The 72,089-nt window shown below is 33.2% G+C and overlaps 1 pseudogene; it reads right to left on the bottom strand.

The window, feature by feature from the left end:
- Positions 1 to 49,241: 49,241 nt before the first annotated feature.
- LOC150095264 (trissin receptor pseudogene) lies at positions 49,242 to 68,433 on the bottom strand (annotated as a pseudogene).
- Positions 68,434 to 72,089: the final 3,656 nt, after the last annotated feature.

The following is a 72,089-nucleotide window of genomic DNA, read 5'->3' as shown; positions in this document are numbered from 1 at the left end:
ACAATCTACAGATATTTATTTGCTGCATAACCACAATCTACAGATATTTACTTGCTATTTATCCGCAAACTACAAATATTTACTTCCTATTTATCCACAATCTACGAATATTTATTTGCTGTTAATCCACAATCTTCAGATAATTACTTGCTATTTAGGCCCAATCCACAGATATTTACATATCCACAATCTATAGATATTTACTTGTTGTTTATCATCGATTTCCATATAATTACTTGTTGTTTATCATCGATTTCCATATAATTACTTGCTATTTATCCACAATCTGCAGATATTTACTTGCTATTTATCCAAAATGTACAGATATTTATTTGCTATTTATCCACAATCTGCAGATATTTACTTGTTATTTATCCACAAACAACAAATATTTACTTGCTATTTATCAACAATCTACAGATATTTACTTGCTATTAATCCAAAACCTATAGATATTTACTTGCTATTTATCCACAATCTACAGATATTTACTTGCTATTTATCCACATACTGCAAATATTTACTTGTTATTTATAAACAATCTACAAATATTTATTTGCTGTTTATCCACAATCTACAGATATTTACTTGCTATTTATCCACAATCTACAAATATTTATTTCCTGTTTATCCACAATCTTCAGATATTTGCTAGCTATTTAGTTTAAATCCACAGATATTTACTTATCCACAATCTGTAGATATTTACTTGTTGTTTTTCATCGAATTGCATATAATTACTTGCTATTTATCCACAAGATGCATATATTTACTTGCTATTTATCCAAAATCTACTCATATTTACTTGCTATTTATCGACAATCTGCAGATATTTATTGCTATTTATCCGCATACTACAAATATTTACTTGCTATTTTTCAGCAATCTACAAATATTTATTTGCTGTTTATGCACAATCTACAGATATTTATTTGCTGCATAACCACAATCTGCAGATATTTACTTGCTATTTATCCGCAATCTGCAGATATTTACTTGCTATTTATCCGCATACTACAAATATTTACTTGCTATTTATCAACAATCTACAAATATTTATTTGCTGTTTATGCACAATCTTCAGATATTTACTTGCTATTTATCCACAAAATTCAAATATTTACTTGTTATTTATCAACAATCTACAAATATTTATTTGCTGTTTATCCACAATCTACAGATATTTACTTCCTATTTATCCACAATCTACAAATATTTATTTGCTGTTTATTTACAATCTACAGATATTTATTTGCTGCATAACCTCAATCTGCAGATATTTACTTGCTATTTTTCCACAATCTACAAATATTTATTTGCTGTTTATCCACAATCTCCAGATATTTGCTTGCTATTTAGTCCAAATCCACAGATATTTACTTATCCACAATCTATAGATATTTACTTGTTGTTTATCATCGATTTTCATATAATTACTTGCTATTTATCCACAACGAGCAGATATTTACTTGCTATTTATCCAAATTCTATGGATATTTACTTACTATTTATCCACAATTTGCAGATATTTACTTGCTATTTATCCGCATAATACAAATATTTACTTGCTATTTATCAACAATCTACAAATATTTATTTGCTGTTTATGCACAATCTTCAGATATTTATTTGCTGCATAACCACAATCTGCAGATATTTACTTGATATTTATCAACAATCTACAAATATTTATTTGCTGTTTATGCACAATCTACCGATATTTATTTGCTGCATAACCACAATCTGCAGATATTTACTTGCTATTTATCCACAATCTACAGATATTTACTTGATATTTAGGCCCAATCCACAGATAATTACTTATCCACAATCTATAGATATTTACTTGTTGTTTATGATCGATTTGCAGATATTTGCTTGCTATTTATCCACAATCTACAGATTTTTACTTGCTATTTATCCACAATCTGCAGATATTTACTTGCTATTTATCCACAATCTGTAGATATTTACTTGATATTTATCAGCAAACTACAAATATTTACTTGCTATTTATCAACAATCAACAAATATTTATTTGATGTTTATGCACAATCTACAGATATTTATTTGCTGCATAACCACAATCTACAGATATTTATTTGCTGCATAACCACAATCTGCAGTATTTACTTGCTATTTATCCACAATCTACAAATATTTATTTCCTGTTTATCCACAATCTTCAGATATTTGCTAGCTATTTAGTTTAAATCCACAGATATTTACTTATCCACAATCTATAGATATTTACTTGTTGTTTTTCATCGAATTGCATATAATTACTTGCTATTTATCCACAAGATGCAGATATTTACTTGCTATTTATCCAAAATCTACTCATATTTACTTGCTATTTATCGACAATCAGCAGATATTTATTGCTATTTATCCGCATACTACAAATATTTACTTGCTATTTTTCAGCAATCTACAAATATTTATTTCCTGTTTATGCACAATCTACAGATATTTATTTGCTGCATAACCACAATCTACAGATATTTATTTGCTGCATAACCACAATCTGCAGATATTTACTGGCTATTTATCCACAATCTGCAGATATTTACTTGCTATTTATCCACAATCTGCAGATATTTACTTGCTATTTATTAACAAACTACAAATATTTACTTGCTATTTATCAACAATCTACAGATATTTATTTGCTGCATAACCACAATCTGCAGATATTTACTTGCTATTTAGGCCCAATCCACAGATATTTAGTTATCCACAATCTATAGATATTTACTTGTTTGTCATCGATTTGCAGATATTTACTTGCTATTCATCCACAATCTGCAGATATTTACTTGCTATTCATCCACAATCTGCAGATATTTACTTGCTATTTATCCACAATCTACAGATATTTACTTGCTATTTATCCACAATCTGCAGATATTTACTTGCTATTTATCCACAATCTGTAGATATTTACTTGCTATTTATCCACAATCTACAGATATTTATTTGCTATTTATTAACAAACTACAAATATTTACTTGCTATTTATCAACAATCTACAGATATTTATTTGCTGCATAACCACAATCTGCAGATATTTACTTGCTATTTAGGCCCAATCCACAGATATTTAGTTATCCACAATCTATAGATATTTACTTGTTTGTCATCGATTTGCAGATATTTACTTGCTATTTATCCACAATCTGCAGATATTTACTTGCTATTTATCCACAATCTGCAGATATTTACTTGCTATTTATCCAAAATGTACGGATATTTATTTGCTATTTATCAACAATCTACAGATATTTATTTGCTGCATAACCACAATCTGCAGATATTTACTTGCTATTTAGGCCCAATCCACAGATATTTAGTTATCCACAATCTATAGATATTTACTTGTTTGTCATCGATTTGCAGATATTTACTTGCTATTTATCCACAATCTGCAGATATTTACTTGCTATTTATCCACAATCTGCAGATATTTACTTGCTATTTATCCAAAATGTACGGATATTTATTTGCTATTTATCCACAATCTGCAGATATTTACTTGTTATTTATCCACAAACAACAAATATTTACTTGCTATTTATCAACAATCTACAGATATTTACTTGCTATTAATCCAAAACCTATAGATATTTACTTGCTATTTATCCACATCTACAGATATTTACTTGCTATTTATCCACAATCTGCAGATATTTACTTGCTATTTATTAACAAACTACAAATATTTACTTGCTATTTATCAACAATCTACAGATATTTATTTGCTGCATAACCACAATCTGCAGATATTTACTTGCTATTTATCCACAATCTGTAGATATTTACTTGCTATTTAACCACAATCTACAGATATTTACTTGCTATTTATTAACAAACTACAAATATTTACTTGCTATTTATCAACAATCTACAGATATTTATTTGCTGCATAACCACAATCTGCAGATATTTACTTGCTATTTAGGCCCAATCCACAGATATTTAGTTATCCACAATCTATAGATATTTACTTGTTTGTCATCGATTTGCAGATATTTACTTGCTATTTATCCACAATCTGCAGATATTTACTTGCTATTTATCCACAATCTACAGATATTTACTTGCTATTTATCCACAATCTGCAGATATTTACTTGCTATTTATCCACAATCTGTAGATATTTTCTTGCTATTTATCCACAATCTACAGATATTTACTTGCTATTTATTAACAAACTACAAATATTTACTTGCTATTTATCAACAATCTACAGATATTTCTTTGCTGCATAACCACAATCTGCAGATATTTACTTGCTATTTAGGCCCAATCCACAGATATTTAGTTATCCACAATATATAGATATTTACTTGTTTGTCATCGATTTGCAGATATTTACTTGCTATTTATCCACAATCTGCAGATATTTACTTGCTATTTATCCACAATCTACAGATATTTACTTGCTATTTATCCACAATCTGTAGATATCTACTTGCTATTTATCCACAATCTGTAGATATCTACTTGCTATTTATCCACAATCTACAGATATTTACTTGCTATTTATTAACAAACTACAAATATTTACTTGCTATTTATCAACAATCTGCAGATATTTACTTGCTATTTATCAACAATCTGCAGATATTTACTTGCTATTTAGGCCCAATCCACAGATATTTAGTTATCCACAATCTATAGATATTTACTTGTTGTTTCATCGATTTGCAGATATTTACTTGCTATTTATCCACAATCTGCAGATATTTACTTGCTATTTATTCACAATCTACAGATATTCACTTGCTATTTATCCACAATCTGCAGATATTTACTTGCTATTTAGATCCAATCCACAGATATTTACTTATGCACAATCTACAGATATTTACTTGTTGTTTCAGCGATTTGCAGATATTTACTTGCTATTTATCCACAATCTGCAGATATTTACTTGCTATTTATTCACAATCTACAGATATTCACTTGCTATTTATCCACAATCTGCAGATATTTACTTGCTATTTATCCACAATCTGTAGATATTTACTTGCTATTTATCTGGAAACTACAAATATTTACTTGCTATTTATCAACAATCTACAAATATTTATTTGCTGTTTATGCACAATCTACCGATATTTATTTGCTGCATAACCACAATCTGCAGATATTTACTTGCTATTTATCCACAATCTACAGATATTTACTTGATATATAGGCCCAATCCACAGATAATTACTTATCCACAATCTATAGATATTTAGTTGTTGTTTATGATCGATTTGCAGATATTTGCTTGCTATTTATCCACAATCTACAGATTTTTACTTGCTATTTATCCACAATCTGCAGATATTTACTTGCTATTTATCCACAATCTGTAGATATTTACTTGATATTTATCCGCAAACTACAAATATTTACTTGCTATTTATCAACAATCAACAAATATTTATTTGATGTTTATACACAATCTACAGATATTTATTTGCTGCATAACCACAATCTACAGATATTTATTTGCTGCATAACCACAATCTGCAGTATTTACTTGCTATTTATCCACAATCTACAAATATTTATTTCCTGTTTATCCACAATCTTCAGATATTTGCTAGCTATTTAGTTTAAATCCACAGATATTTACTTATCCCCAATCTATTGATATTTACTTGTTGTTTTTCATCGAATTGCATATAATTACTTGCTATTTATCCACAAGATGCAGATATTTACTTGCTATTTATCCATATTCTATGGATATTTACTTACTATTTATCCACAATTTGCAGATATTTACTTGCTATTTATCCGCATACTACAAATATTTACTTGCTATTTATCAACAATCTACAAATATTTATTTGCTGTTTATGCACAATCTTCAGATATTTATTTGCTGCATAACCACAATCTGCAGATATTTACTTGCTATTTTGGCCCAATCCACAGATATTTAGTTATTCACAATCTATAGATATTTACTTGTTTGTCATCGATTTGCAGATATTTACTTGCTATTTATCCACAATCTGCAGATATTTACTTGCTATTTATCCACAATCTACAGATATTTACTTGCTATTTATCCACAATCTACAGATATTTACTTGCTATTTATCCACAATCTACAGATATTTACTTGCTATTTATCTACAATCTGCAAATATTTATTTGCTGTTTATGCACAATCTTCAGATATTTATTTGCTGCATAACCACAATCTTCAGATATTTATTTGCTATTTATCCACAATCTACAGATATTTACTTGCTATTTATCCACAAACTACAAATATTTACTTGCTATTTATCAACAATCTACAAATATTTATTTGCTGTTTATCCACAATCTACAGATATTTACTTGCTATTTATCCACAATCTACAATTATTTATTTGCTGTTTATTTACAATCTACAGATATTTATTTGCTGAATAACCACAATCTGCCGATATTTATTGCTATTTATCCACAATCTACAAATATTTATTTGCTGTTTATCCATAATCTTCAGATATTTGCTTGCTATTTAGTCCAAATCCACAGATATTTACTTATCCACAATCTATAGAAATTTACTTGTTGTTTATCATCGATTTGCATATAATTACTTGCTATTTATCCACAATATGCAGATATTTACTTGCTATTTATCCAAAATCTACAAATATTTACTTGCTATTTATCAACAATCTACAAATATTTATATGCTGTTTATGCACAATCTTCAGATATTTATTTGCTGCATAACCACAATATGCAGATATTTACTTGCTATTTATCCACAATATACAGATATTTACTTGATATTTAGGTCCAATCCACAGATATTTACTTATCCACAATCTATAGATATTTACTTGTTGTTTATCATCGATTTGCAGATATTTACTTGCTATTTATCCTCAATCTACAGATATTTACTTGCTATTTATCCACAATCTGTAGATATTTACTTGCTATTTATCCACAATCTGCAGATATTTATTTGCTATTTATCCACATACTACAAATATTTACTTGCTATTTATCAATAATCTACAAATATTTATTAGCTGTTTATGCACAATCTACAGATATTTATTTTCTGCATAACCACAATCTGCAGATATTTACTTGCTATTTATCCACAATCTGCAGATATTTACTTGCTATTTATCTGCATACTACAAATATTTACTTGCTATTTATCAACAATCCACAAATATTTATTTGCTGTTTATTTACAATCTACAGATATTTATTTGCTGCATAACCACAATCTGCAGATATTTACTTGCTATTTATCCACAATCTACAAATATTTATTTGCTGTTTATGCCCAATCTACAGATATTTATTTTCTGCATAACCACAATCTTCAGATATTTACTTGCTATTTATCCAAAATCTGCAGATATTTACTTGCTATTTATCTGCATACTACAAATATTTACTTGCTATTTATCAACAATCCACAAATATTTATTTGCTGTTTATTTACAATCTACAGATATTTATTTGCTGCATAACCACAATCTGCAGATATTTACTTGCTATTTATCCACAATCTACAAATATTTATTTGCTGTTTATCCACAATCTTCAGATATTTGCTTGCTATTTAGGCCCAATCCACAGATATTTACTTATCCACAATCTATAGATATTTACTTGTTGTTTATCATCGATTTGCCTATAATTACTTGCTATTTATCCACAATATGCAGATATTTACTTGCTATTTATCCAATATCTACGGATATTTACTTGCTATTTATCCACAATCTGCAGATATTTACTTGCTATTTATCCACATACTACAAATATTTACTTGCTATTTATCAACAATCTACAAATATTTATTTGCTGTTTATGCACAATCTACAGATATTTATTTGCTGCATAACCACAATCTATAGATATTTGCTTGCTATTTTTCCACAATCTACAGATATTTACTTGCTATTTAGGCCCAATCCACAGATATTTACTTATCCACAATCTACAGATATTTACTTGCTATTTATCCACAATCTGCAGATATTTACTTGCTATTTATCCGCAAACCACAAATATTTACTTGCTATTTATCAACAATCTACAAATATTTATTTGCTGTTTATCCACAATCTACAGATATTTGCTTGCTATTTAGGTCCAATCCACAGATATTTACTTATCCACAATCTACAGATATTTACTTGCTATTTATCCACAATCTGCAGATATTTACTTGCTATTTATCCGCAAACCACAAATATTTACTTGCTATTTATCAACAATCTACAAATATTTATTTGCTGTTTATCCACAATCTACAGATATTTGCTTGCTATTTAGGTCCAATCCACAGATATTTACTTATCCAGAATCTATAGATATTTACTTGTTGTTTATCATCGATTTGCAGATACTTACTTGGTATTTATCAACAGTTTATTGCTCTTTATGCAATATTTCGCTAGAACTCTTTCCTCACATAGAAAGCTACATACAGGCTCAAATCTGTTGTATAATTCAACGTTTCCTAATTATTATCAATAACACAGCCTGGGATAAAATTTCTTTCCGTTTCAAAACCGCCTTCGTTCATTAGAATGTAGTCAAAGTAATACTCGTATGATCTATCCAATCTAAATTCCACTTCGTTTAATAATACCCGATATATTTTTGGGTATTATTATAATTGCATTTCTTCCATTAACTGAAAAGTCGTTCAGTTGATTCGTGAAGCATTTATTAGCTAAAGAAGGATTTACAGAATCAAATCCAGAACGTTTTCATCGTGCATACAAATTTCCATTCCCATTTCGATCGTTTTGAATATTCGACACACGTAATAGTGACAAATGCTAATCCTTACATGCAACATTTACTATCAGTTATAGACAAAGTAGGTCGCTTTAGATGCAGCGACATTTTCATTTGAGATTGCGCCGAGTTAGTTGGAAAGAAATGGATTCGAATTCCGTCACTGGGAGAATAAGCATAAGAACTTTTCAACTGAAGGTGAGTCTACTCTTCTCATACGAGTGTGGAAGAATTTTTTAACATCCTTTTACTCACGTAAAACAAAACGAAAACAAATTACTTTGATAGATCCTTTAACTAAATTTCTGGGATCAACATTTCTAACAATCAGGCTTATAAAAGACTTAGTTTCCAAATTCCATTTATTGCATTCAATCAGCTAACTGTTTCGATCTCATTAGGTAATCACTGTTACACAACCAGTAAGTCCAGTTAACAAATTCCGAGGAAGAAAAACATCAAATCATTGTGGAAACTTAGAGAGCCCACATAAGCTGTGTTTCTTTTAGATTTTTCTCAGAACCTTTTCGTAAATAATAATAATAAATCTTCAAAATCATTGATCCAAATTAATCATCAGTTGTCGAAACCACTCTATACTCTGCTCAACAAGAGAGCCCTATCTGCGATACTCTCGACACAGTTACGGATTAACTTTTATTTTATTTTCAACAACAATTAGAAACGTAACTGGCCTGTAAGTCTCTAGTTTATTCGATAAGCCTTTCCTACAATTACACAAAGCTACGTAGACTTCTAGTGTAAAAAGAACAATTCCGAATCTTAATGATCCTTTGAGAATAACTTACGTGTCTTGATTATTCCTAGCATTGATTACCACACTACTGGAAGCGATGTATCAAAAAAGAAAAGAATAATAATAAAGATAGTTATGTGAGTTTTAAGCTATATAATTATGATATACTGTTTTATTTCATTCAATCCTTAATTATTTTTGAAATTTGTAAGTAAAGAAAGCATACATATAGCCTTCTCCTATTTTCAGAAGTTTAAGTTTATAAGTTTTTCTTACTGTCTTTTTTAAGATACACACCCTCTGTCCAAAAATAAACCGAACTTTTCGGAAATAGAAGAAACTAGTGGCGTCACCTTTTGTATCTTTTTGTTGTCGAAAGCTGCAACCTTCATTAGTGTTGTCAACTGTTTATGACATTCTTTCATTACAAGCCGAGTTATAGTGCAAAGAGTGACATTGAGACGAACGGTCGGTCATCATGATATTCATGCCTTAAGCGACAAATTTCCGCTATCAATCGCTTCAAAACTTCGAGATAAAATTCACCATTGACCATTTTGCCAGGCGGAACGAATTCTTTGTGAATAATGCCCTTGGAATCGTAGAAACAAATCAGCATTTTTTTTTTCTTTTGACTTCTCCAAGCGACCTTTTCTCGAATACCCCTCTTCTGGTGGTCTCCACTCAGCACTCTGGCGATTTGTTTCGGGCTCATACTCAAAATACCAGTTTTGTCACCGGTAACGATCGTTTCAAGAAAGTTTGAGTCCTTACGAGCGGTTTTAATGAGGTCCTTGCAGTGTTGAATTCCGTACATTTTTGGTCGTCGGTCAACTTGTGAGGAAATTCAATCGCGAATTCAATTTAAGAAGGCCCAAACTCTCAGTCCAAATGTCGTGCACATTTTGGAATCCTCAATTCATCTCCAATCAATCTCACGGACGATGTTGGTTTTCTTTGAAGAAATCACGCACTTTTTGGATGTTAACTTTGCTCAGTCCAGTTTTGGAAGGCCCGGCTTTTTATCGTCCTCAAGCGTCTCACGACCACCTTCAAATCGCTTAAACCACTCGTAAACTTGGGAATGGGATAAGCATTCATCACCGTATGCTTTTTGAAGCATTTGATGTTTCGGTAAACCTTTTACCAAGTTTAACACAAAAGTCAATCGCAGCTCTCTGTTTAAAACTGATTTTCCGACCGTTTTCCAAAACACACTGTCACTCTTGGCACTATAACTCGGCTTCTGATGAAACAAATGTCATAAACAGTTGACACAACACTAATGAAGGGTGCCTCTTTCGACAACAAAAAGATACAGTAGGTAGATCCACCAGTTTCTTCTATTTTCGAAAGGATCGGTTTCTTTTTGGACAGAGAGTGTACAAAGTACTTCCAGCGTAATTTCAGAGGGTCTTTTAACTTCAAGTTAGAATCCTGTGCAGTGATTGTTTAAGCGGTTACAATCATGGAGCTTAGAGTACTGAACAGTGTCACATGTAGGATTCATATACTACTCATTGTCTATGACAATCATTCAGATGGGAGATGAAATCTCATCATCTGGTACGAAATCACCAACACTAAAAATGTCGAATGTATAATCTTTCTCATATTAATAAGTCAATGTGTTTTACTTCTTTAAATTTAGACAAAAAAATCGACTCATGCAAAGTATTCCCATTTAATATTTACGGTTTATAAATACATAACATGACTGTCAACAGGTTCTCTTTGTTATCAAATAATATTTAAATCAACGACTTGAAATCGTGGGGTGGGGGGTGCTACAACTTTCGAAATATACATACACACTGGAAGTACAGGGTATACGTGTTTGGAATAAAAAAAACAAATTATTTTTATTTTTATTTTTTTATGTATGAGAAAGGCTTGCAGGCTCTAAGTGTAAACATCTCCGAAGTCAGCCAGAAAGAGTTCAAACAACTTTCCGATGGCCGGCAACTTACAATCAAAAGAAAGCGGAGGAGAACAAAAGGCATGCTGAACTTAAAACTTAAGATGAAAGACTCATACCGATTCTTTGGGGTTGCCAAACTTCATGCAAGGTCTCAGAGGAGGCCTAATAAAAATGGACTGAAGCAAGCAGAAGGGGTCCCGGTTCCAGAATCGCTGTCAGAGAGGAGGCCGCCCTGTCCAGAGTCCCCGTCAGAGAGACTGCCCGGATCCACGTTGCTTGAGAGAGGAGTTTCCCGCTTCCAGAAAGGAGCTTCTCGGTTCGAGACGTCGCTAGAGAGAGAGACTACTTCTAGGCTGCAGACAAGGTTTCAAATTGCCGAAAGGAAGATTCAAATTGCCGGAGTTTCCAGCCAGGTTAATGTCAGACATTCACCAGTGTGTTGCGTTTTGATTACAATTTGATGGATCAAACGACTTCACTGATATTGCTCAGTTAATGGTGTTTATTCGCATGGTATTTCAAGATTAGTCAAGTAAAGAAGAACTTTTGAAAATTATACCATTATTGGGAAAGACTAGGGAGAAGATATTTTTTCAGTATTTGATGAATTTGTGAAGCAACACAAACTTCCGTTTTTTAAACTTGTGTCTATTACTACTGATGGTGCTCCTGCAATGATAGGTAATAAATCAGGCTTCATTTCATTATGTCAAAACGATGACAAATATCCAGATTTTTTAACGTACCACTGTATTATTCACCAACAGGTAATGTGCAGTAAAAGATTAAACACAAAAGATGTTTTGGATATTACATTTAAAATTGTAAATTCTGTTCGAGGAAAGCCCTGCAACGGCGGTTATTTAAATTACAGGCAGATGATGCTAGGGAACTTCTGTTGTGCAATAATGTTCGCTGACTCAACAGAAGTCAGTTTTTAGAAAGATTTCTTGTATTAGTTAACGACATAAAATTTTTTCTTGATGAAAAAGGAGATATTTATTCACAATTCAGTGATAAAAGATGGTCGTTACACTTATCCTTTTTAGTAGATTTCTGTACGAAATTAAGCAATTTAAATTTAGAGTTAAAAGGAAGAGATAAAAATTTAATTGACATGTTAAGTTCAATAAAACTTTCCAATAATACTTACTTTTATTAAAAAAATATAAATGACCGCGAATTTAGACATCTCCCACATTTATTAAACTTTTTTGAACAAAATCAAGAAATGTTTCGCTATGATTTAAAAGAATTTATTCGTGAAATAGAATTAGTTGAGGAAGAAATAAATTCAAGATTTAAAGATTTTAATATAACTGGAATGATTGTATCTTTTATGGATAATCCATTTCAAGAAAACTTGAACATCACAGAAATTGTAAATAAAATTAGTGGGCTGTTTGATATAAACCAAGCTGAAGTAGAACTTGAGATAATAAACATTCAGAATAGTTTACATTTAAAATCAATAAACAATGAAGTCATTTGGAAGTATGCGCATGAAAAATTCCCAATATTAACTGATATTTTGCGAAAACTTCTGTCGTGTTTCGGATCGACATACTTGTCAGAATCCGCTTTTTCAAATATGAACGTCATAAAAAATCAATTAAGAAAGCAAATTACAAATGATCATTTGGATGATTGTCTGCGATTGGCCACTTCTTCATATCAACTTGACTATGAAAATATTGCGAGGTCCAAACAATGCCAAATTTCAGATTAACTTTTTTTTTTAATCAACCAGCATTTCCTGTAACTTGTGAGTTTGTAATCAATGTTGTTTTTTCTAACTTTGGTTTTCCAAAATAGAGAAATAAATATTTTATTCCAATATATTTGTTTGGTTTTGTTGTATTAAAATAATTAAAAGTGATAAATAAATTTTTAAATACACAAATAAAGATTTAGTTGTGTATTTCTTTAGTTGTTTAAGTTTAGTTGTTTATTTGTGCGCAATCAGACATCAGGTTTGGGGGGGGGGGACGTGATCTATATAAGAGAGTAGATCGCCGAATATCTTTTTATAGAAAAGTAGCTCGCGTAAAAAAGGTTGAACACCACTGGTCTACAGCATAGCAGAGTCGTTTTTCACCAATTTTTGAAAGTTAATAGAAAGATCGCTGCTATGTTTACCAAAGGCTTACTTTTTATATAAATTTCAACGGTTCTTGTTTACCTTTTATCTCTTTAAGATCTGATAAACACGAATGTTAAAACACTTTATTTCAATATCCTTAATAAAACACAGACCCTGTTCGACTGGATTACTATTGCAAAAATAGTGTGCTTTCTTTGGATAGAAGTACAGGGTAATTAAGACTATTTGATCAGTATGTTATTTCAGTTAATTGAGCATGCTCTCCTTGCTGATAAACATGCTTTTGAACTTTTTTCAGGAGGAAAACCCCAAGTTTAGAAAGAAAAAACCTTGTCAATTCATATGATAATAGCTACAGTGTAATGAGATACTCTGCTGCTGTGAAGTCGCGTGATATTAGTTTTGCAAGCTCAGTTTCTCTGCGCTTTAGATCTCTCTCTCTCTCTCTCTCTCTTTCTCTCTCTATTGGTATGTGTCAGTAAAAGGTGTGAAGCTCTCCGGAAAAATCACGAAACACAAGAATTTAACATACATATCGTATATCTGTCAGAACGTCTTTTGTTATCAGCTCTTTGGTGAAAATCGATCCAAATAAATGTCAACTAAAGAGACAGCTAGGCTTCTTCTGTAACAAAACTGAAGTTCCAAATGTCATTTGATTTTTATTACATTTTTCTTTGTTTTCTTACAAAATATAATCACCTCCGATTATTTCTCTGTTCCCAGAATTTTTGCAATTGTTTATTTTTCAATTCATCAAGAAACGGTGGTTTAAAACTGCCACGTGAAGCACTGCATATCTGTTTAGCATTCATCCTTCCAGAAGGGTGGGGATTCAGGCCATATTATGGGAACTAGCTACAAACAGTTACATTTTCATCACTAAACTTCATAACTTGGATGATACACTCAGACATCTGGTATTCCTCACGATCAGCCACACCTACAAAGGTTATAGCTTAATCCTCTGATCCATATTACGTACTTCCAGCGCTTATGAACAAATCACGATATTCTTTACAATAGCGTACTTGGTGCTGTTGACTTCGGTGGCATATCTTTGGATTCCGTTCAGATGACTAAGAAACCGAGATTGTACATTTTATAATGTATCACGATTTAGAAAGGTTGAAAACCTATCGCTCATTAATAGTGTAGATAGATTAAGGATTTTTATTACAAAAATTTTACCATAATTTTTTTATTTTTATTAATCAATTTATTTTATTTATTTTTTATTTTATTTATTTTATATTACATTTTATTATTATTTAAATTTTTGTACCTTTTCAATTTATTGTTTACTCTCACACGGACGATGAAATTCATCCCCAACCCAAAAATAAAAACCCAAACATTCAGGTCCACTGTGCAATTCTAATCCGCACCCTGTTGGAGGGTGATGATCCCAGGATATATAGTTTCCAACTTCCTAATTTAAAAATATCTGAAATACAGCTTGATCATTCCCAATATCAGACGACTTACGAGATTTTTGTACAATCCATTATTCCCTAAATGTCATCATTCTACATCTTCTTGTGCATTTCTCTGCTGAGATGGAATTCTCGTGTTTCTTTCGGATGACAATGTCGCCTGCAGTTGACTTCCGATGAGGCTAGCATTTACGAGTGTTATCAAATGATGTACCACGGATATAACATTCTATAATATAACCTCTTTTGAAGTCAATGAGTGCTTATATATATATATATATATATATATATATATATATATATATATATATATATATATATATATATATATATATATATATATATTCATTCATTTCGTATGGTGATTAAGCGGCCGTGAGCCCCTTTTACGGAGAGGTACGGCACCACCTCAATCCCCCTATTTTTATCCGGGCTCGGGACCGGCATAGCTGACAATTCAGACCTAGGGCGGGAAAGATTCTCTTAAGTATTCTTGACTGTATGACCTTACTGTCCACGTCCGGCTAACGTGGCTATGGCTGAAGAAAATCCTTAAGCTCCACACGTAATCGACGGGAATCGAACCTAGAGCAGAACACTCCTTCCCCAGGCAGGTAGCAAAACGCATAGCCACTACACTAACCGCGCGGACTCTATATATATATATATATATATATATACAGGGTGTTCGGGATAAATTTGACAGTTTCGTAAGGAAAAAGAAAATCTTCTTTGTATCTATTAAATTTAATGAATTGACAAAAAAACATTACAGGCAGAGTTAATTACAATACTATCAACAAGATTTACTCAAAATAACCACCATTAGCATCGATCACAGCTTCAATTCTGCTTTGGAACCTCGAACAAGCTGATGCTACAGTCTCCCTGGGAAGGGCCGCAAAAACTGTTTTAATTTTATCCATTAACTGGGCTTTTGTATTACTGGAAGTGCGATTGGTGTCTTTTTCAACTGCGCCCCATACAAAATAATCCATGGGGTTAAGGTCTGGGGAGTTTGGAGGCCAAACATTTGGACTGGTGAAGTCGTAGAAATTTTCAGACAACCATTTTTGACTTTTCCAAGAGGTGTGGCAAGGGGCCGAATCCTGCTGCCATACATACGGCCTACCATTGGCTACCCTTGTTATCCAGGGCTTGACTACAGTTAGCAACTCCACGAACAAAGCCCGAATTCCAATGCCAGGGTTCTTCAACACCTGTTCCTGCAGATTTGCGAGGAATTCTGCTGTACGAACGCAATCAGATCGTCTGCTAGGGATCTTTCTTCTTGCTACATCCTCGTAGTCACCATTGCAAGTCTCTAGTTCATGCCTGATTGTTTTTACTGTATTCAGGGAGCATTGGGCAGCAGTCGTAATATCCTTATTTTGATGGCGGGCACGAATCATCATGATACAAGTTATTCTCTTCCATGATTCAGGTGGGTTCCAGCTATCCATCCTTTCTGACATCTTGTATATGAATGAAGAAGGGTCCAAACTTTTAAATGAAGAGAAGTGTGTGTTAATACATGTAACTTACGGAAAAATATAATTAATTATAAATATGTCAAATTTATCCCGAACACCCTGTATATATATATATATATATATATATATATATATATATATATATATATATATATATATATATATATATATATATATATATATATATATATATTTACGATATATATATATAGATATTCCTATCATATAGATATTCCTATCACGATTCGACGTTTTCGAATCGTGATAGGAATTTACATAAGCCGAATCCATTCAACTCTTTTTAAATGGCAACTCAAAGGATAGTCACTCTATCGTATTGAGAAAATTGTCCCAACAAATCTTGTTAACTCATTTGCTTAATTTCTATAACATTACTTCAGCCATTAGCTTAAAAAACAAACGAAAAATCCTCCAATTATAAAGCTTCCCAGTCATCTTATAAATAAAAGAAAGGATTCGCATCGTAGTCTGTGTTATCCTCTGGCCTTTCTTAATGGCTTCGTTAATAGATGAAACAGCCCCTTCATTGTCAGCCAGGAAAATAAATATCACAGCATTGTGAACCACTGTGCCCGATCGTTTGACAAGAGTCTTGTTATTTTCTATGACACAAATAGGACACGAAACCCTAATCTCAGTATTCTTGATGGCTACTTCTGCTAAAAGAGGTATTTTCTCTTTATGTTTTATGGCCGATGTGTCAAACTGAAGTACATCCATGACAGTCTTTCCGGGTCTACACTTGTGCGCAATCATAAAAATGATTGTGCTTACTGGATTACAATCTTGATTAGATGGAATTTCGGATAAAAATGAACATCAATTTTATTCTTAAACAGACTTTGTTATTATTATTATTATTATTATTATTATTATTATTATTATTGATATCAGAAAGATGAATATCAGACGCAAAGCGGGGTTTTTTTTGAACAAATATATCGGATATATATTCTTCGTTATACCTGAAAATAAATATGAATTTCTTTTTCAATTTATCTTTTCATTTTTGATGTCTAGTGTTATTAATACGTAAAACATCTACACTGTTCTACTTTAATAACAGTTTATTTTCTATAGCTTACTTTATTGTAAGAATGCAATACTTATAACATATAAAATATGTGTTAATCGACTGTTTAGGTTATCGGTAAGGCTTCCGGTCAACTATTAGTGGTTAAGTTTTTTTTTTGGGGGGGGTCAAAAGTTACACGCGGATTTTCGAATAACGCATGGGATCGGCGCCCCTAACCTCCAAGTTCCATGGTCAACTGTATATAAAACTGATGCAAAATACATAAATCAAACTTACACCACGCACTTCCTTAGTGATGTAACTGTGGTCACTACTAGCGCAACTGATGATACGACTTTAAAAATGGCAACTTAATAAATAGTTTACAATTACAATTTCCTGAAATCGAGAGGGGTATTTGAAGATGCTGTTACACTAAAAGTTGCACCGCGTAACATGACACTTCTAAAACCTATAAAGGTAAGCCATTCTTTCAGTAGTTCAAGCTGCGATTGTTTTTATATAATACCAGCATTATGTTTGTGTCGTGAGCGTCCATTGCTTCTTACATGCTATTTTTATCTAATTCTATTAAAGTTTTGTTTGTCAGTCCATCTCATCCAGACCTATTTCTTTTCCTAAACCTGTCTAGATCTTGTTGACAAAGTTAATATCTTATATTATGGAAACATGATCGAACCATCGAAACATTTTTGTAATTAGAGATCTCTGACATTTAAATATTTCTCAAGAATCTATCTGAATTAATATATTTAGTCTATACGGTTTGTTCTCGTTCTAAATTCTCTTTGCTCATCTCTAAGCTGCATGCACGTCATATTTAAAAGATTTAAAATTTCAGTTTAGCCATTATATCTCCGAAAATTCTCTTTGTTCTCATAACGTCTACACTTATAAGTGAAAAGTTAGTTAAGAATATGTAATCGATATCGGTTGAGAAATTTCTTAAAATGTTGCCAAACGCCAGCCCTGTAAAATCAATATCGCCAATGGAAAAACAAAAATCTTTAAAAAAATTGAAATATAATCACGTCACTATAATATTAAATACTGTTAGATACAAGAATAAAAATTAGAACGTATCATCATCATCATCATCATCATGTCCTGTACATCCTCAGTGAGGTGTACAGGACAATGATTACAGCATTACATGAAAATTTACATCATTACTAACTTCCGATCAATAATTTTCTTCATTAATCTGTTAATTAATTTGTTATTTCTCAAGACTTCATTAATATTAAATCTTATATTTCTGTCTTTTGAGATACTTTTTACTGTATCAGTCGACCTATATCTTGGTCTTCCTCTAGGTCGTTTTCCTGCCAACCAGGCAGAGAACACTTGTTTTGCTAATCTTTCCTCTCCCATTCTGTTTAAGTGACCATGGAAAATGAGATTAGCTGTGTTAACGCATTCCTGGATGCTGACAATGTCAAGTTCTTTCCTAATATCCTCGTTTTTAATACGATATTGCCATTGATGCCATCTGTTCATGCCCCTAATCTTTCTCTGGACTCTCATATAATAGCAGTCTGCGGTGCTCTGAAGAGCTTTCCTTGTCATATGCCTTTTCCAGATCAACAAAAACAAAGGATCTTACGGAGTTCGATAAAAGGACTTATTCTAGACTGGAACGATGATTTTGAAAACAGCAGAGCTGCCTGGTTTCTCAAAAGGCGAGATATCTTCAGTGTTAATCAGTGGAAAAATAACTCACATGGCTTGTCTGAGAGGCGTAACTGTGAACTTACTCGAGTGTCTAATCAGTGGAAAAGTATCCCGCATTATTTGTCTATGGAGCATAACTGTAGTTCTTAAACAGTCTGTCAGAAACGAGATCTCTCTCTCTCTGGTGATATTTTGTTTTCATGGCGATGTTCGCTTTCTTTTTCAGATCTAATTTTAGTAATCTGAAATGATTTGAATGAAAAAGGAAAAAATCCTTTACGTCCTCCAAATGTAGATTAAATGCGATATTGAATATAATGATTACTACCTTATATGTAGTGACGCAAGAGTAAATCGGATAGTATAAAAAACGACTTACAGAGATATACATTAATAGGAAAAGAAAAACGAAAAACCTTAATATAGAATATATGTAAAAGTTTTAACGATAATGATGGCATAAGAGAGATTCGGAACTTTTCTGTGAAGATATCTTTTTTAACTTAAAATACATCCTCATAAAAGAATTTTGCGAGCATCAATAGATCCTATTTCTTCTTCAAAGAGACGCAGCAGGACTACTGAGAAGTGAGAGAAACTATTACAAACATTGGTAATAATAGAAAGATTATACACGTATATGAAACTTGCCACTCTGGGAATTCAGATGAGATTATAACTTAGGTAAAATATTTTTCGTATCTCATCTACTACTGAATACATTACAAATTACTTTTTTTTCTAGATTTTTGTTTTAAATTTAATGTCAGATATCAAATCTGAGGAACTTTCCATGAAGATAAGTTTCGAAATGGTATTTTAAAAATAGTAACAAAATTCTGTTTTTCAGAGATAGCGAGATATGACAGTACAGTCGTGTCTGTTTATAGCAAAAAGCCTGATTGGGGGAGGGGTTCTAATTTTCCACGTGACTGACATACTTCCTGAAATATTTCTGCAACGAATGGCTTCCCTAAGATTCATTAGCAAGTATTGTAATAAATGAAAGAGAAAAGTTTAAAACTACACACACACACACACACACACATGAATGCGAACAATTACACGAATTGATATTTACGTATTTTGATGAAAAACTTCCTAGTTGTTTACTGAATACTTTGGAGGTAAATGTTCAAATGTTTTGATCCGTTTGTTGGCTTTTAAACCTCGTGAAATCGATCCCATTTTAAATGTGCAGTTAAATCAACTCTTCAGAAGCAACTTCCGCCAACATATGAAAAGTTCGACTGAACAGATATCAGGATACTGTAGGATAATTGGAGACATCTGACGAAGCGAATTTGAATCATAAATGAGAGAAGTGAGAGGTAAGTAACCTCCTTGAATCGTGTGACTAAAACTGCAAAATATTTGACTATGGCTCATAATTAGATCACGTTCATATGTTTAAAATGGCAAGCAAAGATTGTAATAAAGATATAAAGTTTGAATGAGAATATTTTTATTTTATTTTTGTGAATCAGAATGAAAAGTTATAAATCGCTGAAGTCATTTGAAAATGCTGATAAAACTAAAGACATTTTTGTATACGAAATCTTTAAGTAGAGTGTTATTAAATTATTAAAAATCTAACCGCCTCTTTTTCCTCTATAAAAATTTTAACCATAAAAATAAGCAAACAGTTCAACTTCCTTAGAAAGGTAACATTTACTGCGTTGCTCTTCTTTTCTTAATATCCAAAGATACGCCGTTTGGGTCATCTACTGTTCGCTACTCGTTTTTCTGGATAATATCAAAGCATCGTGTATTCTGTAAACTCCACTGCAGCCAAGAAAACACAAAATTTAAGATTACGTTTTAGTAAAAGCATCTGAAGTCGAAATAGCTGCGTTGTATAGAATACAAGCATTCATCTCTCAGATGCATTTGCCTCTCGTGTGCTGCCAGCAATCGATTTTTTTGGCTTGACTATCGTGTCTGACAAAGGTTAAAACGTGTGGGTTGTTATCCTGCATCAGAATACAATACTTTCATTCAACTACAAGCCTGAATGACTGCGTTTATGGTGGAGAAAGCACAGCTACCCATTCAAGTGTACGGAACATAATTACTTGAAAGGTTTGTACGTTGCTATCCACGTATCGTCTTCCCAATATGTGGGGGTTAAAATTGGATTGTTTTAGTGAAATGAACCATTTGATTAACCTGATCTCATCTGATTAAATAATTCTAGTGATCTGCTCAGGAATATACGTTATTCAAGTTCATATCATTAGACGTATGCGCTAAATATACTCCATTGTTCATACCTAAGGTTGTTAATTAAACCATTGCGTACTTTCTAATTAATGTTACGGATGTGAAAAATCTCAGGAGGAAATTGAAAAATTCCCATCTTGCATCGCCAGCGAAGACAGGAGGAAGATTTCACTTGTTTACACCAGGGATGCTCTGTAGAAGAGTAATGGAATTAACAAACAAACCGTTAATTTGAATCGTGCATCTCCATGGAAAACTATGGTACAATTGCATCTTCCTTGTTGGATACAGTCAAATATTTATTGGTGCTTCGGTCACTAATTAACAAGAGCGGTTGCCACTAGCAACTTATCACGTGAATTCTTTTTCCAGTGATATTTAAGCAGTTTGAATTAAACAGTTCTATACAATTATACTTGGTGCTAACCAATTCATATTAACAGTAAAAAGCCTTACATTGTTCACGAACTTCGATAGATCGTCTTTTTCGTTGTGCCTTTTCTACAACTCTCTCTCTCTCTCTCTCTCTCTCTCTCTCTCTCTCTCTCTCTCTCTCTCTCTCTCTCTCTCTCTCTCTCTCTCTCTCTCTCTCTCTCTCTCTCTCTCTCTCTCTCTCTCTCTCTGTCCATTTGTTTGTTCTTCAGGAATCTGCAGGATGCAAGTGGAAGGAAATTTGTGTCTATCCTTAAATTGTTTATTTATTAAATGCATATATTACTATTAATACGTTAATTTAATACTGAAATAAATAAGTATAATCTATTCAATTTGAAATCGTAAAATTTTCTATGAATATTTAGGAAAAATTACTCGGATTATTTAAAATATCCTATTTTAGATAATGACAAATAATAATAATATAAAGTATAATTAGGAGAATTCGTTTATATGGCGAAATACAGAAAAATAGAAGACAAATGTTTCATATCATGTGCTTCCTATCTCGCATGTTGATTTTTTGTTTTACTTGCGAGTCCTTGTTACGCTATATGACACCTTGGCGAGTGTAGTGCAAATTACAGCACAACGTTTTGTCACTGTTGGATATGTACAGAAGGCAGCGATGTAAAAGTTCGTGGGATAGAACAAAATGAAGTCATTCAAATACGAAACGAGTGATTTATAGAAGTGTCCTATATTACACTTTTGTAGCATCGAAATACAGCCATGTATACGAAGTTGAAAATTTTGAAAAAGATGAGCCAGTATGTGGCTTATAAGATGACTTATTATTATTAAGATATCAGAATTTCTCATGAATCGAGGGTTCATTGTTATTGGATTATTAGAATGATCATAACCATAGATGCATACAGATGTTTTTTTTTTGAACACTGAAACAATAATGCACATTTCCCGTTAGGTTTTTCTTGTTTCGAAATTCCGATCAAACCAATCAAGGCAAAGAGACTAGTGTATTATTTCTGTTAATTACGTAAGTTCTCCGCCTATTTGACTCTTTTGATTGGTAGGAAAAAAACCAACGACTATACGAGTTACCAAAAGGTGTTTGGCAACTCGTATAGGTAAATATAACCTGTTCATTGCTTCCATCTTAGTATCACCAACTCTGGGTCTGGCTCCCACTGACGAGACCTCAATAAAGGTCGAAACCGGTCTGGGTAGTGGCCCTTCCCTTAATGCATAGAATTATACATGTCTGCAAAGATATATGCTTTGCATTATTGGAGATACTAAGATGAGTAGTGATGAGATCTTGATCCACCTTTACCACGAGTTGCCTCAGTCCTGAAGATACTCCAGGCGCAAACTTTGTTTGCTTACACTTGGATAAAGGATTAAATTAAATTTATTATAGTCTAACCAAGTGGGAAAAAATTTCCAACATCTCAGTTTTTCTCAAGGAACATCATTGAAGATTAAAAGTGTGATGTTTGATATCTTGTAGCAGAGGTTCTTTGGTATCTTTTTAACAGTTGTCGCACCATTATACATCCCAATATACTAAAATAATAGGTTTTCAATGATTGATTATTGAACGAATATTGAAAGAATGGATATCAGTGCCTTAATATTTCGTATCTTTAATTACCAGAAAAAAAAGGGTAGTCAATCAGTTACACTTGGCATCTATCAAGAAACAATTGGTAGATATATTATCATCCCGTTAGTTCATAGATATGTAAAAACATCAGATAAAAATTAAAATAAATTATAAAATTACTTTTAAAAATAGAAAAAAAATCCTTAGTCACTCACGATGCTAATACGACTTTTACAGGCTTACAACCTTTCATAAGTGAAAGTCACCATAAAAAAATGAAATGTGTTGTCATCCCGTGCTCCTAATCCTACTAGTTTTGCTGAAGTATAGAAAATAAAACTCTTGTTTCCTGAGGAGAAAAGCCTACATCCTCCAAAGATCAAGTAACTCTAGAATCAATTGAAAAAAAAACAAAGAAAACCCAGATAAAATGCTTTGTCTAGTCAACGAATACCATTGACTATTTCTCCTTAAAGCGCTGAACATTAAAAGTTACCAGGAGACAATGGACAACGTTCTTTCCATCTTCTTATTAATCTTATAAGTTATCTTTATGTTCTTTCATGATTCTCGTTTAATTTTGGGAGATTACTGTACTTCATTGTACTGTATTACTGTGCTGTACTTCAGTCGGTATAGACGAAGACCCTTGGTCGGAAAGATCTGTGTTCGATCTCGTCCATGAAGTGATGAAAGAGACCTTATCTGGACTCTTTCGACTAAAGATGAGTTAAGATTAATAAATGCCAAGTTCCATCCTTACATCGATACTTTCTTTTAATCGCACACGTATTCAAGGACTATAAGAACATCCGTTCCAACTTTGCATAAGTTTTATGAATAACTCAGACCGAAAATAAAACATGCCTCAATAATTGGGTTTATTATCTGATGTTATTTTGATTTCATTCAACCACGCATGCAACTTGTAAGATTAAATGAAAATTGTCTTACTCAGCGCATTACTGAGAGAAACGAAAGATTTCTATCTTGTTCGCGAGATCGTTGCCCCGAGTAAAATAGCTTTTCCTGCATAGCACACAGAGATAATTGCACTTAAACTTTGACTCTGGAACAGCAAAAGAGGAAATGAACAAACCGTAGTTTGTTGCAGTCAAAGTTTCTTGTATTTTGAATTAACAAGCGGATTACATTTTAAACATCACAAATTGTTTCCCATTACATGTTAAATATTCCGATAAAGTAACGAAGAGTAATAACGACTTTAATTAGGATAATCTTAAAGGTTAATGTCCCAGAGGTTACACTAATAAGGGCAACTATTAAATGAAGTTATAATCGAAAGAAGCAAATGCTAAACAACACCGAAATAGTTCTTCGGATTCGAATCCTCCTTTCTGTACTGCAGGCTTTGCTGTGATCTTTTACAAGCAGTTTCAATGCACAATAGGAATTTTAAGCGTGTAAATAGAAAAGCAGTTAACACAATTTAACAAGAAAAACATTCTCTTATGCTTAATTTTAAGTTCTTTACGAAAATAAATTACAAATTCAATAGAACATTTAAAGATGCGTATGTTAGACACGAATCAATAAATGCTTGATTGACCAATGTTTCAGGAGACAAATATTTTCTGATTATTTTTAATAATATCTTTATTGATCTTCTGCAGCACTTACATAGGCCTGTAGAGTCCCCGGAAATGGCATGTGTGTCCATAGCACTAGGTGGCCCGGAAAAAGACTGTTTTTAAGTTCGATTTTAGACAGGACTTCTTTTTAACCCTTTCTTCGAATGGTTCGCAGTTTAGTCGACCTCTGGTAAGGGCAAGTAGCAATTTTCCTCCCAGAAACCAAACTTTTATGCCTGCAACTTGCCCTAACTCAATAAAGTGTTAGGGTGAATTGGAAAATCCTACGCCCTCCGCACGAACTCTGTTAACACATCTGCACCAAATGTGCTGCTGACAACGACCACATATACTAACCACTTGGTTACGTTCTTTATGCAAAGAAAAACGCATTGTTGCCATGGTAGCATGAAAGCATTACGTCACGTTTTTTTTTTTTAGTCAAACGTAATTACTTTATTATATAAATACATAGCTGGTTACAAAACGCTTGCATCCAAACTACGTATGAACTAATTAGGACTTAATATAAGCAAATAACTTATCGAAATTAGAATTTTTTTTGTTAAAATATAAGCCAATGATAATTTCAGTGCTTCATCCCTGAAGCAATTATACGCACAATTAAATACTAACAAATATCACAATTATTTTCTGCGACTATTTTCTTAGGCTTGAATAATCTCTAAACAATAAAAAAAGAAATGAAATGTCTTAGTAATAATTAAAATTTAATTATGTAATTTTGTAACTATTTGTGATTAATTGCATAATGTAAAAGCAAAAACTTTCGCATTTCAATTCAGGCAAATGAAGTTCTTCAGGAACATGTCAATGTAGAATCCACCACTTTGCAGTACGAAGTTGTGTATTTTTGATCACGTGTTTCATTTGAAAAAAGACAAATCGGTTGCAGTAAAATCCAAAGAAATCGATAGGAGATCACGGTATGATGAAGAATACGTGGTCGCATGGACTCCAAGTTTGTGACCAACGGAAGAAAAACTCCCTAGTGAAAAATCTAAAACACATTAGCGCATATGGTGACATAAAAAAAAGAAGTGATTTATTGAAAAACTGAGACGATATAAAAAAGGAGAGGTTTGAGTACAAAAAATAACCAAAATGCTTTCTTAAGAATAAAAAAGAAGAATTTAATCATGAGTATTTTTGCGGAGCAAATCAAAAAATGCATGAGGTGCCAGTGTAATTACAACCGAAGCCCCAGAATGGTGAGAAAAATGCTCGAACCACTCAAAACTTTTTTTTTTAAAAAACTAGCGAGTTGGTTTTATAAATTTTATATTATCTCTATTACAACTTTTATTCGCATGTATTCTTGGAGCGTTTTTTTTTTTTCGTGATGATCCATTCATTTGAATACTCAATGTCGGAGTCTTTGTATAACACACAAATGCCAAGAATTGTATCCTTGACCATGCGGTTACAGAGCTAATACCATAATTGTATTTTTTGCTGTTGCATTTAAAATGATAGAAATATATTTATAAATAAGAAGAATGGAGTACACAGTCAAATAAATTAAAATTAAAACTGACGCGTAACATTATAAGCATGGAGTGTGGTGTCTCAGTCACTGTTTGCTTAGCGCGTGGTATAATTTTTAACGAAATGAAATTCTGAGAAACTAAGTGAATTTTTTTGCTAAAAACTATACAACGCGCTCAATAAAGAATGACTGAGGCACCACATTCCATGATTATGATGTCACGCGTCAGTTTTAATTTTAATTTATTTGATTGTGTTACTGCAGTCTTCTTTTTACTGGTAAACGTTAGTGTATCCTCATACTTGTCCTGAAGAAGCCAGACAGAATAGCTTACAATAAGAGTTTTGTTCTGACATAAATAAAATACGTTTTGTTGCAGGAGAACCCAGAGTTTATAGGCGAAAAATATTTTTCGCCTCCATCTAAAACGAAAAGGAAGTGTAATTCTCTAAACATCCGAAACATCATAAAGACATCTGAAAGATACACGATCAGGAACTGAATTCTATCCAGCCAGTGACAGGAAAATTAAATCAGGTCCCTGTTTCTTTCAGTGTTAATGCCAGATATCTCAACTACAGACATCTTTACAAATGATTGAAACAAAGCGAAATGGTTGACTTAATTAATGTAATTACTATTCTTTAATTCACGGAGAACTAAGAACACTTGTACCATTCAAAGTTTGGTTAGGTCCATTTTGAAATTCTTAACTACAGAGATATTACATACTTAATTCGCTTGTATCATAACGATTTGTGCAAAGCCTTCTTTGATTATCTCCTTCAGCTTTTGTAGTCATTCCTGTAAACAACTTAAATCAATGGTGGAGTCCTTCATGCAGTAATCTTGCTTTCGGAGCTGTTTTGAGAGTGATAAGATCTGTATTGATCTGAGAGGGCCAGAAGTTAATTAAAATGTATTGTGTTACTTCGTATTCATTGTATTCATAGTCGATGGGTAGTAAGCCTGCAAGCTAACTTAATTTGCTTAAGCAATTTCTATGAATAATCCTAAACAGGCTTTTTTTTTGTATTATTTGAATTAAAAAAACAAGAAAAATGTCTTGAAATACAAAACAGAGCCCGTCTAATCCTCAAATTAACTCCAAATAAAACGAAAACAGATTAATCTGTGGAATACTTGACCTTATCTCAAGAAAATGTCTGTATAGTAATATCGTAGTTACCGAATTTAACACTTGGAGTGCTGCAATCGAAAGAGAATTTAAACATAAAATAAAACTTCTAATGGATGGTACTTTTCGCTAAAATGATTTATATGTTTGTATTCGTGGTTTCAGATGTAAGAGATAAGTGGAGGCCAGTTAGAGTCTGGCAAGCAATTGGGAACAAAAGTAAAAACCAGGAAGACGATAGAAGGAGTAAGAAATTTGTAATTTACTATCGCGATGCATATAAATGCCAGTGGTTTTATCAAATGGGCACAATTATAATAAAGGAACTCGACTGTTATTGAGATTATTAACTTGTTTTTACAAATGCCTATGAATTTCAGAAAGTTAAAGAAGTTTTTTTTTTCTACTTTATTGCTGGTAGTTACCATGACAACCACAACTTATCTCATTATAAAGAACTTGGTATGTAGCTCTTCCGTTATTGAAAGTTAACGTCCCTCTCTGTGTGTGTGCCGAGTAAAGTATCAGCACTAAAAACTGAACAAATCTCTTCGGGGCGTAATTTGACTCTGTGCACTGCCAATTAGAACTAATTACCATCAGTTCCATGGATGCTATAAATCCAGTGAAAGAGTTCGACGCAAAGAGAAGTCCAAAACAAAAGTAAAAACAAGGCTTAACAGGAATTACTTTTCTATTAGTTGGTCTAAAATCAAAACCCATATGCACTAATGGATTAACGAGATCGCCTAGAGGTATGCTGTGGTATCACTTGTCCTTGTTAGTTACCAAACACTTCTACAAACACTCATCAAATACACGAAGTTTAGAGAAAACTGGCAATACTTCCCTCTTTTATATGGAGATTATACAAATGGATTGAATGCTTGGAGAAATTTTATTTTCTCTATGAGTTCCTAGCAACAGCCGTTCTCGATGTACTCTAAATGATGAAGGCTTCTTTCTTCAGGGAAAACTCTAATGGACACTCGAGAAATGACAGTTCGTTGCTTGATGGGAAGCAATAGCTCGAGGATTTGAAAAGTTTCACTAAAACTTTTCGTGCAAACTGATAGCATTAAAGTACCGTTTAAAACGTCTTATGATACTTCTTTCTTATGTCGCTACAGGAACAAATTTCGGAAGCCGCTGAGGATATTGGTTGCGTATATCTGTCTATCTTTCTTCTTTTTTTCTTCTTTTTGGATGCTGTTTTTCTGTCCTTTAACTAAAATCAAAAATCTTAATTTCCTCTCTCTCTCTGTCTCTCAACGCCATCAAATATTTGACTTTGGTGGTTGTTACCAAAAGGTTATTTCATCAAATACTTCCGCATTTTCAGGACGGAAATTTTAGCTTTATTTCAAAAGCCCCGGATCAAGGATGTCACTTTTATTACAACTTTTTTCTACATGTGGGGAGTTAACATGACAGATTTTTTTTCTCTTCGAAACTGGGAATTTTCTTACTGTATAAACCACATAAGTCGGTCATACATAGAGAATTAACAGACGTCACACTTTCCTCTTCTTAATGTTCTTGGCATAACGTCAAACAACGTGGAACAATTCTCAGTTGCATTATCGGAGCGATCATTAAGAAGTTTAAACGCTAATTAACCCGGTTAACCCTTGGAATACAAACAACGAAAACATGCTCACCGATAGACTTTGGAAATCCTTCAAAACTTAGTATGTAAAATCCTTTTCCCTGGGAGTGACGATAAAGAAAAAAAAACGTAAACGAAATTCCTGTGCTTTATTTTACAAATTATTCAATTAATAATTTTTAAAATAAAGCGCAGGAATTTAGACTTTTTGATACTGCGCACTAAACTGAAGTCTAATTCTTTGCCATCGCATATTTATAGCTTACCTGGTCTTTAACAAAATAAACTTCCGCGGTAATTGAGGGCCCTTGAGGTCCACGATATGTTCAGGTTGGCTTTCGCACTCATGTTTTAGGATAAGGTCGCATGCATAAATTTATATTCTTGTGCGCAAACTGCGTGAATATATCTGGCTAGTTAGCCTGGTTAACTCGTAAAACTCTAGGAAAAACTGTATTACGAATCCTTAATAATATTATTCGCATCATAGACAGTATTCAGAAAGCTGCTGAGCTACGCTGGCTCACCATTTCTTTAAATACTCAGCTATAAGTATAAGAAAATTTTCTGTGAGACTTGTTTTTGTGAAGATGAAAATTTTCATTTTATTATCTTTTTCTCACATAAATTTCAAAAAACTGAAGACAGTACACCTTAGTATCTCCTCATTTGTATGTTACGGCACCAAAGAAAGGGTGTGAATCTCTGATACATTACTGCCAGGAGTAGGCCAAGGTAGGGGTATCTTGTTATCGATACTTTTAATTGCTCGCATAATCTATAAACCCTTCTCTATTAAACACGAAACTTTTCAAGCGAATTCAAAGAGGAGGCCGTGGCTCACACTAGACGATAAAACTGATCTCTCACTTAAAGCCCTTTATCCTACGTTGCAAGTTTTTCTTTTAAAATTATAATCCATAGTATGATTATTTCGAATTGTTATTTTTATATTAGATCAGCACAGACAAATAACCAACACATAAATCCACAAAACATCGTTTTGTTTTACAGATCAAGTCCTTTTGTCAATCCATAAATGTTACAATTTTAAATTGATTTCTTAGGCTAAATTGCAGGTCTTTGTGTTTCTGCCACCCAATCAGTAAGCTAATTGGGCTTATTCATTTTGCTGATTTGCTTGGAAAAAAGCTTTTCTCGGCTAATAAACCTTCATCTGGAAAACCCTTATAAATATTCTTTGAGTTCCATACGGGATGCTAACTGCCTCGTGGTTTTTCAATCGTACATCAAATGATCCATTGTGCTGGCTACAATGGAGGAGCTACGCTGCTGCAGAATAGAAATGTTTTTTTTTCGGACAAGTGAATTTCGGCTTAGAAACTCTTCATCCCTCTCTCTCTCTCTGTAACGCAACAGAAGACAAGATATCAAGAAAATTCCCCTAGTAACTAAGAACTAAGAAAATAAGCACTCTGACTATTGACAACATCACGTGGTGTAAAGTCCTGGAATGTCTGATGGAAGGTCATTCATATATAACATTCCCTATTATCGTAGAGTACACTAATGATTTCCAATGACACCACAAATAAAATCTGCAGGATTTATATCAGATGACCAAGGAGGCCATATAATTGCTGGCTTTCAAGAAACCTTTGATCGAGGTACCCATGGATCTCATGACTAAAGTTTTTTGGAGTTCCGTCATGCATGACCCACTTTTTCCCCTCCTTGTCCTTGGCATGGAGGAGAAACCGCATGTTTCTTCTCGACGCCTAAGGAACAAGAACACCATGGAAGAAGTTTTCTACCAGGTTTTTCGAATGAGTCATGTTACGAAGGTTTTCTGTTAGTTGTGCATAGCATACTGTCCCATTGATCTGTTTCCAAGAGGTGGAAATGAAGAGAAGATCCAATAGCATGGAATTGATAAACTCCACTGCAGAACACAGACGTATGACTGAGAAACACCGAAACAAATGGCAATTGTCTCTTGATGAAATTATTCGACTGAATACAACTCCCTACATATCTTCCATGTGATCCTTCTGGTTGTTTTGTGGGCTGCGTCTATATGCTGTGTATGTTATCGACCTTCCTTATGCAACTAGTATAAGGGATCATTATAACGCACTTATCATATCCAATTAAGGTACCAATATACTAACTAGTTCATTCACTTAGGAGACTAATATATTTACATGTACATCAAACCGTGTAAGGTGAGCCCTCATAGATAGTCACAGGACTCGCAGTGACTGTTTCGAACTAATTTAATTCTCTAGTAACCATTAGGGCTACGGCCCTTGATTACACATAAATAAATACACAAACTAACTTACTGTATCATTAAAAACCAGTAACTTATTATAAACTATGAAAACTATGCGAAATGTAATTTACTCTATTTGTATATACAAGGAAACATTTATTAACTGTAACAAAATATAGCAAAAAATAAGTGTAAATACCACTAGAAAATGATAGTAATACTTGAACTGTATTGCATAATATTGTACATTAGTAGTAGGGGTCCCACTAGTGACCAGATCAAGATCAAGATAAGATAAGGAATCGTGACGTGATTGGTTGATGACGTCATTGTGTGCATGGCTTCATGGGTCTGGAATGTTTGGAATTTCCCTGTGGACATATGTGTCACTGGCTTCAGCTCTTGTGTTTTGGTTCGCGTATGGGATTATGGGTGATGGTAGAGAAAAGGATTCGTGTTGTGATTGGTGGGACACTTTAAACTAAATGCTTCCGGTGTGCGTGGCTTCCTGAGTTAGGAATTTCCCTATGAACATATGTGTCACTGGCTTCAGTTCTTGTGTTTTGGTTCGCGTATGGAATTATGGGTGATGGTAGAGATAAGGAATCGTATCGTGGGTGTGTGTTGTTTTCAGATGTAGATACGTGACGTCATTTGTTATTTGTAAATAAATGTCGTCGTTTGTTATTTGTAAATAAGTGACGTTGTTGTTTTGAATGGAAAGGATGATATTAGTGGATAGGAAATCGTGTCGTGATTGGTGCACATTTTAAACCAGATCAAGATCAAGATAAGATAAGGAAATGTGACGTGAATATTTGTTGTTAGTTGAAAATAAGTGACGTTATTGTTTTGAATGGGAAGGATGATTTTAGTGGTTAAGTAATCGTCTCGTGATTGGTGGGACACTTCTGACAAGATCAAGATCAAGATAACATTAGGATTCGTGACGTGAATGTTTGTTGTTATTGAGTTTGGAATGATAATTTAATTTAACTATATTCTATGTCACACAAACATACAGTTTTTTTTTCTTCTATAGATGGTTGTACTAATTTTCCAATACATTTTGGGTATTTCTTTCCTGTTAAAGTGTGGGAATTCTTAGAGAAAGTCGTGATGGCTCTCGTGTTTCGAGTTTTTCTGAATAATTAATTATATACTTAAAGTACCTGTCCTTAAACACACACACACACATACACATTAGACATAAAAAATCGCTAATGTGTCCATGTTGATACTCTAAAATATACCCTATGATTATTCTTATGAAAAAAAAATACTATTCAGTATTAGAATTACGCTTACCAAACAACACGCGATCAGTTATGTTTAAGTTAAAAAAGTACTTAAAGCTTTCCAGATGACTCTTCTAAATACGAATATTCCAAAATAGTTCAATTATATATCCACAACACAACACAAACACAAAAACCACAAAGAATGAAATTTCTTTTATTGAGCTTGGAATGATAATTTAATTTAACTATATTCTATGTCACACAAACATACAGTTTTTTTTCTTCTATAGATGGTTGTACTAATTTTCCAATACATTTTGAGGTATTTCTTTCCTGTTAAACGGTGGGATTCTTAGAGTAAGTCGTGATGGCGGCAGTCTTTCGAGCTTTTCTGAATAATTAGTTATATACTTAAAATACCTGTCCTTAAACACACACAAACACATACACATTAGAAATAAAAAAATCGCTAATGTATCCATGTTGATACCCTAATATATATCCTATGATTATTCTTATGGGGAAAAAAAAAAAACTATTCAGTATTAGAATTACGCTTACCAAAAAACATACGACCAGTTGTTATGTATAAGTTAAAAAAGTACTTACAGCTTTCCAGATCTCTTCTAAATACGAATATTCCAAAATAGTTGAATTTTATATCCACAACACAACACAAACACAAAAACCACAAAGAATGAAATTTCTGTAAATACTGTAACCTGAACTATTTACTTCGTCCTTTAGATTACAGACGTGGTTTCATCATTTGCAATATCCCATAGCGAGCGGTTTTCTTCAAAGGGGATGACATGAGTCACATCCGTAAATTAGGGTATTGTTCAAAAGGTAGCATTTCCTCAAGTTTGGATATTTCTCAAATAATTACATATGACTAAGGACTTAGTATAAAGATGTTTGAATAACACATATCCTAAAATTATTCATTCTTCGTTACCGTCGGAATTCATTGGTGTTGTTAATTAATGCTTACATTTAATTTTAATTTAGAGTATTATCCGATTGGTTGTCTGTATTATTTATTTCCCACTGTTGCCCAAGCTTGGTGGGAAAGTCTATGCGCCGTTTTGTTTAGGTTAAGTGTTATTTCCGGTTTCGAATTCCGATTGTTGTTAGAGTATGGAATTCTGACAAGTGAAATTATTATTTTTTTTTTCAAATTGATTCGTTATTTTCTGTATTTTACTTTTACAGGTCATATTCTAACAGAATAACTGAGCAAAATTAATAAATATATAAAGTATATGTGAATTTATTTTCCAACACTGTATATTTTGGTTTCCGTTGGGAAATTACCAATATAACTATTAATTTTACCTTCGATTCCTTGTGCTCTTAACCTATTTCTGAAAGTAGAATTTATTTGTGAATTATTTTCCCACACTGTTAATTTTCATTCATTAACCTTGTTTGTAGATAACGAACAAATAAGACTTTTAATTCAATGAATCAAAAAAAAATTCTCTGGTTACTTTGTGGCATGAAATTTCACAAGGAAAAAAAAAAAAAAGTTATCTTCCTTCTTAAATTTGTATAACACATATACGACACCCAATTTGTTCATTTAAATTTACACATTTTATTGAACGAAATATTATTTACAAATTGTATTTACTGAATCTAACAATACAGAAAATAAATAAATTGAAAAATACATCAAAGGTTCTTCCATGCTTGTGGAATTGCCATCGTATGGTTTTGACAATGTGACTCTCATCCGAAAGTTAATTTTTCGTTTGGCGTTCGTTGGGAATTTATTACTGTAGTAAAATTAAGGGTTGTGTATTTATTTCTTTGAAACCAATACGTATACTTCAGAGAATCATTAAAAGCACAGAATCTTTCGTTATGTTTCCAAAAGCATTTAAAAGTACACGTTATGTTTTCACGTTTCAGGCATCCAATTTCATTTAAATCAAGAACAGGCCTCCCTATTAACTTCGTTAATGTTTTTGATTTTTCTCTTCCTTTGGCAAGTAATATATGATATTTGCATGTTGATTCTATCATCCAATCTCTTAGTTTGTCCAAAGCTAGTGAAACAATTTCCCACTTCAGCTGATGGTTATATTTTATTAACCAAGAATTCTGTTTTTTAACTCTTTCAGGTAATTCTTTCCAACTACAAGGTGATTTTGTCACTGCATATCTTACACTAATTCCATCAGAAATACAAATTTCTTTAGGAAATAAATTTGAACTCTTATTGAACAAAAATTGTACATCAATTATCCCAATGATAACTGAAAATTCGTATTTTTCACCCACTGTCGATTTTTCATAATCGTTTTCCTTCATTCTTCTTCTTCGATTACTTCATATGGCACCACAAATAAATAGTTATTTATTATTATTTCACTGATTATTAGCTCTGATCGTATACTTTATGGTAACATTCGTTTACAAAATTCTAAACAATTAGAACTTTTCACAAAGAAACTTTCAAAGAATTTGTGGCTCACCCATTATTTTTGCATTACCAAACACAAATCACAAAACTGCAGCTGCAGTAGATGAACGATTACCTTAAGTCCAAAGTCACTCGACTCTCTGGTATTTTCTTATAGTACTGTTTACACTTACCATCCCCAACCCTGACCGTTCCTTCAAAAATGAACCTTTTGCGCAGATGACTCAACGACATGTTTTCAAATGCTGTTGGATATACTGTTGGTGTGTTTTTATCTTACTTTGTGTAGGGAAAGGTAAAATTTGTATATGTATTATCTGTAGAGTACAAACATTTTTACGTTTTGTTGGTTTAATTAGGTGCTTCTCTCTTTCTCTCTCTTTCTCTCTCTCTCTCTCTCACTCTCTGTAAAAATAACCAAATTCTAACAGTTCGGATTTTCGATTATGTGAGCGATTTGTTTTCAGATAACTCAAATAATGTCAATAGGTAGCATTAGACAATTTCTAAAATAATCAATACATGGATTTTCGTTTTCAACACTTTTTTTTCCTGTCCTCACATTAATTTCACAGTTGTGATTTTTTTTAAATAATTAAACAGAATTGCATTAAGATATAAAGTTGTGGATTTAAATATCAAGATCTAATCAGAATAACTGAGTAAAAATTCACTGTGGAAAAACACAACAACAAAAACACACATCTTTGTTCATTTAAGTTTACAAATGCACATTTTATTTTGCTGAAATACTATTTACAAGTATATTCACTGAGAAAAATTCGAAAAAACATGTAATTACCTAAAAATATTTCACAATATTTAGTTTAGACTCTTAACATTTTCAAAAGAGTTCAATGAATAAAATTTTTGTTACTCACTGTTTCTTGGTTACATTACATCAAAATATCTGCTCACGCAAAAGAATTTTTAAATCAGATACCATGGTAACCACACTTCCATATGTTTGATATTGTGTCAGTCTGGAAATGACACCATGCCTCGCTAAACATTCTGTGTATTCTTTTGTCAGCAAATATACACAAACAGTTTTTGTAAAATGTTCGTAAATGTCCCAAAATAAAGAATCTTTATCGAATTGGATAAAATCTTGAAAGTCTAATTTTACCATTGATGAATTTAAATGTTGAGCGATAATTTTTCCCATTATACGGACAGATGGTAATTCAGTTTCCAAAAATAGTAAATGATTATCAATGTCGTACATTTTTGTTGAAAATCTCTCAGCTTCTTCACAACTAATAGAAAAAACCTTACTTCCATCAGCTCCTGTATCATCAAGTATTAGTTCCCTATCTTGGCATTTCAGAATATAACAATCACCGAGGTCCATTTCGTAGTCAACTCTTCTTTGCAAGTAGCCGAGGATATCAGACCACTTCCTGTGTAATTTTTCCCAAGTGGTCTGGGATAAATACATCACAATGTACGTGTCTTCTAAAATAATAATCGGTTTCCATCCTTTTAGAGCTAGGTGAAGAGTTTTGTCTCATGCTATTTTCCTGAAGAAAGAAAATTTCAATGACTTTTGTGGCTCACCCATTATTTTACTTTACTTTACTTTCCTGGATACCAATCACCACAACACAATATGATAACTTCACAGGATGAACGAATTGTCGTAACTGCAAAGACACTTGACTCGTTTATTTTTCCTTATAGTACAGTTTTCCTGACCCTTAACCCTGACCGTTCCTTCCAAAAGGAAACTTTTGCACAGATGATATATGGACATGTTTCTACATGGTGTTGGATAAACCATGACGACAATGACGGATGTGTGTCACCCTGGGAAAATTCCAAGATATCTTATCTCAAAAACATCACCCACAATTCCATAGCCAAACAAAACATGACAACAATGTCGTTATGTGTTTAGATATTTCTGGGGAACATGTCTCTCATACTGTGATATCACAGAGGGTGACAGATGTCTTCCCTGCAATGCTCCCCCACCTAACCCCATCACCTTAGCCTCTCACCATCCCCTCTCCTCCAGAAGATGTCTGCTCAGCCTAGTGGAGATGAGTGAGCTCATAGTTTGCGGATATCTTTTAGTGATGTCACCGCCAATTCATACTGATAACTTTTTTGGGAAAAAAAAAATTTAAAAACTTGTTTTTTATGATAACTTTTTAGGAAAAAACGCGTTTTTTATGAAAACTTTTTGGAAAAAAATAAAAAAACGCGTCTTTTTATTTTTTTTATTTTGTCTAATGCTACCTATTGACATTATTTGAGTTATCTGAAAACAAATCATTCACATAATCAAAAATCCGAACTGTTAGAATTTGGTTATTTTTACAGAGAGAGAGAGAGAGAGAAAGAGAGAAGCACCTAATTAAACCAACAAAACGTGAGTTTAACACTTCTTTAAAGTTTGGCATAGAGAAAATGTTTGTACTCTACAGATAACACATATACAAATTTTACCTTTCCCTACACAAAGTAAGATAAAAACACACCAACAGTATATCCAACAGCATGTGAAAACATGTCGTTGAGTCATCTGCACAAAAGGTTCATTTTTGAAGGAACGGTCAGGGTAGGGGATGGTAAGTGTAAACAGTACTATAAGAAAATACCAGAGAGTCGAGTGACTTTGGACATAAGGTAATCGTTCATCTACTGCAGCTGCTGTTTTGTGATTTGTGTTTGGTAATGCAAAAATAATGGGTGAGCCACAAATTCTTTGAAAGTTTCTTTGTGAAAAGTTCTAATTGTTTAGAATTTTGTAAACGAATGTTACCATAAAGTATATGATCAGAGCTAATAGCCAGTGAAATAATAATAAATAACTATTTATTTGTGGTGCCATATGAAGTAATCGAAGAAGAAGAATGAAGGAAAACGATTATGAAAAATCGACAGTGGGTGAAAAATACGAATTTTCAGTTATCATTGGGATAATTGATGTACAATTTTTGTTGAATAAGGGTTCAAATTTATTTCCTAAAGAAATTTGTATTTCTGATGGAATTAGTGTAAGATATGCAGTGACAAAATCACCTTGTAGTTGGAAAGAATTACCTGAAAGAGTTAAAAAACAGAATTCTTGGTTAATAAAATATAACCATCAGCTGAAGTGGGAAATTGGTTCACTAGCTTTGGACAAACTAAGAGATTGGATGATAGAATCAACATGCAAATATCATATATTACTTGCCAAAGGAAGAGAAAAATCAAAAACATTAACGAAGTTAATAGGGAGGCCTGTTCTTGATTTAAATGAAATTGGATGCCTGAAACGTGAAAACATAACGTGTACTTTTAAATGCTTTTGGAAACATAACGAAGGATTCTGTGCTTTTAATAATTCTCTTAAGTATACGTATTGGTTTCACAGAAATAAATACACAACCCTTAATTTTACTACAGTAATAAATTCCCAACGAACGCCAAACGAAAAATTAACTTTCAGATGAGAGTCACATTGTCAAAACCATACGATGGCAATTCCACAAGCATGGAAGAACCTTTGATATATTTTTCAATTTATTTATTTTCTGTATTGTTAGATTCAGTAAATACAATTTGTAAATAATATTTCGTTTAATAAAATGTGTAAATTTAAATGAACAAATTGGGTGTCGTATATGTGTTATACAAATTTAAGAAGGAAGATAACTTTTTTTTTTCTTCCTTGTGAAATTTCATGCCACAAAGTAACCAGAGAATTTTTTTTTTTTTTTTGATTCATTGACTTAAAAATCTTATTTGTTCGTTATCTACAAACAAGGTTAATGAATGAAAATTAACAGTGTGGGAAAATAATTCACAAATAAATTCTACTTACAGAAATAGGTTAAGAGCACAAGGAATCGAAGGTAAAATTAATAGTTATATTGGTAATTTCCCAACGGAAACCAAAATATACAGTGTTGGAAAATAAATTCACATATACTTTATATATTTATTAATTCTGCTCAGTTATTCTGTTGGAATATGACCTGTAAAAGTAAAATACAGAAAATAACGAATCAATTTGAAAAAAAAATAATAATTTCACTTGTCAGAATTCCATACTCTAAGAGCAATCGGAATTCGAAACCGGAAATAACACTTACCCTAAATAAAACGGCGCATAGACTTTCCCACCAAGCTTGGACAACTTAAAGACAAGACGTAATGAGAAATATTCAGTGTTGGAAAATAAATTCACATATACTTTATATATTTATTAATCCTGCTCAGTTATTCTGTTAGAAAATGACCTTTAAAAGTAAAATACAGAAAATAACCATTCAATTTGAAGAAAAAAAATAATAATAATAATTTCACTTGTTAGAATTCCATACTCTAACAACAATCGGAATTCGAAACCGGAAATAACACTTAATCTAAACAAAACGGCGCATAGACTTTCCCACCAAGCTTGGGCAACAGTGGGAAATAAATAATACAGACAACCAATCGGATAGTACTCTAAATTAAAATTAAATGTAAGCATTAATTAACAACACCAATGAATTCCGACGGTAACGAAGAATGAATAATTTTAGGATATGTGTTATTCAAACATCTTGATACCAAGTCCTTAGTCATATGTAATTATTTGAGAAATATCCAAACTTGAGGAAATGCTACCTTTTGAACAATACCCCAATTTACGGATGTGACTCATGTCATCCCCTTTGAAAAAAACCGCTCGCTATGGGATATTGCAAATGACGAAACCACGTCTGTAATCTAAAGGACGAAGTAACTAGTTCAGGTTACAGTATTTACAGAAATTTCATTCTTTGTGGTTTTTGTGTTTGTGTTGTGTTGTGGATATAAAATTCAACTATTTTGGAATATTCGTATTTAGAAGAGATCTGGAAAGCTGTAAGTACTTTTTTAACTTATACATAACAACTGGTCGTATGTTTTTTGGTAAGCGTAATTCTAATACTGAATAGTTTTTTTTTTTTCCCATAAGAATAATCATAGGATATATATTAGGGTATCAACATGGATACATTAGCGATTTTTTTTATGTCTAATGTGTATGTGTTTGTGTGTGTTTAAGGACAGGTATTTTAAGTATATAATTAATTATTCAGAAAAGCTCGAAAGACTTCCGCCATCACGACTTACTCTAAGAATCCCACCGTTTAACAGGAAAGAAATACCTCAAAATGTATTGGAAAATTAGTACAACCATCTATAGAAGAAAAAAAACTGTATGTTTGTGTGACATAGAATATAGTTAAATTAAATTATCATTCCAAGCTCAATAAAAGAAATTTCATTCTTTGTGGTTTTTGTGTTTGTGTTGTGTTGTGGATATATAATTGAACTATTTTGGAATATTCGTATTTAGAAGAGTCATCTGGAAAGCTGTAAGTACTTTTTTAACTTAAACATAACTGATCGCTTATTGTTTGGTAAGCGTAATTCTAATACTGAATAGTATTTTTTTTTTCATAAGAATAATCATAGGGTATATATTAGAGTATCAACATGGACACATTAGCGATTTTTTATGTCTAATGTGTATGTGTGTGTGTGTGTTTAAGGACAGGTACTTTAAGTATATAATTAATTATTCAGAAAAACTCGAAACACGAGAGCCATCACGACTTTCTCTAAGAATTCCCACACTTTAACAGGAAAGAAATACCCAAAATGTATTGGAAAATTAGTACAACCATCTATAGAAGAAAAAAAAACTGTATGTTTGTGTGACATAGAATATAGTTAAATTAAATTATCATTCCAAACTCAATAACAACAAACATTCACGTCACGAATCCTAATGTTATCTTGATCTCGATCTTGTCAGAAGTGTCCCATCAATCACGAGACGATTACTTAACCACTAAAATCATCCTTCCCATTCAAAACAATAACATCACTTATTTACAACTAACAACAAATATTCACGTCACATTTCCTTATCTTATCTTGATCTCGATCTGGTTTAAAATGTCCACCAATCACGACACGATTTCTTATCCACTAATATCATCCTTTCCATTCAAAACAACAACGTCACTTATTTACAAATAACAAACGACGACATTTATTTACAAATAACAAATGACGTCACGTATCTACATCTGAAAACAACACACACCCACGATACGATTCCTTATCTCTACCATCACCCATAATTCCATACGCGAACCAAAACACAAGAACTGAAGCCAGTGACACATATGCCCACAGGGAAATTCCAAACATTCCAAACCCATGAAGCCATGCACACAATGACGTCATCAACCAATCATGTCACGATTCCTTATCTTATCTTGATCTTGATCTGGTCACTAGTGGGACCCCTACTACTACTTACATTGAATTGTACGACTTGAATTATATAATACAAATATCTTGTATACGTGATGGGAATGATAATAAACTATTAAACTACAAAAGACTGAATCTCAGAAATGCGAGGTTCCCAAACACAAGCATATTTGGACTTTTTCATTAGGTTTGAATGAGAGAGAGAGAGAGAGAGAGAGAGAGAGAGAGAGAGAGAGAGATGAAGTAAGAATGATGAACTGTTCGAGTTCAAAGTCCAACTTTTCACTTTTACTAAGTGACGTCTCTGCACCTTCCATAAAAGCATGTTTATCAGATAGACATTCTTAGCACACAATAACACACGAAATAAATCACGTTTAAACAAACTTATATACGATATTAATTGCGTATGCTTGTTCCCGTTTTCATAATATTTGTTGAAAATTGCTTAGCATTTCAAATTAACTTTTCGACAACTTTAGAAACTGCAGAGGAATAAATTTACAAAACAAAGGTCTAGAATAAGTACCATAAACTTCAGAATTAACATAAGATATGTTAGTATCATATTTGTCATCACCAATGTTCCGTTAATTTTGATATTAATTTCATCCGAATATTAATGTTATAGTGTTTTATTTTTAGCTGCACATTTTAGTTAAAGGATAAGAGGACTACAACGAAGTTATCGCATGGATCTTTGAATAGTAATCAAACTGTTATGTACAACATCAGGAAGTCTCTCACCATATCCTTCAACATCTCAGATTTCAATTTCGCCAACAATCACTTCCATCCTTCGCATGATGACAGCTACAGCATGGCACGATACTTCACATTTGGGTTTTAGGATGAATCAATTTTTCTTATTTTGTCGAAGTCACCAGTTTTAGGATGAACGAAACTAGTCGGATACTATTTTCTAAATATTTTCTAAATAAAAACATAATATTTTTTTAAACTGTAATAATATTTTATTTATCCTCATACAGAGTATATACATATATACAATAAAGTATACTATTACATTTTCTGTTCAGTAAAAAATGTAGAGTACAGTGATTTTTTTAAACATAAATGTACATACTTTTTTTCAATATCAATATCATAGCTTATTATTATACTACCTAATTACATATACACAATTTTTATATCAGTATCTTCATTATTATTATACACCGTATTGATTGTTTTCTTACGTAATTTGCAATTTTTAATTATGAGGATTACGTGTACTTGAATGAGGCGGATTAATCCCACCTACTTCGAAGCTGGGGTTAGCTTTTATGAAGAGCGTGGGATTAGCCTTCACTATTTATGTTGTTCTTACTGTTTATGGATTGCATGTAGGCACGGGATGCTGGTAATTTGTGATGTGTATGTTAGTGTTAATGGTATATTAACTTTGTTGGTATATTTTCCAGAGTTCGTGTTTTAATGTTCTGTAGCTATCTACGTGTTTTAACTTTCTTGGTAGGTTGTTGAGTAGCGTGGGTATCTGATGTGATCTCACAAAAGAACCGTATGAGTTGTTGAAGGGTGTGGGGATGTAGAGGGTTGTTGTGGGTCGTGTTATACGATATGTGTCTCTGTTGTTTCGAAAAGTGATGTTGAAGTAATTCCTTAGTAATATTATGTAGTGTTTCAGGTTTTTAATGCTCAGGATTCTGTGTGTCGCCATGTGCTGGTAAAATATTGGTTGATGCGTGCAAGGTGTCCAAATCACTGTTGACACAATTTTCTTATGTAATGTTTCTAATTTTATTAGGTGGCTGTTTGATGTGTTTGCATAGATGTTATATCGTATCTGGGTAGGGATTCGCAGATACCGTGATATAGGAGTTTTTTATGTTAGGTGGAATAATGTCTTTTACTTGGAAGAGTTTTGCTGCGATGATGCAGAGTTTAGCGTGTGGGTAATCTATATATTTTGTCCATTTAAGGTGACAATCTATGTAAAGACCAAGGTATTTTGAATGTGTTACAGGTTTGATTTCGGGTTATTGTCAGGTTTTAGTGTTGTTAATGCCACAGTATGTGTGTGACAGTGTATCGATAGTGGTGCGGGCGCATGATTCTCGGGTTGTATATTATTAACATCTGTGTTTTGGTGCCGTTGATTACAATTGTGTTTTGGTAGAAATATGCTGTGATTTCATTTTGGTCTTGGAGAGAGTCGTGTTGATGTCTGTGTGGATTTCTAGTACTGCGTATTGAAATATTTGACTTCGTATAATTTTTTTTATTTTTATTTTTTTATAATTTATTGATTGCTAAAATATTTACACATACAATAAACATCTTAAGTGACATTGCAACTTATAATTTTACACAATTCAGCACTAAGTGCTGCATTTTCTACATTGGATTTCAATTAAAATATTTAATAATACCTTTTTGCCTTTATATCATCTATTTACAACACATGTTCTTCTAATATTAACAATGCAGATTATGCAGAATTTTTTGTATAATAAAATAATTATAATAATAATAATAACAATAATATTTTTTTTACAATGGCAAAGTTTATTATTCTCATCACTAATATATCTATAATATACTGTATATAGATATATTATTGATGTGTGTATATCTATATATACACACATCAATAATATATATATATATATATATATATATATAAGTGAAATTGCCGATATATATATATATATATTATTGATTTGGTTGCTGTGTTGGAAGTAGGCAGGTGTTTGGGAGGTCAAATGAATGATCTGAAAGGTCTGATCTAAGTGAAATTGCCGATATATTCTGGCGTTGTTGCATCTGTCTTGCTGGTTCACAGTCTTTTATATTGTGGGCTTCTTTTTGAGCTAATTAGGAGGCTTTTTTTTTCATTGTGGCAGACTCTCTATGTCTTCTGAACTTTTAATTTGTATCGGCTTTGAAGTTTGTGACTTCCTTATGAATATCTTGGCATCTCTGGTTCACAAAAATTGGTAATTCTTTTCTATTTTTGCTTTCCTTTCTTGGTACAACAGATTCTGGTTGTACCAAGAAAGGAAAGAAATGGTGTTAAAAATTCGGATAGGAAGAATTGGTGTATTGTCCTGCTGTGCGTTCAAGTCCTTGGCAACTGGTTTTTTCTGCCTGCTGGCTTTTATGAGATTGTCTCTTGTGGAGTTACTCGTAAGACGAATTATGACTGGTGCAGGTCGTGGCAAGCCTTGGGTTTAGCTTTTCCTAGGAATCCGATTTACAGTTTTAATGTCGTTAAGCTGTAAGGGGATATCAATTGCATGGCCTAATTTTAAAACCACGTCTCTGAGGTTTTCTGTAGGTGCCGTTTCAGGAAGACCGTTTATGATAAGATCTTCTTTATGGTGTTGCTGATTTAAACGATCGTATTGTATTGTATCGTAGTTTTAGAGAATGAAGTTCTTGAGGGAGTTCGGATGTCTCTTTCATCAATTTGTGTTCCCTGTTATTTAGTGCGTTAATGCTCATTTTAATGTCTTTTACGTTTGCAACACTTCTATCACTACTAAATTATTATGTTTGACCAAATCTTCATATTCGCTAGATTTTTTTGTTATTTGTTCGTTCTGTTTATTAAAGAGTTCTTGCACGAGGTCTACTAAGCTGGCTTTTATGGTTCATAGACCGTTTTCTATTAGTATATTTAAAGAGTTGAAATTATAGGACTCACCTGCATTTTTTTGTCTGTTCAGTTCGTCGTCTGATTGTGCCTCCGGTATAATCAGCTGCGTCGTAGGTGGCTGCTTTAGGTGCGTTTCTTTGTTTTTCCTACAGAGTACGCACTTCCATTCCTCGCGTGTTACATCGGATTTATATTTATGTTTAATAATAATAATAATAATAATAATAATAATAATAATAATAATAATAATAATAATAATAATAAATCTGTTTTGATCCTACGAAACGTAGGATCAAAACAGATATCTTCGTAAGAAACTCCTTAATACTAAGCCTGTATTTGCTTCACTAACAGAGTCTCCTTTCAAAGCAGCTGAGGTTGACAGTCAAAAGGGAAAAAACAGTCTGTCCTTTGTTAAATAATGTGTTAGAAATAACAATGGCTTATAACACGAAACGTACCTCTTTTGATATACAAATGTGGTTTGTGTTTGATTTTTGTTAAATCTAGTAAGGCTAATTAATTAATTTTTTGGGGTAACTTCAATGCCGTTAATGGTACATTGTATACCTAATTACCTGATATTAATAAAAAAAACGGCATTTTAATAAAGAACATAAACCGAAATGATTCAGGATGTTACACTGTTACAAAGCGTGTAGAAGCAATAGCTTTAGAATTGAATTGTTGCGTCTGATTCTATTGTCCTTTTCACCTCATTCTTTCTATATATGCTTAAAGTGTACGCTATGTTGGAATCAAAACGTTAATGAGATTTTGAAACAATCAGGAAAAAAAATTGATAACAATGCACTTTTGTCTGCGTCATTCATTTTGTTCATTTAATGAAGGTGTCACGAATCTTTATAGAAGTCCCGGATGTCAGAAAAATAATAAGTTTGTTTACACTGTATTCGTTTATTTCAGACTTAAAGTAATGCTTTTAAATTGTATCTTTTACCCATTATATGTTTTGTTTCATAAACCCTAGGAATTTCTATTTTCGGTTAAATTTAAAACCCTTACAAAGATGAGTCCTTGATTCCCTCGAGGTCTCAGATAATAATAATAATAATTTTTTATAATAATAATAATTTGCTATCAACTTGTGCGTATAATTATTTTAAGTATTATTAAAATATATTTATTAAATATAATTTTATTAATTTCTCTTCGAGGTGCTTGAAGATATTTCACGAGTTGTATCTTTCAGAATGTATGCCACTATTCGTAATGTAAACATTACATCACTAAGTGATCATAATAATTATTTTCATCTCTTTTAATGGTTTAAATTTGAAGAATAATGATATTATTCCTACATATATTTTAATCGCTGTAATAAAAATAGTGGCAACATTTGACCACAGGTGGCAGCACTATGTATTCGAGCACCACTCTTTCTTCAAATGTCCAATGATTTCAAAAGCTCTTTGGATAAATTGCACATGTTATTTAAAAGCAACATCTCTGTCACAGATTCCATGAGGCTACAAACAGTAACAAAATTGTGGTATGGACAAATAGATTCAGCAGTTTAGATCTTAAAATGCATCTTTATGTGGAACACACTGCGATGATGATTACTAGTAATATATTGGTAGTTATAAATTCATTCTACTCTAATTTTTGACTCTTAGATTTATTCTTTCCTCTTATTAAAGGGTTTAGTATTAGAAATTAAATTATTTAATTATTAATTCCTCTTTGATTGGTTGCATATACACGCTCTGTCTAAAAAGAAACCAAACTTTTCGAAAATCGAAGAAACTAGTGGCGCCACCTGTTGTATCTTTTTGTTGTCGAAAGCGGCAACCTTCATTAGTGTTGTGTCAACTGTTTATGACATTTGTTTCATTAGAAGCCGAGTTATGGTGCCAAGAGTGACAGTGTGTTTTGACGAACGGAGGGAAAATTAGTTTCAAACAGAGAGCTGCTATTGACGTTTGAGTTAAACTGAAAAGTTTTACCGAAACGCATCAAATGCTTCAAAAAGCATACGGGAATGAATGCTTATCCCATACTCACGTTTACGAGTGGTTTAAACGATTTCAAAGTGATCGTGAGACGCTTGAGGACGAAGAACAGCCGGGGCGTCCAAACACTGGACTGAGCAAAGTTGACATCCAAAAAAGTGCCTGATTTCATCAACGAAAACCCGAAATCGTCGGTGAGATTGATTGAAGATGAATTGGGGATTCCAACATCAACTGCGCACAACATTTTGACCGAGAGTTTGGGCCTTCGTAAATTGAATTGGCGATTTCTTCCCCACAAGTTGACCGCGACCAAAAATGTATCGAATTGAATACAAGACCTCATCCGCTCGTAAGGACTCAAACTTCCTTGAAACGATCGTTACTGGTGACGAAACGTGGTGTTTTGAGTATGAGCCCGAAACAAAGCGCCAGAGTACTGAGTGGAGACCACCAGAAGAGGGGCATCCGAAAAAAGGTCGCTTGGAGAAGTCAAAAGTAAAGACAATGCTGATTTGTTTCTACGATTCCAAGGGTATTATCCACAAAGAATTCGTTTCGCCTGGCCAACCGATCAATGGTGAGTTTTAACTTGAAGTTTTGAAGCGATTGGTAGCGAGAATTCGTCGCGTACTGCATGAATATCGTGACGACCAACCATTCTTCAAAACACACTGTCACTCCTGGCACTATAACTCGGCTTCTAATGAAACGAATGTCACAAACAGTTGACACAACACTAATGAAGTGTTGCCGGTTTCGACAACGAAAAGATACTACGGATGGCGCCACTAGTTTACTTCTATTTTCGAAAAGTTCGATTTCTTTTTGGACAGAGTGCTTAATATATATGTGTGCATATAATAAACGATTATAAATTTGGCCCTACTTATTTCATGTTCATGCTCAAAATATTACATGAAATATTGCTCGGAAAATGCCAATTGGCCTGATAATTTTATTATATATTTTCATTATTTTTAATGCGTGGCTTTTAGTGTATTGTTCACCGCTTCGATCTTCATACATCTGTATATCCAATTATGGATTAGTGTTAAGAGATGCGTTAGTATTACGAGAATTGATTCAAAAAATATTTCTTTGGAAATAATGGAGTAGTGGATGGGGAAATATAATGAATAAAATCAATCTGATGGTTAAAGTTAATGAGGAAACTATAGTTTCCTCAAGCAACATCCTGCATGAATAAGAATTCCTGAACACTCAGGTCTCCATAGCTACTATTGTGGCAAAAAATAAAAAATAAAAAATAAATAAAAAAATATAAAAAAAAAACAGATTTTCCTTCTTTTCCGATATGCTTATCAGAAGTTTTTTTTTTTTTTTTTACCAAATATCCCGCATAGTTGCCACTTCGATAATGTTACATTTTTATTAAAATACAAATTCTCTTATAATCAATCCTCATAACCGTAAAGCTGATTTTAGAATAAACTGTCTAGATTACTAGTTATATTTCATAATTTAAATATTACACGTACAGTTTTCAGGTAATATAGTTTACATTTAATATATTGGTATTTGAATTATGTATCATTATAGTAACTCAAGTTATTTATGTGGTCCATAAAAAAGGTTGTTTCTATCATAAATTAAGAAAGCCTTTCCTTGATGAACATAATTCGCCGGCTTGGTTAGCCGTGTGGTTAGCGTATCCGCTCTCTACTCAAAAGGCTGCTGGTTCGAGTCCCTCCGTGGCCATGGATATAATATCTGCTGATTGCAGTAACTCGAATTTATATAACTTTATATTTCTTCGTTATGATTTCATGCAGTGGAGAGTCAGAGGTTTTTATAAGTTAATAAAAATTACCTATATTTGTTGACTTAAGAACTCATTATTTGTCATTGACTTCTAGGTAGACTATTATTCTTTTCGTTTTATGTTCTGTTCTTAACCTTTGTAAAAGCTATACATATATTTAGAAAAATTCTCTTTTTTTTTCCTCGAAAAATTATTAATCTAATGTTTAACGAAATCAATAATAAGTGGGACTAAACCAAAATATATTTAATATGAAAACATGAAACGAAATGATCGTGTGTGTGTGTGTGTGTGCGCGTGCGTGTGTGCGTGCTATTAAATAAAAGTACTACTTATAAATGAAGCTGCCATGTTTATTTTATTTTTTACTTCAAATGATACATAATAGTAAAAATTAAATTTCTTCATGGGGTATTATAACACTTCGGGCTCTACTTACAGGTGGAGGAGAAAAGAAAGAGTGAGAATAATGACCAGTTGAGCGGACAGGACTTGGTAAATTTCTTCTTCTTTTAAGGCGGCACATAAGGACATCTGCCATGGACTTACGGAACTTATCCGAAAAGAAAGCATACAAGAATGGATTAGCTCCCGAGTTCATATACAGAATGAGGGTTGTGCTGATGGTCAAGATGGCGGAAGCTGAACTAGCACCATCGTAATTTGGAGACCAGTACTGCCATAACTTTCGAGCGTGAAATGGTAGATTGCACAGAGCAAACACGGCAACTACAGCGATCAGAAGACGGATGACCCTTCGCCTGGCGCGCAGCACGGAAATGGCAGAATTGTTCTGAAAAGACTGTTGACTGTTGACAGGAGCGTGAAGATTTCTGTGGGTCATGAAGTTGGCGGCGAAGTCGACACGCGCGTCATTTCCTTCGGGATCTTTGTCGGAACTGTCACATAAGACTGTGTTGTACCTAGTGCTAGAGACATAGCTACATTGGAAGTCGTGGTCGACGACTACGGAGCATTTTTTCAGGGATTCTTTTGGGTCACAGTTAACTACAGTCTTCACTTCCCCCAAGGAATCGAAATGCAAACAAGCTCGTTGATTTCTGGAAGTGCACCCGGTCTTCATTGACGAACTAGTTCCTGGTAGGTGACTCTTCCACAATCGGACGCAAATGATGCAATACAGGACAGTAATAACCATAAGAGGTACCACAAAACACACCACGAAATTGACCAAATCGTAAATTTTTGAGTCATACAATGAACGCTTCAATACACATAAAGTCTCTTCATCCCCATCGCCATTAGCTGATGGTACTTGGATGGTGGCATACATTATCAGTCTAGGACTACAATAGGCAGCAGTAAGTACCCACACACAGATGATGACGATTCGCAGTCTTCGAATGGTGATCACACGTTTGCTCCACATGGGATGAATAATGGCCAAATATCTTTCAATACACACAACCATTAGGATCTCGATGGAGGCTGTGTAACTTAGACTGTGCACGAAGTGATACATTTTGCAAAGGAAGTCTCCAAATGCCCAATGAGTGATGAGGTAGATGGACAAATTTTGATACACACAAAACAATCCCACACAAAAATCAGCAAATGCTAAGTTAGTCAGAAAGAAGTTAGTGACCGTACGCATTCTTCTGTGAATGATGATAACTGTAATTACCATAAGATTTCCTATAAAAATAACAAAGGATTATATCGTTAAAATCTTGGTAAGCAATCAATTGCATTTTATATTAGTTCAAGAATATTCGTTCATGTTTGTCTTTAAGACTCATAAAATATGCCTAAATAAAGATCGGGTTAGACATATTTGTTTGCCATTAAGTCAGTCTTGCCAAGAAACTGAAGGATGACTTCTATTATCAAATTTATATACGCACTTTAGTTTATGTTTTAAACTTAAAGAAACGTTCCATAGAAGGCATAAAAACAAAAGCTGATTAGATACATTTCTTCTTAGGACAGTGTGGATAATAATTCGATAGAAAGTTGGGAATTGACCACTTTAAATTTATCACATTAACTTGATTTATGAAGCACTAGAGAATTATCTGAAAAGTCATGTTTATTAAATACATTAAACTAGCGTTATGAGGAAAAAACAACAAATATTTAATATTAGGAAACTAAATAAAGATGACAGACTAATTAATAACCACTGAAGTCCCAAATTAATAAATTAAGTCATTAATCAATATTATATTCTCTTAAGACTTTAAAAGCAATATTTTTCTGTGTGAATTATAAAATAGTGTTATTTCATTATGATGGATACGATAATCAGCTTTTGTGCAATGGTTCTACTTGCGACCACTACGTGGCAGTATCATCTGGTTAACTTTCCTGTTCTCAATCAAAATTTGTGTGCTATTGGATACAAGAAAATTATGCCGTTTATGCTTTATTAGTCCTACGCCAGCTAAAGCTCTTGTTCTACATAAAAAGTATCCCTCTATGTTGAAGAACTTCCAAATATTTTGGCCACATATTAATATAAAATAAAAAAATATGGTTAAATGGGGATTTTTGTGGGATTTTCTATGTGAGGATCTTTTATAATTCTCAAGTAAAAACAGCAAAGTACTTCAGATCAAAATCTCGAGTTTCATCTCATTACAGAACATACTCACTGTACAATTATAAAGGGGTGTTCCCAAAGTATTGATTGTGGAACATGCTGTTGAAACGCATCTAGTCTTGCTTTGTTTCTTCATCGCTCTGCTGCAGTTAGTATACAGAGCCTCCGAGCTCAGTCGGTGTAGACAAAGTCCTTTAGTCGGAACGATTAGGGTTCGATTCTTGTCGATGACATTAGGGAACCTTTATCTGGTCTCTTTCGACTAAAGGTGAGTTAGTCGGTCTCATATGAAAAAACTTGGTTTCTGGTCCCATCAAAACAGTCAAGCCGCTCCGTGAACACACACACACGGATCTACAGTCATAATATATATATAATTAATCCATTATCAGGAGGCATCAGCCCTCCCTCCACCCAAAGGATGAGGAAGAAAGGGGGAAATCCCATACGAATATTATTATTTAGTATACAATGGTGTACGATCAATGTTGTATGGATCATATTATGTAAACATAGACGAATCTTTTACGTGCTTGTCGATGGGTGTAAAACAGGTTTTGTCCTGAGAAACAGCCATTGGGTTTGGAACATAACAAACATGACAACTCGAAAAAGTATATGATTATATTCACATAAATGACCACTGAAGAGGTCGAATTTGATATTTGGAACATCCTCCCTACACCCCCCTCCACAGGAAAAACTTCTGGCTATTTCCTAAATGGAAAGCATATCTCATGAGTATTTTGATAATGACGAAAACAACTAAGTTATAATCAAAAATAAAAATAAATAAATAATAAATCACCAAATGCTTTTTATTCCCCAAAGAGAGTGGGTGAGGGCCGTTTAGTCCTAACTTTTTGAAGATCGGTGGGCAACCAATCTCCGCTCGTGCAACAGTAATAGTTGGCCCAAGTCTATCAATGATTTTAATAGGCATCAGGAGTACATGGTACTGGAAGACAAATGCCGTCATCTCGTAGTCTGTAACACTTTCCATCAGTGGCATTAAAAATCCTAGAGGAAAAGAAAAGGGAAAAAAAAACTATTTGTCTTTGCTTCAGACCGACTAACTCGAGAACTGGTCAAAGAAACGAGTATAAAAAAGTTCTTCTCGTTCACGACTATAATTGAACTTAAAAAGTCTTTCTTTGTCTGGGATAGTGCTATGGATGCATACTCATTTCCAAATGTCTACACAAGCAACCGAAATTAGAAATGATACTTAACAGTTTTACTATGACGGTTTTATAAATGCATTTTTAAAAAATGACGGTTTGTAATATAGAGGGTGGCCATAAAATAACTTTCCCTCTTTGGAGGCATCTGTAGCTAAAACTAATAAACGGAATGAGACCAAATTTTATGTTGAGACTTTTGAAGGCATGGGAAGATGATTTCCTCGAAAAAAAGATTTAGTACCAAAAGTCACCGACAGGGGATACTTTGGCGCTGGCGGAACCGAAAACAAGCGGATAATTACATTAAAGGCAGACAAAATGGAATAAGGCAAGGAAGGACGCATATTAAGCACAATTCGTCAGCCATTTGAATAACTGCCTGAATTTCGGCTCCTCCAACGCCAAAATTTCCCCTATCGACGATTTTTTGTACTAAATATTTTTTTTCATTTTTTTCATTTTTTATCATTTTCCCAAATGATAAAATTCAGAATAAATAAATAACGAAAAATTACAGGCTCTTTGCCGAGTCATTAAAGAATCTTGATTTTTGAAGTTCGAAATAAAAAAATAATAAAATAATACTATTAACTGTTTCTTCATAGATATGATTTAACGTAAATATTTTCTGATCATTTTGTGTGCATTCTGTGCATTTAAGATAAATAAAGACTACATGTAAGTTCGCTTTTCGGACATATTGGATTTCCTGTTACTTGAATTATCTTGCTTTAAAACTACAAAACGGTACTTCTCCAAATCAGAGAGGTTTGGTTTTAAAATTGGAAAAAAAAAGCTAATTATGTATAAAAGTAATAATAATAATAATTCTCCTTGAATGAACCATTGATATCGAACGACATCGATATCATGTGGTGTGTAAACGCCACATCCACTAAGCTACACAGGCTCTTTTTTTTAATTACTTCTAATTATATCGTGGTATAATAAACAAGACTTCCTATTTTATGCAATTACAATAATGATAATGATTAAATTATCTTGAAGCCATCGCTCCATTCCATTCCTTTCGAATAAATATTATTCTTCGCCCGCAGATCATTATTCGATTAAACTTACCATAATTATATCTTCATCAGCCACCAAATATCAGATTTTGTTTTCGATGCTGAATAATTTATCTCATGAATAACCATTAATCTTAATTTAGCATTCTTTAAAATCTGATACTTTCCAATAATTATGTAATAGCTTTGTAAAAGAAATTTGGAAAATGTAATTATGTATTAAATCTCACTAAAGACGCTTTGAAAGTGATTCGTACACTGTGATACTTCTCCAACATAAAACAAAACATTTTATTTTCGTACACTCTCAATGCCCTCTTTGGAGGCATCTGTAGCAAAAACAAATAAACGGAATGAGACCAAATTTTATGTTGAGACTTTTGAAGGCATGGGGAGATGATTTCCGTGAAAAAAAATATTTAGTACAAAAAATCGCCGATAGGGGGAATTTTGGCGTTGGAGGAGCCGAAATTCAGGCAGTTATTCAAATGGCTGACGAATTGTGCTTAATATGCGTCCTTCCTTGCCTTATTCCATTTTGTCTGCCTTTAATGTAATTATCCGCTCGGTTTCGGTTCCGGATAATGTAATACATAATTACATTTTCCAAATTTCTTTTACAAAGCTATTACATAATTATTGGAAAGTATCAGATTTTAAAGAATGCTAAATTAAGATTAATGGTTATTCATGAGATAAATTATTCAGCATCGAAAACAAAATCTGATATTTGGTGGCTGATGAAGATATAATTATGGTAAGTTTAATCGAATAATGATCTGCGGGCGAAGAATAATATTTATTCGAAAGGAATGGAATGGAGCGATGGCTTCAAGATAATTTAATCATTATCATTATTGTAATTGCATAAAATAGGAAGTCTTGTTTATTATACCACGATATAATTAGAAGTAATCTTCATACATTGTTAGCAGTTTTACCATTGATATCGATGTCGTTCGATATCAATGGTTCATTCAAGGAGAATTATTATTATTATTACTTTTATACATAATTAGCTTTTTTTTTCCAATTTTAAAACCAAACCTCTCTGATTTGGAGAAGTACCGTTTTGTAGTTTTAAAGCAAGATAATTCAAGTAACAGGAAATCCAATATGTCTGAAAAGCGAACTTACATGTAGTCTTTATTTATCTTAAACGCACAGAATGCACACAAAATGATCAGAAAATATTTACGTTAAATCATATCTATGAAGAAACAGTTAATAGTATTATTTTATTATTTTTTTATTTCGAACTTCAAAAATCAAGATTCTTTAATGACTCGGCAAAGAGCCTGTAATTTTTCGTTATTTATTTATTCTGAATTTTATCATTTGGGAAAAAATGCACTCAAGAGTAGACATTTATTTATCTAAGAAAAGTGGATATTAGATCCAGTAATATTTTTTATCTTTTAGGTGGTAGAGGTATTTCATTATTCGGATTAAATCACTACCCTGCTTACTGGAAGCTTGAAGTGTCTCGTAAAATTTCTGTTTTATCCCTATAGGCTTTCTTTAAATATTTCCATGTTTGGTCTTTATGGACCCTCTTTAAATAATTCATTAGTGCTCTTCACGGTGAGTTTCCGGACTATTAAGTTAAGTATGATAAGAATAGATTTACCAATATCAATACCAATTTTTAAAAAAAAGAGCCTGTGTAGCTCAGTGGATGTGGCGTTTGCACACCACAGTGCTTGACCGCATGAAGGAAGACTTGCTTTTGAATCCAGTCGGCGTTCGGATTCGGATTCAAAAATCCAGTCTTTTGAATCCGATTCCCGAGTTAGTCGATCTCTGGCATGGGGCTGGTTGTTTCTCCCAGAAACTCGGTTGTTTCGTCCCATAAACTCAAGAAAATCGACCGTTATAACCCACACCATTTCAGACATTAAAAATATTGTGTTAGGGTTAAGGACCACGAGATGGCCGCACTTGTTGAGCCGTCTCTCTTTAATTAAGCGTGTCATTAATTAATGTCATTAATGTCATTAATTAGTGCCATTAATGTCATTAATTAGTGTCATTAATGTCAAAGCATGTCATTAATTAGTGACAGCCTTGATCCAGCTATCTCTGATTGGCTACCATTGGACACTGAACTGCCCACTCAGTCTCCAAAAGTTAGGGCTGAAACGGCCTCGCCTACTCCCCATACGGGAACAAAAAGGCGTTAGCTGAATTTTTTTTTTTTACCAATATCATCAATGTAGAATTTGGGCAAAAAATTTAATGCTAGTCGTTAAGTAATGTTGCAAAAACTTATCAACTGATGAACTCCAAAAAAGAGATTGAATACAGTTGTTACCAATGGTTATTGGTATGTCTGAACATATCTCGAATCAGACCTTTTCTATTTACAAAATAAATTTGGATTATTTATTAATAATCTGTTTAAGAGCTTGTCGGTAATACTCCATTGGGGAGGAAACCTAAAAACAGTCGAAATCCTGGACTTTTTTTCTCAACAATACATGTTTTGTGTGAATGCACAGATATACAATCCAGACACTATATGCTGGCAGTTGCCTCTTGACAAGTCGTGAGTTCAAATCTTTTATATGAAGGCGAGTTCTCATATAAAGTACTCGGATTGACTTATGTTCAGAGAATACACACATAATTCTCGAACATAGCACGTTCTAGAGAGAGAAAATAAATTTTATATGAATTGTATTATGTGGTCCTAAGAGGAAACTGAACCCACACAGTGCAATGGGAAATAGCATTGTGTATCCAGTTATGCTAATACATTAAATCGAAAATTATCATACATAATTTTACATTTAATATTTTAGCGGAGAACAGTTTGGGAGACTAATTTAATTAATATCACGGTCGTCCCTTAGCCTGTGATAAACTAAGATTACTGAGTTTTGATAAATGGGCGTCTTGGCGCTAAGTAGTGCCGAGTACCATTTCAGTGGACGCCACAAGGTTCTTGCCCTTAATTTAAGAAATATGTATACAAATAATAATAATCACTTATTGCTGGTACTCTGTACCATCTTGAGCAACTATTAAACAAATTCATTTGATGTTCAGGGTAGAATGAGGTTGGCCCTTTCGCTAAAAATATAATCCACAATTTTAATGTGTCGATTATTGTAATTAAAATGCTGAAAATTATAATTAAAATTAAGGAAGGACTTCTGAAAACGGGGATTATCGGATAATATTTATAATGGCGCCTTTAGTTTAAATAGTTGTGAGACTCACTAATTTAAGCGAAGGGCCAAAAGACAAAAGTGAAATCAACGATAAATTATAAATTCTTATAAGAATAACGTGAACAAAAAAAAAAAATTTGGGGGGGGGATTTTTCACATGATTAACAGTCGATTCGTCCTCACGTAAATTATCATATATAACTGAACTTCAAGATTTCAGAAATGAAGGTGACCTTAAAGACGTAAAAATGATCAAGTCTGGTAGTCTGTCTGATACAAGATTAGAGTTGTTTCGAGTTGAGTTTATATACGTAATAGAAACTTACGTATATCAAAAGACAATGCACTAACGACGTTTATTGTTCAACTGAGTTCAGTTTTTTTTTCTTTCTTTTGTAAAATAAACCGAATTAATTTTGTCGCAGTTAATTCAAGACTATTAAATCAAGATTAATTTCATAGTATTTAATACATGCTCTGCGTTTAACTTGCCTATCGTACGAAATGCGAGATATGTGTTGTTAAACTTCCGTGAGCGGAACTGGCATTAAAAAAAAAAAAAAGAAAAGAAAAGATAATCTATATTGAATTTAAAGTGAATGTCCAAAAAAAAAGTTTTAGAGTAGCTTTTGTTGCAATTCACTTAGAAGGCTAAGACAGATTATTTTAAAACAATAAATTTAAAAAAACGATAAAAACAAAGATAATACTTTATTGAGATTAAGGCAGCCTCTGTAATTTCTAAAGCCTTTTAGAAATTACTAAGCTTCGAAAACGGTTTTTTTTTTTTTAATAAAATGCTCAGTTTATACACTTTATTTCTGGACCAGACAAAAGTCTAGATTTGTCTAGTAAACAAAAGATTTTATTTAAGAGGTGAGTTGAATGATTTAAAGGCACTTCAACAGCTTAAAAAGAACTGCGAAATAAATCTTACTGAAATTCCAAACATGTGTGTCTAAAACCGCATGAAGAGCTTAACGTAATGCGCAATGAATACAGTTCCCTAAAATACGGATTTTTAAAATGCTTTAGAAAAAAATAATTCAAAAATACAGATACAGAATTACAAACAATTACTATATCTATAAATACCACCACCCGCTGTCTAAAAAGAAACCGAACTTTTCGAAAATAGAAACAACTAGTGGCGCCATCTGTAATATCTTTTTGTTGTTGAAAGCCGCAACCTTCATTAGTGTTCTGTCAACTGTTTATGACATTTCTTTCATTAGAAGCCCAGTTATAGTGCCAAGAGTTACAGTGTGTTTTGACGAACGGTCGGAAAATTAGTTTCAAACAGAGAGCTGCGATTGACTTTTGTGTTACGATTCGGTAAAAGTTTTACCGAAATGCATCAAATGCTTCAAAAAGCTTACGGTGATGAACGCCTATCCCGTACTCAAGTTCACGAGTGGTTTAAGCGATTTCGAAGTGGTCGTGAGACGCTTGAGGACGTCGAAAAGTCGGGGCGTCCAAAAACTGGACTGAGCGAAGTTAACATTCAAAACGTGCGTGATTTCTTCAAAGAAAACCCGAAATCGTCCGTGAGATTGATTGAAGATGAATTGGAGATTGAAAAATAAACTGAGCAAAACATTTTGACCGAGAGTTTGGGCCTTCGTAAATTGAACTCGCGATTTGTTCCCCACAAGTTGACCGACGACCAAAAAATGTATCGAATTGAACACTGCAAGGACCTCATTAAAACCGCTCGTAAGGACTCAGATTTCCTTGAAACAATCGTTACTGGTGACGAAACGTGGTGTTTTGAGTATGAGCCCAACACAAAGCGCCAGAGTGATGAGTGGAGACCACCAGAAGAGGGGCATCCGAAAAAAAGTCGCTTGGAGAAGTCAAAAGTAAAGACAATGCTGATTTGTTTCTACGATTCCAAGGACATTATCCACAAAGAATTCGTTCCGCTTGGCCAAACGGTCAATGGGTTTTATCTCGAAGTTTTGAAGCGATTGATAGCGAGAATTCGTCGCGTACGGCATGAATATCGCGACGATCACCGTTCGTCAAAACCCACTGTCACTCTTGGCACTATAACTCGGCTGCTAATGAAACAAATGTCATAAACAGCTGACACAACACTGATGAAGGTTGCCGCTTTCGACAACAAAAAAAAAGAAAACAGGTGGGTGGCGCCTCTAGTTTCTTCTATTCTCGAATAGTTCGGTTTCTCTTTGGACAGAGGGTGTATGGTGTCGAAGGATTTGTTACTGGGGGAGGAAGGAAAACAGCAGCTATCTGTGATCACTTTGTACAAACTCAAAGAAAACGTTTGAAGAAAGCATTTGTTTGAGTTCGGCTGTTACTGTTATGATCGAGTTTGTTGTATTCCAACCACTTAATGTGTCCAACACTGCAACAGAGAGATATGCTTTTAATAATAACGTGTTGCTTTCTCAAAGGAGTACGATCCAAGAAGCAGACCTACTTAATAATAATGATCTATAAGCTTATCTATAGGTTCTCACAGGCTCTTCCGTCCCGGAAGATCCTGTGAAATTCATATTTTTGCTACACTTCCGGAAAGCAACAGATAACACTTAAACTTTATACAATAACACGTTGCTAGGCACCAAAGAAAGTTAATGTCTTCCTCTGGGCACAGTGACGTCAGGACTGGAAAAACAAATCACGTAGAAGTTATTCACTAAATATTGTAACAGGTGCCTTTTCCTTGACATGTAAAAGCCACAAGGGAATTGGTTCTCTTCCTGTCTTCTTTGTTGCCATAGCGACAATCCACCAGTGGTGTGACTTTGAGAAGTACTTACACTCAGTCATTGATCCGAATATATTTTCTTAAAAGTGTCGTAGTTGACGTTTGCTGATCTCCCAACTTTTATTGCTGTCTTTCCGTGATAATGACTTGTTTTTGATCAATTAGAGGAATCAAAATTAATCAATTGATCAGTTTCTCTCTACGTCATTGTATCACCATCCTGATGCGACCTTTATGGAATTCATGTCTTTCCATGCATAGTTCTAAGATCAAATGTCCATGTGAAGGTGTCATCCTTTCCAACAACACATAGTCTTTTAACAGTCGAGTAATATTTTGCGTATGTTGCAGATAGTAAAGTATCACCTGTCACTGAGAAAATTACTCTGTGTATACATTACATTAAACGCGTTTTAATAAAGATGTAATTGCTTACAGATTCCAAACATTTAAGCTCTGAACCATTTTGGGTTTGTAATCGAGAACAATGCACCTTATCCATCACTTCGACCACTGAACTCTGAGAACAGAAATTTACGTTACGTCTATAACCAGAATGATAAATGACCTATAGGGATCATTGATGTGACCATTAGGAGAGACGAATGAGCTAGTAATCATTAATCAATCATCCTTTTAATGAATTTGTCCTTCAAAAGTTCGTTATCCGGCAGATAAATTAGCTGCTGAAACCAATCAGTCTATCCACGAGAAATTAACAGTTATGTGATAATTAAAATCACAATTAACAGATCTAATAATAACTGCTTTAGAGATAGCACTAAATAACATCATACATCGTTATAAGCAATTGTTTGTAATGCCAAAGTATAACTAGAAATTAGCCTCAACTCTCTTTTTCACTATCTTAATCAAAATCGATAAAATCGGAAAAATGCGCAACAGCCCTTTTTTATGGCATCGATTCATTTGCTGACTTCCGTATCTTAAAATAACTTTTAACTAAGACACGAAACAACTATCTCATTCACCGGAATTTTTTGCTTGTTCATCATTACATTCATCACATGCTAAACAAAATTAGATAGAAAATTATATAGCAAAGAAGTTAAGGGTTGTGGATGTCGTCGGTGTTGGAGTGACGCCAAATAACTAAGCTAGGCATCCATCCATTTATTTAATGCATGAAATAGGCTTTTAATCCATTCTATGTACTCCAGATCTGCAGATCTCTACGGGATGATGATAGATTGGAAGAACTGATGAAGGTATTGGACCATATAAAATGGGACGTCGTGGGCCTATAGGAGATAAGAAGGAAAAAAGAAACTTTCATGCAATTAAAAGATGGACAACTATTCTACCACTGTGAAGGTGAAAGAAACTCAACTTGTGGTGTAGGATTCCTAATAAATAAAACAATCAAGTACGATCTCCTGTTTGTCAATAAAATAACATCAAGAATAGCTGAACTAAGTTCTCTTCATAAATAAAAGATACCAACTGAAAATTATATAAGTATATGCCCCAACCACCGACCATGCAGATGAAGAGATAGACGATTTCTATGAAACATTAGAATCCACATTAAATAATTCTAAAGAATTCTACATAATTATAAGGGTGACTTTAATGCCAAGATTGGAAGCAGAGATGACCATCTGAACTCTATCGGTAAATTTGGATTTCGACAGAGGAATAAAAGAGGAGAAAGACTTATTGAATTCGCAGACAAAAATAGCCTCTTTATTATGAACAACTTTTTCAAGAAGAAAATCAACCGACAATGGAGAAGCCCAAATGGACAAACGTACAATGAAATAGACTTCATCCTCTCCAACAGAAGATATATAATTAATAATACTGAAGTGGTTAATAGATTTAATACAGGAAGTGACCACAGACTAGTAAGGGAAAAAGTATGGATCAACAAAAAATGGGAACGGAATAAGCTCGTAAAAAAAAGTCCAATTTAGTGAATCTACAAAACCTCTATCACAATAAAAGCTGTTATAGAGAATCACTCAAAAATGAACTAAAAAGGTTAAACACAGCTACTACCATCGATGATGCTAATGAAATCTTAACAAAATCTATCTTGAATTGTGCACTAGAAATAGGAGGTGTAAAAAGGAACCAAGGAGAGGAAAAACTAAGACAGGAAACTTTAGATCTGATGAAGAAAAGAGGAGATATGAAAAGAGATTTGAATGGCACCAATAAAATAGAATATGCGGAAATTTGTAAAACTATACATAAAAGGATGAAACATGAAGTTAGATCGTATAATACTAGGAAAATTAAAGAAACAATAGAAAACAATAGTAATACGAAAATCCTAAGACGAACATTATCAGTTGGAACAAAGGAAATAGCTGCTGTAAGACGACAGAATGGTGAACTTATAGAAAATAGAGATGCAATAATCAAAAGAATTCAGGAATTTTATACTGAACTCTATGAAGACAAAGACCTTGACATCCAAGAATCATCTATGAATAATTCGAGTGAGAAAGAATACGATGCCCCTGAGATCTTACAAGGTGAAGTGGAAATGGAATTGTGGGAAACAAAGAATAGAAAGGCCCCAGGAGAAGATGGAAGTATGTTAGACTTCTTAAAACTGGGATGAAACCCTGTCATCAAGCAGCTGACTAAAATCTTTAATAAATTCCTAAAACAGAGAAAAATTCCGAAAAATTGGAACAATTCACTTCTAATATTAATTTTTAAAAAGGGCAATAAGGAAAACTACAGACCTATAAGCCTACTCCCCGCCATATATAAAGTTTTCAAAAAATTATAAATAATAGAATAAAATCTAAACTAGAGGAAATGCAATCCTGTGAACAAGCTGGAGTTAGAAAGAATTACAATACTTTGGACTATATTCACACATTAAGACAGCTCATTGAAAAATCAATTGAATACAATAAACCCGTACGTCTGGCCTGTATAGACTATGAAAAAGCATTTGATTCAGTTAAGACATCTGCAACACTAAAATCACTTGAAACCCAGGGAACTGAGAAACCATATATTGAAACACTAAAACATATTTACAATAATGCAACTTCTGTAATTAAATTATATGAAAACAGTGAAAAGTTCCCAATACAAAAAGGCATCCGGCAAGGCGACACCATACCTCCCAAATTATTTACAGCTGCACTACAGGAAGTCTTCAGAAGCCTTGATTGGGAAACAAAAGGAATAAACATAAATGGAGAAAAGGCTGCATCATCTGAAATTTGCAGATGATATTGTCCTGATAGCAGATAATCTTGAAGATCTGGAAGAAAGGATAAATCAGCTAAATGAAGCCTCCAGAGTAATTGATTTAAAAAAAAATAGAGAAAAAACAAAATAATGATGAATAAATATATTAACCATAGAACTGTGAACGTTGAAAACCATGAAATTGAACAAGTTACTTCATATGTATATTTGGGCCAATTGTTATCCTTTGAGGAGCGCCAAAGAAAAGAGATTGAACGAAGAATTCGCCTTGGATGGATGGCGTATGGGAAAATGAGAGACATATTCAGAAGTGACATCCCTATGAGTCTAAAAATGAAAGCTTTCGACCAGTACATACTTCCTGTCCTAACATGTGGAGGAGAAACATGGTCTTTAACAGAAGTCCTAAACAAAAAGCTGAGAACAACACAACATCGCATGGAAAGAAGTATGCTAAAAATAACATTAAGAGATAGGAACCCAAATACCTGGATAAGATCTCAAATAAGTGTCATGGATATTGTAAAATACATTAAACAGGCTAAGTGGAGATTGGCTAGCCATATTGCCAAATGCAGTGACGGGAGATGGACTAGAAAAACAACAGAGTGGAGACCAATGGGTGGAACAAGACAAGAGGAAGACCGAGAAGAAGGTGAAGAGATGAACTGGAACAAACTGCAGGAGTGAGATGGATGGGAGAGGCAGACAACCGAGTGATCTGGAAAACCATGGGGAAGACCTTCGTCAAGCAGTGGACAAAACCAAAACGTTGAAGAAGAAGAAGAAGAAGAAGTATTTCAGGGATGGAAAAAACTGCACACCCATTGTTACATTAGATTAAACTCAACTATGATTATAAAAACTTCTTGTCTTTAAGGAGTTTGTCCCTTTTTGGTAATCATAAAAATTGCCAAATTTTATCACATTATGGAAAAACGGTTCTATGAACATTTGTACCATAACTATTCCACGAAGAAACAAATGACTTTATCCACGAGCGGTCGAGTCAGTAGTGTCCAAATCATTTAAACCTTTCCTGGTATGTGTGCATTCTTTCTAATCCAATCACATGTTAAATGGCTTTCTGTTTAAATGTAACGATTGCTATCACTTTGGTGGAAATGTTTCGCCCAATTTACTCTTGATGCACCGGTCCTTTCTCCAATACTACATTCACGGAATGTCTGATAGACGGTCTGTATCTATGGTGATATCTCGATTAGCTTTGTCAATTGCCATTCAGATAACAAGGTTATAATTATCTCTTTTGTCAGCTTTGAATTGGTTACTAGTGTCGCGTGGAGAACCAACGCCATCTGCCTATACCACAAACAACTCTACCACCACATTTATTGCGTTTAGTTGAACGTACGAATATTCTGATGTTAATTATTAACTCATGGATGTAAACAAAACGGACAAGTGTGGAATACAGAATGAAAATTGAAAAATTAAGAATAATTGGATATGCTGATGATTATAATCTTACGAATAGACAAAGAAGATGATTCGTATAGATTATTGAATACATTCAGTAATGTAACAGACTAAAATGAAGTACAAGACCAAGGCTATACAATTTAGACTAATTAATAAAAACTAGGTTTAATGATAAAAAAAAAGGAAAATAGTTTTCCAAAACTTATAAAATGACGTAAAGCTATAAAGATTGGTAATGAGAATCGCATATAATACGAATTCAAATTATACGAAAATATATTGTTCTTTCCTATTTCATGCAACTGGTCTTTTACATAAGATATCGATCTTTACCTTTATTATCAACATCCTTGAAACTCGCGTAGGTGATTAAGCTGATTAAGCGTCATCTTACCTCATTAAGTTAATTTGCTACGGTCTCGAATAACTTGACTGAAAGATGTTTTATACAAGCAAAGTCGACTTTTTTTTTATCCCATCAACTAATCCTCATTTGGGAGAGCAAGCCAGCATTAAAGTTTTTATTTGTTATTTTCTTAAGCTTCTTAATATAACGAGCAGTGGCGCTGTCTGTCAACAATGATGATTTGCTGTATGGAATGTATTCCACCTATCTACTGTTTGGCAAAATGTTGATATTCCATGAAATAACGTAATATTTTAAAGAACGAAAGAACTTGATATGACTTCTAATGTTTTTCATTTGGTTGGCCACCTTATAGCCAACCAAATAAAAGTTTATCCTGAAGCAATAAAAATGAGTAACGACAGATACTGATTGAAACAGTAACCTGGAAGGATTTGTAATCAAAGATATTATAACCTTTATTTCCATTCCTGTCCTTGTCTAGACATTTTCTAATATCCTTACAAATTGCTGTTAATAGCAAGAAATACTTTTGTAGGTTCTTTCAAGGACAAGGTGGATTTGCCGTGATAAAATGAACTGGGTCACAGTCGTGTTGAAATATCAAAATAATCAACAACGCTCACAAAGCATTTGCTCTATGAATATATAAATAATAACTTGATTATATCATATTAGCAATTTTGGTGATCAGATCTCGAAATGTATTTAAGGTGTATGGATGATAAGCCAGTTGTGAAGCTTTCCACTCGATAACCAGAAATTTCAAATTTTATTCCAAAATATTGAGTGCAATACCAAAGATGCAAACTTAGGTTCTTCATACATTAAAAGTCAAATACCTATAACTAGAAACAAGACTTCTCTTATGTACCGCAGATGCTAGAACCTCGACTGGCAATGTGCCAAGATGAATCAATTCATGTCGAATGGGAGAAAGGATAAGGCGATGTACGAATTCGTCACCAACACGCGAAATCACGTGCTTTATACCTAAAATTTTCCAACTATTGTACCAGCAAAATAGTTAGCATTTTAAAAACTAGAATTTTCATAAAAGAAAAAGAAAATTTCACGAGGTATAATAATAAACATTCATCTCATGAAACGCATTGATTGCCCTATTATCGAAATGGCCAGTCCATATTTTATTGGGACAGTCCATATTTTACGACGCTACCTAACGGACTATTCTTAGGTAGAATCTGGATTGTTCTGAATCACCAGTGAAATTGTTGTTTAAATATCTTGTTTTGATTGTGTATCAATTATGTAAATAATGTAATATTAATAATTATTATTATTAATATAGTGATTAATTTAGATAAATAAACTATTAATAATTATAAAATAACATGTGATAGTTCCTTATTAATTTAAGGAAATATTTTCATAATTTAATTATGAAATAATTAAATTATAAAAATATTTCTAAAACTGTGCAAAAATGTTCGATTTACAGTTTGGAAGCAATAATATTTAGAGAAAATAAACTTCGGATAAAACATAAAAACATAAAACATAAACTCAGAAATCTGCACAATGGTGAAATAAATAGAAACGGTATTGCTGGAGATTATATGCGTAATGATATATATGTGTACAGTAAGCAGAGTGTATATACAGTGTACATGCCTCTCATTATGTATATAAACTTCAAGTACATGACAACTATTGGCTGGAAAAATAAAAATACAAAAAATTACAAAAATCTGGCCCTAATGATATTCTTACACAAACTCACTCTTAAATTAATATTTCCAGACTACGCAAAGCACATCGTGGAAGTCGTTTTCTAAGGATAATTAGAGTAATGGATAATGTCAGTCTCCAACCAGTCCTTCCCTGCTAAGCTCACTGTACCTGGTGTGCGACCACACACACACACACACACAAAGACTGTAATTTATAATGTCTGAAGAAAGATCATTTACGGAGAACAGCTGTGTAAGAGGGGAGGACGATGGATGAAACGATCGGAGAAAAGAATTGCCACGTTTGGGTATGAAGTAGAGACAGTGGTCCGCTATTTTGTTAATCAGTCTTATTTGCTTAACAATGATGTGTCGTTATTAAATGTCATAGAATATATGCAAGTTTTTAATCTGAATAATAATTAACTTCAGTTTATTAAATAGTTGCTATTCGTAATTAGCACATCGTATTAATCTTCTTTTAGCCTTTCTCTACATACACTTTGCTGCGAAAAGTACTTCATTTCTATCAACAGTTACCACTGTTTTCGCGTACTTATGTAGAGCAACTGGTACGATGATATTCTCTGGATGGAAAGACCTGTTGAAAATCTCTTCTAGAACTTCGGGAACTTCTTTAGAGCTTTTAGCCACTCTAATATGAAGATAGCAAGATAGCAGGGGTTCTTTCCTCCCATTGTTACTGCTAAAACAGATAAATCGGCCAAAGAACACTCGCATCGATGGACATAGTAGTCGAAAAAAAGTGCATTTTCGACTATGTCTCAACGTAAACTAGATTTACATGAATCAAGTAATACCAAGGTAGGTCACAGGACCTAATTAATTATAACAACTTTCACAGATGCGCTAACCCTTTTGGGAGACGTTTTTATTTGTGTCAGTTTCGTTTGTGTTAGTCTTTTTATGAAAAAGAAATAAGTGTCGAAATTATTTCTTTCTTTCTTCATACCTTTGTTTTTCTTTACTAATGTTACCATTCTTTATCCTACAAAAGCCAAGTCGCAAGACTCGTCAACTTGCTACGCAATTTATTTTAATAACTTTTCCGATGCAATTTCTAACTATAATTCTTATCTCAACCATCACGAGCCTCTATCTAATCCTCGTATACCTTATCCTAAGGGGAAAAAACACAATAAACAGTTAAATTAATAGCCTGGATGTGCAGTATTTAATGGTGAGACTCTGAGAAAACACCACTAAAGAGATTAAGTTTTTTTGTGGAACAGGCACATTTGCAGAATGAAAGTGTACTCTCCACCTAGATTATTACAGGTGCAGATTACAGCAAAGCTTCGATCGATGTGCCTCTTTTTGGATATCATCACAGAGAGAACAGTAATTGCGTTTTATTGTTTCTCTCAATAAGGAGGATATCTAATACAGAACGATGGGTATTGCTAATCAAGGTCATTTTGCATAATTACGGTTATGCAATAAAATAAATAAATAAATATCACGTGACATTTTGTTAAAAGAGATTCCATAATATTTAACCAATTAATGTGTTTAAATACGCCCATTAATTCATTCGTTTGTTTTTAACATCTAGATGGCGCTGAAGAATATGAAAACTAGGTGTTGCAAACAGACCTGAGTAAATCCTAAAATAGGAGACCCTTAATTAACTTGAGCAGATGTTTTTTTTTGTGGGTATTCCTTTATTCATCGCTCCCCAGCGAAAACACTGCGGGTTCGAATCCCATCGTGGGCATGGATGTTTTTGATTGTCTGTGGAAATACTAATGGTGGTGGTGGTCGGCAGTAGATGGCGTTGGTGTAGTTGCGGTCAGTTGGTGGATTGTGAGTGATGGAGACAGAGTTATGGAGTGGATGCCCTCCTTCGATGAGTCTTTGGACTTTCTGGAAGTGACAAATAATAATAATAATAATAATAATAATAATTTACCAACAATCATTTGGGATGAATTACTTACCAAAGAAGCAACAACAGAAGACAAAAGAGTACGCTATCACAAGACATACTCTGACGTACATCTTGTTAAATATATAATCGCCAAGATCCTGGCTGGAGAATAATAAAGTTGTTTCGCTGAATCCTGTAGAATTTGTGTCATTTACGAGCCCTCTTTGTGAACAACCATCACACAATTTCTCCTCAGGACTTGCTTCTCCTCTAATGTCCAGCAATGGTAATGGAGGTAACATAGTGGCGCCTCCTAGCGCCGTAAATATAAAATATTAGCAGCAATCGAATTTCTTCCAAACGCTTACAACAAAAATCTAGAAAAAAAAATAATATGAAAGAATAAGATACAGTTCATTTCAACAACAGTTTTTAAAAAATTGATACACGGTAATATTGCTAAGCCAGACTCCATATAAGTACAAAGTTGATAAGCCTTTAATTAAAGACTGCATTGTTGGAGTCTTTAATTAAAGGAGCTGTTGGAGGTAACAATACACTGTTACCTCCAACAGTTAGTGATCTGAACAAATTAGGAAGGGAAGGATAGGTTTATATTAAAAGTAGTGCGATAAAGATGAATGATGGTGACAATCCTTAGTAATCCTTATCTGGTTAATTTCCCTGAACTCTCTTCAGTTTTCCTGTAAGATAAATAGCTGTGAAAGCTCTTGAGATTTTTGAAACATGGACTTTCAAACTTAATATTCTTAAATCCTAAAATCCAGTTTAGAATAGTATTTTCTTTTATAATGAACCAAAAATACCCTAAATACTTGTGGCAAGTAAGGCCCACGTATGAAACAAATGCCAATCACAAGTTAAACAAATAAGACAGTTAATCGTGTGTGAAAATAACGTATCAATATGTTCACCTTAAATCTTAAATGCATCTTAGGTATCCAACAACTAAAGAAAGAAAAGGAGCGAAAATTTGAGGTTTCAAAAATGCATTAATTTTCCCTTTGGGTAAATTAATTTTATCTGTTACAATTATGAATATCGTAAATAAATTTACTTGAATGGTTTTACGACGAAAATTCTAGGAATATGTTTTCCGGTATTTTTCACACAAAAAATATCAAAGTGAAAAGTCTTTTGTTTTACTTCTCCAGGATAATTACATGAATAAATTAAAGTTAACAACCTGACACTGCTGGCAGATGGTGTGTGTCGTGATGAATCAATGAAGACAAAACTTGATGTAAAATCATCCCTGGTTTTTGTTGTCGTTGCACTGTAGAGGATGCTTTATGATTTCAGTTGATTCTTTGAACGCTCTTAATAAAAAACGGCAAATTATAATTTCGTTTCTGTTGTATGTGCTGCCAGAACTGATTCCTGTCTTCTTTCGTTCTCAACATCTTTGAAGTGTTCCGATCTGCGTACCTCTCCAGATCTGCCTGTCTGTCCGATGTAGTGTAAACCACAACTGATATTATAGACACCTTGGTTTTTAAGTAGAGGATGTGGAGGTGTAAGGAGTTTCAGAACTGTTTCTTGTATTTCTTGTTCATCTGATTGGTTTAGAAGTTGTAGCCATTTGTTGGTAGGACTGAACTAAAACATCGTAGCTCTGATTCCTTTTATCTGTGTTGGTGGAAATTCTGTAGTTCCTATTGCATATGAAACGGCTTTTTGGGCTGAGAGGAGATGAGATGTAGGTAACGTTCTATGTGTGTTTGTTTCCTATAGACTGTGAAGTTGAGTGCATTTTGTCCGGATACCTCAACTAGTGTATCCGAAAACTAAAGATCTGTTTGTTTCTAATTCAACAGTGAATTTAATTCGAGAGTGAATATTGTTGATGTAAGTGACGAAATCTTCTAATTAGGTAATACACCGTCACTATTTTACTCTTCAACTAATATAATCGATTGTTTAAAACCAAACTTTGCCATCAGGAATCCTAGCATATTTTATCTCTTACCGACTTTGAACATTCAGTGTCCTCATTGCTTTATTCACTATACAACAGCGCCGCTATATCCATCAGCATAGACCAGCTCCTTATGGACATTTTTGCATATCAAGTGTGTGCACTTGTCTCAAATCCTCTCGTGTTTGTAATGAAAAATGTCCTTCCTACAGTGAAAAAGCTAAATGGGTAGTGTTCAACTAATGTTTTTCAGCCGATGAAGGATATTTGTTGGGCTTGTTTCGCTTACGAGAATCATGATCGATATATTCTTGTTTTGTGAACATGTTCTACACCACTAATTAAATAAATAATAGCAATTCAAATACTTTTTGTTTGATATCTGATATATCTGATAAGATAATATCTAATTTACTTTCATGGTCGATTTGAATGTATTAATTTGCATAAATCTCAAATTATATGTTGAAACGAACCACTGTAATTGTGTAACTATAACGTAGTGCTCACAACAGAATAAATATCTGATGTTATATAATTTTCAGCTGAATAAAATACGTTGTGGATCACTATTTGTGATTGATTGCCATAGTTACATAGTTTATATCCTTTAAAATCCCATTGGATCCATTAATTATGTCTGGTATCATCTCATTGGCAACTACATGCTGATAATAACAGCTGATAATGAACAAATATTTGTCATTAATGAGAAAAACATTTAAAAAACCCACTTTGTGTTCGGTTGGTCATCTTGAACGAATATCAATTGGCTAAGAATGATAAATGACTAATAAATAATGAATACTAATATTTGAATAATGAAATAAAATGAATTTTATTTATATATAAATAAAATTCATTATTTATACTTTATATTTATATATTTATATATTATTATATATTTTATTTATTACAAAATAAAATTTGATTAAAAAATAAAATAGTTTAAGTGCATATTGCGCGAGAAAATGTACAGTTCGAAGAACGTTTGCATTGTCTGTTTCCTCATACGACCACCAGATAGCATCACATAACTCGAGCATCAGAGACAAAATTACAAGATGACGGGGAAACATATTCTTATCAGGCATAAATCGGATTTCCTTGTATGTACCTTTTGTTACCTTCAAAATGATGTCACCATTTATTATAAATATGTAGGATGAAAATTTATGTTGCTGTAACAGGTTTCAGTGTGAGAAAATATGTTTGTAATGGTGACTGTGGGCCGTTTGGACAGGTGTATCCTGTCGTTTACCGGATCAATGAACAGCACACGGCTTGCAAACAATTTAGCTGACGGAGATGTCGTTTCTTGATTACAGAAACTGAATATTATTTGACTTATGTCCTGATAAACGCCTTGATACGATGACGGACGAAATACTAAACATCTTTGTCGACTCTATTGCCAATTGCTCTGTGGCAAAATTAAAATGTATCATCCAGGTCTATATCAGAATAAAGGCACAACATAAAGTGAATTTGAGTTATTCCTTGCACATTGTGTTGTGTAGATTCAACTAGTTCAGGAAACAGTAGTCGTGATTTTAGCGAAATATATTACGTTCATATAGGTATTAAGAATAATTTTATATTAGAATCTAACATATTGCTATGTATATTTTTCTGTCACCAGACAGCCAATATTGCTATGCGTGACAAATATTGAATTTCATACAGGAGTATGTGTCAAGTGTATGAGCGGTTGGATGTCTCATTGTTTGTCTCATTTTTGAGTAGGTTCGATTTTCGTTTTTGTATACAGATTCGTCTTAATCTAATAACTCAGCAGTCACGGGATGCAGAGCCTTGGATGTTGCTAGTCTGGCATTACCTGATCGACATGACAGTTTAATAGTACCTCTAATCGATTTATTGATCGCGATTGACCTGGTCCCCGATGATTAAAAGTGTGAGTAAGAGAGAGAGAGAGAGAGAGAGAGAGAGAGAGAGGATTGGCAGGAGCAGTCTTTGTTCCTTCTAGAATCCTAGTGTGTCATTTGTCTCATTTCT

The sequence above is a fragment of the Typopeltis vanoorti genome, chromosome 20 (assembly GCF_054136105.1).
Source record: "Typopeltis vanoorti isolate ZY-2024b chromosome 20, IOZ_Tvanoo_1.0, whole genome shotgun sequence".
Lineage (NCBI taxonomy): Eukaryota > Metazoa > Arthropoda > Arachnida > Uropygi > Thelyphonidae > Typopeltis > Typopeltis vanoorti.
The sequence above is the reverse complement of the archived record's forward strand: the minus strand, read 5'-3'. Positions and strand labels throughout refer to the sequence as shown.